At 37.7% G+C, this 65,940-nt stretch overlaps 6 protein-coding genes and 1 non-coding gene across 8 annotated transcripts; 3 read left to right on the top strand and 4 right to left on the bottom strand.

Annotated features, from left to right (window-relative positions):
• Positions 1-7,237: 7,237 nt before the first annotated feature.
• On the bottom strand, positions 7,238-14,367 carry sparcl1 (SPARC-like 1). The gene is made up of 11 exons (XM_059329893.1): positions 14,307-14,367; positions 13,252-13,307; positions 13,083-13,148; positions 11,933-12,994; positions 10,724-10,832; positions 10,242-10,363; positions 10,030-10,150; positions 9,788-9,924; positions 9,400-9,548; positions 8,921-9,069; positions 7,238-8,042 (listed from the first exon to the last, which is right to left on the bottom strand). Exons 2-11 carry the CDS (start codon positions 13,303-13,305, stop codon positions 8,014-8,016), a joined length of 1,998 nt encoding a protein of 665 aa, XP_059185876.1. The 5' UTR covers positions 13,306-13,307; positions 14,307-14,367; the 3' UTR covers positions 7,238-8,013.
• A 3,754-nt stretch (positions 14,368-18,121) lies between these two features.
• Positions 18,122-21,328, top strand: scpp1 (secretory calcium-binding phosphoprotein 1). The gene is made up of 8 exons (XM_059331573.1): positions 18,122-18,175; positions 19,153-19,200; positions 19,520-19,573; positions 19,695-19,721; positions 19,834-19,881; positions 20,357-20,398; positions 20,515-20,577; positions 20,668-21,328. Exons 1-8 carry the CDS (start codon positions 18,122-18,124, stop codon positions 21,163-21,165), a joined length of 834 nt encoding a protein of 277 aa, XP_059187556.1. The 3' UTR covers positions 21,166-21,328.
• A 214-nt stretch (positions 21,329-21,542) lies between these two features.
• trnai-aau (transfer RNA isoleucine (anticodon AAU)) lies at positions 21,543-21,616 on the top strand. The gene has a single exon. It is a non-coding gene; the product is annotated as a tRNA-Ile (tRNA).
• Positions 21,617-22,629: 1,013 nt separating this feature from the next.
• On the bottom strand, positions 22,630-27,017 carry aptx (aprataxin). Of its 2 annotated transcripts, none has more exons than XM_059337354.1 (7): positions 26,835-27,017; positions 25,387-25,649; positions 24,338-24,499; positions 24,152-24,211; positions 23,779-24,005; positions 23,185-23,288; positions 22,630-23,083 (listed from the first exon to the last, which is right to left on the bottom strand). In XM_059337354.1, the coding sequence occupies exons 2-7, from the start codon at positions 25,522-25,524 to the stop codon at positions 22,929-22,931; spliced, it is 846 nt and encodes a 281-aa protein (XP_059193337.1). In that variant the 5' UTR covers positions 25,525-25,649; positions 26,835-27,017; the 3' UTR covers positions 22,630-22,928. The 2 variants fall into 2 exon arrangements, with proteins under 2 accessions (XP_059193337.1, XP_059193329.1); XM_059337346.1 differs by lacking the exon at positions 26,835-27,017 and adding an exon at positions 24,729-24,775 and having other exon boundaries at positions 24,338-24,616; positions 25,387-25,614.
• dnaja1 (DnaJ heat shock protein family (Hsp40) member A1) lies at positions 26,398-35,830 on the top strand. Its single transcript, XM_059337334.1, has 9 exons — positions 26,398-26,646; positions 28,156-28,307; positions 28,627-28,816; positions 30,858-30,962; positions 31,225-31,452; positions 31,551-31,665; positions 32,055-32,170; positions 33,546-33,646; positions 33,872-35,830. Exons 2-9 carry the CDS (start codon positions 28,176-28,178, stop codon positions 34,103-34,105), a joined length of 1,221 nt encoding a protein of 406 aa, XP_059193317.1. The 5' UTR covers positions 26,398-26,646; positions 28,156-28,175; the 3' UTR covers positions 34,106-35,830.
• A 1,927-nt stretch (positions 35,831-37,757) lies between these two features.
• On the bottom strand, positions 37,758-48,067 carry LOC131968343 (WD40 repeat-containing protein SMU1-like). The gene is made up of 12 exons (XM_059329178.1): positions 48,042-48,067; positions 46,080-46,290; positions 45,850-46,002; positions 45,650-45,766; positions 44,041-44,163; positions 43,016-43,135; positions 42,547-42,663; positions 41,942-42,069; positions 39,992-40,118; positions 39,715-39,876; positions 38,586-38,738; positions 37,758-38,378 (listed from the first exon to the last, which is right to left on the bottom strand). Exons 1-12 carry the CDS (start codon positions 48,065-48,067, stop codon positions 38,280-38,282), a joined length of 1,536 nt encoding a protein of 511 aa, XP_059185161.1. The 3' UTR covers positions 37,758-38,279.
• A 3,584-nt stretch (positions 48,068-51,651) lies between these two features.
• nol11 (nucleolar protein 11) lies at positions 51,652-63,194 on the bottom strand. The gene is made up of 18 exons (XM_059342142.1): positions 63,015-63,194; positions 61,068-61,181; positions 60,590-60,646; positions 60,251-60,399; positions 59,761-59,818; positions 59,268-59,409; positions 58,353-58,559; positions 58,152-58,228; positions 57,228-57,351; positions 56,925-57,016; positions 55,322-55,387; positions 55,049-55,233; positions 54,751-54,876; positions 53,127-53,351; positions 52,916-52,994; positions 52,666-52,758; positions 52,373-52,480; positions 51,652-52,222 (listed from the first exon to the last, which is right to left on the bottom strand). Exons 1-18 carry the CDS (start codon positions 63,159-63,161, stop codon positions 52,109-52,111), a joined length of 2,163 nt encoding a protein of 720 aa, XP_059198125.1. The 5' UTR covers positions 63,162-63,194; the 3' UTR covers positions 51,652-52,108.
• Positions 63,195-65,940: the final 2,746 nt, after the last annotated feature.

The raw sequence follows: 65,940 nt of genomic DNA, 5'->3' as shown, positions 1-65,940 counted from the left end.
AATTTGTTAAGCAGTGATCTCTAGTTGCCATAGAAATTATGGGTATTATGTCAGGTGACGTGGTATAAAGAGGCTGTTTGTGTCCCGTGTGACACCAAAAGTCACTTATTTTCAGACTTATTTTAACAAAATTAACTTACTTTTTATGATCTTCTCCTAAACCTAACCAAGTACTTTTTCTTCATTTCACAATGTGTGGCAATATTTTGGTATAAAAGCTGATTAATTTATTATACCGGTAGGGACACATTCGAAAAAGGGGTTTGTGCCCAGTGGTAATTTCTTTTTTTGGTTAAAATGATAATTAAATTTTAGTTAAAATTTGTAATCCTGAAATATGAGAAACTGTGCACACCAGATTTTGACTTGCTGTAGCAGAAAATGCTCTGGAGTCCTGAATAACATTAATGAAGTCTCCAATCTGTTTAAGTGCCCAAGTGGCAGTGAGAAAGTTATTGTAACATGTCAAAATGTTTTCCAATAAAAGTACTGAATTAAAACAACCTTTTTCAAAACATGAATCTTTCTATTTCTGGTTTTAGTCATCACAATTATCCAGCTCTTTTATTCTTCATGATACATGTTGTTCTATTATCAGCTGTGACACCATGTGGCTGGAATTGTTTTGACTGTGTGTGTGTGTGTGTGTGTGTGTGTGTGTGTGTGTGTGTGTGTGTGTGTGTGTGTGTGTGTGTGTGCATGTGTGTGTGTTTACCATGCAAGGCAGGTAGCCATATTGAGTCAAGTCTTGTAGTCCAAACTGAAGCTTCTTTTTAAAGTATGTAATGTTGCATGAGACAATTGAGACAAAGTATTTCATCATAATATTGCACTTTGAACTTTTACTGTCTGTCATAACTATATATTCACATAATATATGTGGGGTGCAGAAGAGTGCGGGACAACTGAAAAGCATTCTGGCTTGCATACTCCAAACTGCTACTAGATGCAGTCGGACATTCTAGTATTTTTGGCATACTGCATTTGACCTATAATGTGTTTGGGACATACTAAAACTTTTTTCTGGCCTACTAAATAGTATGATAGTAGTAGTCATAGTAAGGGTATTGGAATGCACATTTGTTTTCTCTATTTATGTGTTTTTTATATACTCACTATCCTTTAGATGGCAGCAGAGATCCACAATAAATTGCAATGATGATTACAGTTCATTCTCTGATTCTCTTGTCCTAATCAGACAATAAACTGTAATAATCAGTTCATTGGTGTTAAATCAGAGGGTTCCACCAAACAAAGTTTCATTTAAAGTCTGATTTATTAAACAGTTGTTACATAAATTGTCTTTTCGTGAGATTCATTTTTAAGTTAGTTACAAAAATAATACACACTTCACAAAGCCTCCATTGTCATTGGTGATGGACAAAATCAATCAATTCAAGTTTAATCATCACTGTGATAATTGTTGCATATTTGATTAAAGGTGAACATCGTCATCCTAATCATCTTCATGATGATCGTCACAGGGAGTTGGTGGTGTTGTTTCAGTTGGAGCAGGGATCTGATGAAATGAATGATTGAGATGTCAAAGAAAACAGTTAAATCAGACAGTAATGATGTTATAGAAATGACACAATCTTACCTGAGTGTCCACAGTGGTCTTTAAGGTGTTGTCCTGCTTCATAATCTGACGCTGGAGAGTCAGAGAACAACAGTTATAGCCAGTGCAGCTCTCATCAGTATTCACACACAGCAGCTGTAAAAACTGTTTCACTTGTTCCTACCTTGAATCTTAAGAATTGATTGGGCTGAAGAGGAAGCTGTTGTTGCATGGCACCGCCTGCTGGGATCCCCTAAAGAAAGACACCAACATTGAGCGGTTAAAGGGATTTGTTAAATATCTACAAATCTTCATATAATCTGGAATCAAAGTGTGGTGTGGCTGAAAATCAGTGATAGAGGGGGCTGATTACCATCTGAGGCTGCTGAGGAGGATTCATTTGTGCCATCGGGGGGCCTCCCATGAAAGGAAACTGCCAGTAAACAATAAAGACAAAAATCGATGTTTTTTGTGTGATGCACTCAAGCCTAAAACAATATAAAATTATGTACAACACAAACCCCGTTGACTGCAGGGACAGCAAACACATTGGGAAAAGGGGCCTGTGCAGCAAAAGCAGGAACTCTGGGAACAAACTTTGAGAGGGAGAGAACGTACAGATGTGATTATTTATATCAGGGTTGTTGTCATCTATTTTAACTGTAAAGAACATTATATAAAAGCCTTGATCACATATTTTGCAAATGCTGTTGTATAATGTCATTAATCTCTACTTGTGTACTCGTGTATTGGCTATTTTTATAATGATTTTATTTTTTATTTGAACAATCTTCAGTTTTATTTTGAAAGCTGTTTTCAAGAGAGCTTTAAAAACTTCTCAAGTTTTTTCTCATACAACCAGACAAATCAACAACCATTACATCTTGAGGACACTACTCATGGAGTCCCATTATGAAATACAAACTTTTATCATTTATTAAGATGTTGTATTGAATAATTATGATTTTGTTTTCTACCTTCATTGCCATTATCTATTGCAGCCAAACTTGTAAAATATGATAACTACATGTGACTGTCCATGGCCATATCTCATTTCAGAATCTGGAAATTAATAATTACCTTTGAACAAAGTGCTGTTTCTTTTCTTTTTTTCTTTCCTTCTTTTTATGCAGCTAATAACATTTTGCATTGTGGTTAGGTAAAGATATGAATGTCATTTCTACCTGCAAATATTTTTTATTTCTAATCTATTCTTTTCTGTATGACCTCAGAAAAAAAAAGTTCACTATAAAACACAAAATATAAATTATGCATATCACATACACAGTTGCCCAAAAAGTTGGAATCATTTTGTTTTCAGAAAACACTACTGTGTTAATTGTTGTTTCATTTTCATTGTGATATGTTTGGAAGAGATTAATTAATAAAAGAGGTAAAAAAAAATATTTATTCCAACTTTATGGACGAACGTGTATTATCTGGTTTAACAAAAATCTGAATTCAGCTCGTAAAGTATAAATGAAGACAGTGGGGACAAACAGGAGTTCTCCATCTTGTTTTTATCTTTGTAAACAGGATCATAGATAATATTAGTTCACTAATATGACCTAAGGCAAATATATATTCAATTTAAATACAATTTTAGACTCAAACTGTCCTCAGCGACTTTGTTCTTTTTCTTTCCAGTTGAACTGATGTAATTAAATGTCAACTGATACACTCACCTGAGCAAACTGTGGCTGTCCGATGAAACCTGCCCCACCACCAGCTACAATCGGATTCAACAGCCCAGGGTTCATTCCTCCGTTTGCCATTCCTCCGTTCATAGCATTCATGGCTGCCAACATCCTCAGTGTCTGTGTTACAGACAGAGTGTTAGTTTTTAACCATGATTTTAGTTTGGAATTATTTCACTAAGCATGCATAAATTAGGAAAGTCTCTTACCTTGCCTGCATTGACCTGCAAGTAAAGAGATACATAAATTAGATGGAAAGGTGGACAGACAGACAGGCAGACAGACAGGCAGACAGATAGACAGATAGATATAGATAGATAGATAGATAGATAGATAGATAGATAGATAGATAGATAGATAGATAGATAGATAGATAGATAGATAGATAGATAGATAGATAGATAGATAGATAGATAGATAGATAGATAGATAGAGCAGCAAATCAATGGAGCAAAAGTTCCATTACTGGGGAAATGATAATGGCCTAATAATAAATTCACAGCTGTGAAGAACACATTTACTTAGCTATGTATTTGCAATCAATTAAAAATGTTTCTAGATTAGTATTACTCTTAACACCAAATTCCAACCCTGTAACCTTTGTTACGTAACTTAAAAATCTAGGAGAGAATTAAGTCATCGCCAACATTTGTTGTGCAATGATGAAGACAAATTATCATATTTTTTCCATCCAAAAATTATACAGATGAATAGGCATCCTATTGACAATATATTTATATATATATACACATACATATATATATACATATATATATATATATATATATATATATATATATGTATGTATGTATGTAGATGGATAGACTGTACTTACATAGCAGATGGTTGCCACAAAGGTTGTGAGGAGAAGAATCTTCATGTTGCTGCTTTAAACCTTTAAAAAAAAGATCAGAATATATATTTTAACTCATATAAATCTTTATATTTTTAGTCAAATATGCATTATAGTAGTTATTAGTATTTTCAAAGTGAATAAAAATTAATAATGATTACAATATTATAAAATGTCCTTTTTTTTCAATACATACCTTGAGTTTTTTTGCTCTTCTTTATGTGCCAAAGAGGACTATAGTTGCTTTTAGAATTTAGAGCACCTTTTATCAGTCCCAGAGATTATTTTGAGCCAATTAGAGAGGAGAACACTGACTTGTTCATAAACTATATTTGTCACCTGTGTGTCATGGGAACCTGTGTATGATATGACATCTTCTTTCTCTACAGGTACAAGATTTAAAGAAATGTAACAGCGAGCTGCCCATTTTCAAAGACACTTGACCCTATTCAATCATTTACATTGTTCTCGATAGCAGCTGGGCGACCGCAAACAATAACAGAGTGATTCAGCGTCTTGGGAAGGGTTTGTGGAGGTTTAGATACTTACTAAAAACCAGTATGAAGCATCAAAATGTTGCGGGTTGTGGTCACAGGAGGAAAACAACTGACATCATCATCAAGTGCTTTTATGGAGAAACCATGAAAAACATATGTGTACGCTTAAATGTAATTAAACTTAACTAGCAAGCAGCACACTGTTTATGAGAAGATGGTTGTGACTTCATGAAAACAGCTATGTAAGAATGACATCCGAGCAAATTTCATGTTTCCTGCTGCTGTATTACAAGTTGAACTACTTGCCTCAGGCATGTCTCGAGGGACGGCTCACTGTAATTTGTGTTCAGTTTATATTTGTTTGGAGCTGATTTTATACTCACACTGGCCCTAAAATAACTTCTCATATTGCGCAACATCTCAGCATGACCACAAAATGTCAGCCGCTTTGAATTTGTAAAAAAAAACCCTCTGATGTTACAAACAGATAGGAACAGATACTTGTCTCTTATGTTTCATCAACACATTTTCTCAAGATGTTTAGAGCTGTTACATTCATTCCCAGTGTGGTTGGCTGGCTATGTTGTCACATACTGAGGCTGTCTGTCTGGGAAAGGTTTTTTTTTTTAATGCTGACTTGGCAGCCCACAGCAGAGCAGGTAAACACCCTGTGGAAGTCTGGTCTGGAGCTTCATACTAATTACACACTGTCATACAGTTCAAATTAAGTAACATTTTCTTCCTGTTTGCAGTTTAATGTTGTAACAAGTGCTGTTTCCCAATGTAATAATGTAAATATGTATGTTTTTATATGTATTATTCATGGATTTATAGAGGAATTTATTATTCAATTATGTCACAGGCTTTATAAACAAGAATCTGTAGCTGTGATGTGAGTAATGTGCTCTGGATGTTTTCAATATTTAGAGACCCAAATCACCATGTTGCAAGTAAGCAAACAGAAATGTGTGCATATTTGTATCTCATACACAAGAATAATATCAGAGGAGCCAAAGCCATGAGGCTGGCTGGTGTTATTTTGCTTCGACAGACATATTTTTGCTCTACACAGATTATATATATATATATATATATATATATATATATATATATATATATATATATATAGTATTTTTTTCCTCGGCCAAGGAGGTTATGTTTTTGGTTATGTTCAGACAGTTATGTTTTCATTTGTTTGTCAGTAGGATCATGTAAAAACTATTCGTCCAATTTTCATTAATCTTTCTGGAAGGGTATAGCATGGGCAGGGGAAGGGGGAATGGGGGAACCCATTCATTTTTGGAGTTGATTCAAATAAATGGTTGAATTAAAAATATTTTGTATTAGTTTTGTGTACACTGCTAGATAGGGCATTTGTGCTGCATTTGTGTGGTGTCACACAAATGGTAAAAATTAGTTTTCTCATTTATATTCCATAACTCAACTGATCTGTTTTGGAAACAGCTATTACCATGTTCTGCTCTGAGTAATAAAATACAACACATCTTCTCTTTAGTGTCCATGTTGTTTCCAAATTACAACTTAAAGACTTCCAAACTTGGGACCACAGGCCTTGTCAGAATTCTTGATATATTGAAGAAAAGAAACTCAACAAAGATTCAACAATTGTCTGCATTTATCATTTATTGGTCATTAGCTACGATTATAATGATTTATATCATCTAAACATTAACATCTAGTGATGAAATCAGAATCAGGATGTTGGAAATGAATCATGAGATATCTGTGTGGTCTCATTTTGCTTGCTTCTCCTCCATCACCATTCCAGAGCATTCTTCCTCCCCTTCGCCCGCCACCACCTTCATCTCTGGAGTCTGTGTCCTCCTGAGGCGAGCTGCCACTGAGCGCTGAAACCTCACTCTGCCGACTGCCCTCCCACCAACCGCACCGGGTTGTTGCTGGTTGTTCAGCCCGGCCAAAGAGATCAGCTGCACTTGGCCGGGAGTCAACAAAGAACCCTGTGGGTTTCCTGCAGCATTTCCCTGTGGCAGCACGGCAAACAGTGTGACCGGCCCACCCCTGGCACCCTGAGTCACCGGCCCCTGTTGATTCACACTGGCTGCCTGCCCCACAGGAAATGCCCTGCCCTGTTGGAGCGCTCCGATGGGAATCAGCTGCTGCAGGGGAACCTGACCTATTTGGTTCCCGACTGGCTGGAGAAAAAAAGAGCTGCCAAGTTGGACTAAGCGTGCCACAAGGGGTTCACCATTTAGTGGGACCCCATTTTGAGCGCCAGGGTTGGCGTTGTTGCCAGCTGCTGCTCCGTTATTATTCACTCCCACATTGGCAAGTGCCTCAGCACTCCCTGAAGACACACCACCCTCCACCACAACAGCCAAGGCCTGGAAGATAAGCCACAGAATGCAGAACATGTTTTTATCTCAGTCGAAGCAAACAGTCGACAGGTAAAAAGCTGCTTCTTTTCTTTGCTTATATAGAGAGATTCAATGATCACCAAGAAAGGTCCAATCAGAGTCCAGCGCCTTTTCTCAAAACAACAAGTCACTATAATCATCATGACATGGCTGCAGGCTATTTTTTGCTTTGTTACCTTACAGAGGGCCATTATTAAGGATTATGTGGCAAACCTTAACCAGGTGTCAGTGACTTGCATTTTTAAAACCATTGTTGCAGAGGTCATATTTTCATGTCATGGTGAGATTGACCAACAAGTAACACGTGATATTAGAGCATAAACTGATGTTTCCCTACTGGTATCCAACTACATGATGCAATAACTTTATTTCAGGACTGAAAAAGAAAGTAATCATAAACGACACGATGCACTGAACTATTCTATATCATGATATTGTGAAGTCCACTGCTGTCCACAAAGCTTTAATTAATGAAACACAGGATGCAAAGACAACCATTTACAACATTTGCTACTAAGATAAGAAACACAGTTATTGTTTTACATTTCCTACTGTAACACAAGCATACTTGATTTAAAGAGTAATTATGTGCTAAATCACTCTAACATACAAACCACAGTTCTTTTGAAGCCTGGTTCTATATACAACACCTTTTCTACTTATGAGCTGATGTAAACTTTCCCCCAGTTTGGAATGCATTAGAAAACAGTTTCTGGATAAGATCCAGCTAAAAAAAATAACACTTTCTTATATTCTAGCAAAATGATTCTAGCTTCCAGCTTAGTCTAAATTACAGAACAAAAACCCAAATGTCCAGTCTTATCCTGACACAAAATAACAGCAATGACCACCAACACTTGTCCTCTATAGCAGGAGGTAAGATGAGTTTCTTTTATCTGTATGTGTCAGAGTTTTCTTTATGTTACAGAGGTTCATGGAGGCTTCAGTGTCAAGCTGCACTGATGGAGCAGCTTCAGTGAGCTTGTGTTGTAGATGAGGAGCAAAATTAAGCTCAGAATAGCAGGTTGACATCCATATCATCTGTGGAGAAAACAAATAGAAGGCATAAATAGGATGATAAATACATGTCTACAGTATTTACCACCTTCTTCAAATGTTATTAGCTATTTAAATGGCAGTTATCAGTTGTTATCAGGAGCATAGATGTGAGGTGCATGGCCCCATTCTACCTCCACCATTGGCTCAGTCTATTCATAAGCTGAATCACTGCAGAGAGGTTCAATACTGTTAAGCAGCAACCTCTAGTGGCTCTTATAATTATGACTGGAGCAAGGCAGTCAGGTGATTTAGTATAAAAACCGACACAGTCCACAAAGAAAGTAGGTCAGGGTGAATGGATGGGTTGAATTAGCAGAGGACTTTCACCCAGGACAAATTTTGTTTCTCAACCATAAATCAATAGACTTACTTTAACTTACAAACGTAAGTCACGTAACAAGCATATTTTCCAAAAATCTAACCTTGGTTTTGTATAACAATGTTAACCACATGTTCAAAACTGCAACCATTTCACAATGTGTGGGTGGGTGCAGTTGGCAGCAAACGATGCTAACGCAACCATGAACAGTCCTAAAAACGGCAACAGTGTTGACAGAGCTAACAGTGTAAGCTGAGGTGGAACTGGTGGGTGGCTGTAACACCCAGGGTCAGGAAGGCATACATGGGGACTCAAGCACAGCCGGACCTCCTACCACAACAATTTATTATTGGTTGCTGTCAACAAAGAACAGAGAAACTCAGAGGGAGTGTGACTTTATTCTCTGCACACCATAACTCCAATCCTATATCTTTACATAGTAAATAATAATTACTGCTATATCAATGTTCTGGATGCCACGTACACCCCCTTTAAAGCCATTATCACTCATTTGAAAACTATACCATAGTGTTGCTCTTACCATTCTTGATACCAAAGCAGGAAGTCCACTCTTTAAAGGACACCTGCTTGTCCTTGTCAGCATCGCACTCTTGAAAGAAGCGGGAGGTGCAGTGCTCCATCGGCACCAGAGGAACTCGGAGAGGAGCCAGCTCTGAGTGGGACAAGACTCTGCACAGAACGGATGAACATCCAGTTTTGAACAATGTGAGCCTCTAATTCATATGTGGCACAGTTTGTTTGCATAATTATACATACTCAATAATGGGTTTAACAATGTACCCTGCTAGTACTTGCTGGAGTTTTGTTAAATATTTGATATTTGCCAATCGTGCTGTTAGATACTCTTTCGGCAGTTGGTATCTGTGATTTAACTGTAGTATTGGCTCCCAAACACATACTGGTAAAACGTTATAGTAAGCATATTATGATCAATTTGGATGAACTCCAAAGGCTGAAAAAACTCAAAGTTTTCTATAAGCACAGAAGAATAAGATGTACCTGTCAGAAGGGTGTTGGTCCAGTTGTGCAAACTGCCAGTGCACTGGGTAGATGTACATGTTGTAGTTCTTCTCAAAGTCCTGTGCGAGCAGCTCGACGGAGTGTTCACCAGCATGAAGACGCCTCTCACTCTCAAAGATTTTCTTCACCTACAGAAAACAGAACACCACAATTTAATTGACTTTGTTTACCGAAATCATAGTCTGTTTACAACATATGCTTCTTATAAGGGTTCCTTAAGTACTTTCTGACTGAGTCACTCATTGACTGTTTGTTTAGGTACAAATAACAACTGCAGAGAAACAATAATACTTAAACTGGTAGACAAGACAAGATTTTTTTATGAAGATTGAGAATCCTACATAATCAATATAGTAGCACATCTCACTCTGAAACGCTGTTTAGGCGTGAGGAAGCCAGGAGACATGGAGTCATGTTCATAGAGCTGCAGCAGCACATTTTTCAGCCAATCCCTCATTCGTAGAGGGAACTGGACTAGCTCAGTGTCCACACATTGAGGAATTACTAAGAGAGACAAACAGAGAGAAAAATCCGGGTCAAAGGAATGTTTTCTGCACCATACTTCAACCAAAATTTTGCTAATTTAACCGTGCAGTGGTTCACTCTCACATTTGCATGGCCCAGTGTAGTCCAGATGGAGTCTGTGTCCTCTCTTAGTGCCCTCCAGGTTGCATTTTGTAGCAAAAAGTTCACATGATGTTTCATATGTTTTGTTGTTTGTCCCACAGACCTACAGAAATCAAACAAGCAACATTCAAATGTAATGCAGCAGCTGTGGCGCACCATTCCAGTTTATCTTTCGGTAGATCATCCATTCTTACGTGATCAAACTCATTAACGCTGGGAGGACATTCTGTCGGTTCTTGACACACACAGACTGGCTTATTGTCTGCATCAAGTTTACACGTCTTTCCACGTTTGCAAGGAAAATTGTCACATGGATCTGTAAGAAAACACAAGCACTGAGATTACCTTTGACCTATACTTAATCCGAATTTTTTTAAATCAGTGGTTTCATGACTGGTTTGGTTTTATTAGCCAGTGTGATGACTGGAAACGAATGAGCTATAACCACTACACTCCATCCCCTACATTCCTCTGCTGTTTGAGTTTGTACAGCGATTAAACTTGATCTCTATTATTCACTCCTTAAGCCAACAGAGCTGTGTTTTGGTAGTGACCGTGAAGCAGAGTGACACTATTCATGCGGAAGTTTTCAGCCAAATGATCAAGTCAGCAGATTCCCATGTGAGGCTGTTGGGATAGTGCATTAGTCAGTATGGTGAATGCTGAATAAACCAACCAGCAGGGGCTTCTGGGTGATGTACGCCTCCACCAAGAGAGGGCCTGGAACTTGGGTAGAGATCCACTGTGGCTCTTATCTGCACTGGATTCATTCCCACTAAAGGACCCTGGTAGGGAAACATGAAAATATGAGTTAAAGAGATATTAGACTATTTTATTTATGAGATTGCAGCACCACAGCAAAAGAAATGTCACATTTCCTGAATGACAATTTCTACAAATAGATTTCTGTATATACAGAATCTGTAGGGACAAGATTTTGGTACTGGTTTCCGTTTGTAGTCCAAGTAGTATTGACCAATCACGTTTGAGCAGGCTTCTGGTTGCATGCAGATACTTGTGGCTATCATCTGATAACAAATTAGCATTTTATTAGCTTTTTAACAACACTAACAATCCAGTTGTCTCCCACTCCAACTCTTGTGTCTCTTCTCAAGTTGCCAATCGGACTGGAAACAATGACCGGTGCACAGAAGAGGATATCCAGATATCAGTTATTATTTAAACATCCCACTGAAAAACTTTGGAGTCATGTTTCTGGCCACCCTATAATTCTAGTCCAATATTCACTTTCCTTTTTAGCTCTGTTTTGCTCTTTACCAGCTCCTGAAGCTGGCTATAATTTCTAATGGCCAGCAGGGGGCGACTCCACTGCAAAAAGAAGTCCAACATCTATGACCCTATTTCTAATTTGATTTTTCACCTCATTAAACATTTTCCTAAAAAGTTTATGGTCTGTATTGCTAGTTTCAAGTATTCTTCTACACAGCATGATTATGTTATTTTGAAATTTTGTTGTTTTAGAGTAAAATAGACCTGAAAACATCTAGTTCAGTGTTACGGATGCAGCTTACTAACAAAGTTAGCGAGTTAGTTTTAGCTGACAACTTAGCATCATTGTCCCCAATTAAACCTTTTTTTCCAAATGTCAGTCATTTTATGGTTAAAACAAATGGAAAACTTTATAGTTTCAAAACCATAGACTACAAACCGATGGGTGACATTATGGTTGTTGTGTCACTTCTTTTAGTACAGTCTATGTGCTAAACATCACGATCAGAACTGTGAGAGTGAATCTGTTGAGAGCCATAAAACCCAAAAATACAAGCTGAAAGACTTTTAAAAGCTCTACAGAGGTGAGGGGAGCAATAACAATTACAAATAGTTATGTGATCCATGGCTACTTCCAAAAAAGTAAACCCATTACCCATTTTCCAGCCCTTCTCCTCTTTGCCTTTTGGACTGTATTGTCAATGTTGCCTCCCTCAGACGCCTGAGGATCCTGCTGGCTCTGCTCCTGTGCAGACTGAGTTTCCTCACTCTGTGGGGAGTGCTTCCTCGCCCTCTTGTTCTTCTTCTGCTTCCTTGTCTTTCCTTTGGTGTGACTTCCGCTCTCATTCTTACTTTTCTCTTCCTCCTTTCCGGCCGGTCGGGCTCCTGCTTCAAACTCTGTATTACTCTTTGGTTCCTGAGGGTCCACATTTGCTTCGGGTTCCTTCCTATCCGCATCTTTATCTTTGTCCTGATCGGACACTTCCTCACTGTCCACTGCCTCAGTGTTTTGTACGTCTTGTTCGTAGTCATCTGCAATGGTGGGCAGCTCTTTCTCAACACTCTCCTTCTCTTTAATATCGGTTTTTGAAGGAGGCTGGGTTTCATCAGTGTGGGGTTTTATTTTGGCAGATACAAGCTGCAGAGGTTGTAGGATGCCACTATCAGCAGCGTAGTCCAGATCAGCTGGGATCTCAGACTCTGTGCTGCCATCTGTTTCTTCTAGCAATGCCCCATGCTCCTCTCCATCTGCTGTTTTATCAACAGCCTTGAGTGACACATTCTCCACCTCCACTTCTTCTTTCTCCAGCATTTCAACATCTCCCACACTCTCTGTCTTTACCTCTTCTTCCTCATCTGTCACCTCTTTAGCATCTTCCTCCACGTCTAGTTTGGCATCCAACTTCTTCTCCTCCTCCTCCTCCTCCTCCTCCTCCTCAAGGGTCTCCTCAGCCTCTTCTTCCTCTAGCAGTCTTTCTTCCGCTTCCTGCTCCTCTTCTGCTTCTTTCTTCAGGAGGTCGACCAGTTCCTCCTCACTCAGCAGGACTGCAGCCGTTTTGTCGCTCCTTTCGGTCACCTCAAACTCTCCCTCCTCTTTGTTAGCGTTAGCATTGTCTTGGGAGCTTAGTTCCTCATCTTCCTGCTCCTGGCTGCTGGCCTCAAACGTGACTAAAGTGGGTAAGATCTGTGGCTCGTTGGCCTCCTCTGTGATGATGTCCTTTTTCGGGAGAAAAGAAAATCATCAATTTTACAACAAGAAGTCATCTTGTGTTTCAAATACATTCAAAAAAAGAGTTCTGGTCTACCTTTTCTTTGGCTGTGTGTGAAGTCTTGTGCAATCCATGATGTTTTCCATGAGGTTTACTTTTTACCTAGATGTAATGGGGAGGTTTAGTAATGAATTAATGATAAAACTGCAACAACAAGTTCACTCAGAGCAAATTTTATTGTCCAATTAAGAAAATTATTACTCACAGACAGGGCAAATGTTGCTGCCAGTAAGCAAAGGAACACTAAGCAGGCCCTCATACCTGAAATATTAAACATCGATCAAAAACAACATTTAATTACATGTGCTAATGAAACACTGCAGAACTGAGCAATGGATAAAGTGATTTAAGAAAACACATAATAAGAAATCAGTGCATTAGAGTCTGACTTCTAACTGGTCACAACAAAGACATGAACTTGGCAAATCCTTCAAAGTTAAAACAAATGAGTGCATCTGTGTGCTGCCAACACTTTCATGACAAGCAGAGCTGCGTGATTGGCCTCCACTGTTGTCAAGGTTACAGGCCTCTGAGATGCGCCTCTCTCCCTCTCAAAAGTCACATTCAGAGCTAAAGTAAACATCAGAAGCTACCAGACTGGAAAAAGTTGACTAAGTCCACAAACTTTTTGTCTCTCTGGACGGAAACAAAACAGACACTACTGGGCCTGTCCAGGGGAACAATAGCCCTCTGGTTCAACCCACTAAACCCCAAATAGGTGCCGACAGGAGGGGTATGAAAATTCACCCAAAGCCATGAATCACACAGTTTTATTTGATCTCTACAATATCAAGGCAATGTCACAAAAGATATGTATTAATTTTTCATATTTAATATAACACCCATATTACGTTATAGTTGTAAATGTGTCTATCACACTATAAAATTTAAATGATTTGATCTTTTTCAGGATTTTACAAATATAAAACATGTATTAATAAACAGAGTATATTGACTACATGTCTATATATATACTATGTGCAGCATATTTATACATCACAGTAGATAGTACGGTATATTAATAGTCACTATTCATATGTACAAAAACAATAAATACATCAATGCCACTATCAAAGTAAAGTTTTGGCCATCACAAAAGAGTCTACAACATTAGCAAGTCAGTAGTCATTGCATTCAACAAACGTTCAAATGCAAAAACAAGTTCAGCTGCAATAAAAAAAATGTCACAAAATATTGTATTTGAAAATAAAGAAATTACCCTTTAAAGCAATGAAAATATGTGATTAATTAGGATTTTACCTGAGGCTGGCAGTAGCAAGAGAAATGAGAATCCTCGCCTGTGTTGAACCTGTGAAGATGTCCTTTTGTATTCGAGACAGCGCTCACACTGTCCCCACAAACTGGCATGCCGCGCACACGCACACACACACACACACACACACACACACACACAGTTTTTTTTCTGGGTCTATGGTACCAACCCTTTCTTTTTTTTCTTTTTTCTTTTTTTACTTTGGGAGGGTCTTTGGGCCACAGGGAGAGGGAGAGAAAGAGACATTGCACTGAACTTCAGCCTTAAAAAAACCCCTGCAATGTATATATTTCCTAAACATAAAGTCAGAAAAAAATGTGACACTCCAAAGGTCAAAAACAGTGAAAGAATCACATATGTTCTTTTGAATTAATTGGATTTATTGAATACATTTTTCCTGTTTCTGTTTTAGGGAAACCTAAATGGACAGAGAGTTGGTGCAAGAATTATTGTTATTATTTTTTTTTAATCTGACATTTGGCCTTGAAATATAAGTAAAAGCAATGGAACATTTTTCTTAATTTGCTGTTTACCTACTCCACTCAGTGCTGGCGGTTTATGAATTGTATTGTATGATCAGGTAAGATGTTGAGTTAGTGTTTTTTCTTCTTTTTTTCCCTTTGTTTGGTGAATATTTGAAGTTTGTTATGCGTCGATTGTTATGAAAGAATAATAACCAATATCTAGCCAATGAGTGGAACTTGCCACTGGAAACATAGTTTTAGGACAGAAATGATACATAATATTGACCACTAGATGTCACTCTGCTACAGGTCTGTGTTCATGACTGCTGATATGATGAGTGAAATAGCGATTAACAACATGACAAATAGTTTTTACTATAAATTCTAATACTTCCATACACTGCTCATGAGGGCAGTTGTAATTTATTTCACATTTTTTAACATTTTATCATTATAATACACTACTACTCATTAGACAAAGCAGTTTCACATCAACTGGAAATGTTGTAATGAAACTGTAGATTTAAAAAAATTTTATTCCGAGCATTTACAGTTCTGTGACTGTTTGACAAACCTTAGTGATGAAGCTCATCTCAACTGATTAAGAGTTCCAGAAAATGATCTTGAGGTAAGATTGAATGTCAACATCGGTGAATCTTAACAACTATTCATGTATAAATAAAACTATAGATTTGAGTAATATCAGGATACATCTGTCATCCTACTTATAATTACTTTGATAGCAATTGTAGTACTGCATCAAAGTATCCATAATCATTAAGAAAATAAGCAATTTTTGAATATATGTATGTTGGAATTAGAATAATTGATACATTAATATGTTAACATCATTTTGTAAGTTGAGTAGTTGAAGCTTAATTGAACTACTTTATATTGCTGGGTAGCTTAATCTATAATAATACTTCAGAATGTATTTGTTAATTTGTAGATTTTGTATAAATTGTGTAAATCTGCAAGACAAATAGTAGCATGACCTGTCAACTAAATAAACAATGGAGTAAAAAGCAAATAAGTAGCAAAAATGTAAGTAGTACAATCAACTACAGGGAGCAACAAAAACTTGCATCCCTCTGAGCTTTGAGGATCAAATTTCTGCTTTATTACTCATCGTTCCTGCTGTAAATCTACAGTCACGTTAAGAAAACTGATGCATCTGTCTGAAAGGGTCGATACATCATACGAATCTTGAGAAACCCCAGGGCAGACACTGTTGACTACCAGTCTGTGCGCCACAACAAGCATCAATCGTCCTCTCCTCTCTCCTCCCCTTTTCTAAAGTGGGACCTTACAACAACTGGTAGCTGTGGTTTCTGGCGAACAGCTCCAGACTGCTGAACATCCAGTCTAATTACATGTTTCTTTTGCAGGGCTGAAATCCAAAGTGAGGTTAAACAAGGAATTCTGTAACCTTATTTTAGGCTGAACCATATATGGACATCCAGGAAACAATTATGAGCCTCAGGGAGGAAATATGGAATTCTGTATTTAGGCTTTCTACTGTACATGCCCTATTTCCAAGAACAAGTCCTGTTTCCACAAACATCATGAGGACAAAAATATTACAAAATGTGTTTTTGTCTTTTATAAAGTGTATTATAAGTGTATAGTAGTGGAATGTAACTGAGTACATTTACTCAAGTACTGTACTTAAGTACAAATTTGAGGTACTTTTACTTAACTTTAGCATTTCCTTATTATGATGCCATATAGTTCCACTCCACTAGTTTATGAATACAAAAAATAATAAATCATTATCTGCAATTATTATAGATTTAACTACCCACCAGTGTACAAAGTAACTAAAATGAACCCCATCAACACTAAAGTGATAAACACATTAATGCATCAATAATTATATTCCAATGATGTTGTTTATTTTAATGGGGCCATTCTACATAAGTATTTTTAGTAGTTTAGGCACATTTTGATGCTAATACCCAAGTCTAATGGGTGAGCTAATACTCACTTGAGTGGATATGAAATGCACACAATATACTTGTAACAGTGTATTTTTACATTGCATTTACTTAAGTAAAAGATCAAACTTGTTCTTACACCACTGATTGTATATTACCTTAATGTCTGTGTGAAGTTATCACAAGCCGCTTTCTTAGAAAGTCAGTTTCTCCACTTTTCTTATTTTGAAGTATTTTGAATCTACACGGTCGCCCATGAAGTTGCAATAATCTGTTAATTGTGGTTTCATTTTCATTGTGATGTGTTTGGAAGATATTTATTATTTAAGGTTTTCGAAGATATACACTTTATCATCCAAGAGTAAATCACGTTGTCACAGTCATTTTACTTAAAAGAGGTCAAAAATACTTTATTCCAACTTTATCAGTGACTGTCTACCTTTCACTTCCATTAATTATTAGACAATATAATATATGTTTAAGAATAATAAAACCTACTTTTAGTAGACTAGATAGTAAAGCAAAAAACACTTCACCGGAAACAGGCATGACCCCATCTGGCCCTCCTTTCCTCTCTGAGTGGGTGAGTCTGTTTTCCCAACAGGCCACAAACCCTATGGTTTACTATGTTAAACTATATTTCACTGAAGACGTGAGAGGGGGTGGAGGCCATGGAGGGACTGAATGAAACAACTGTGTGTGTGTGTGTGTGTGTGTGTGTTTGTGGTGTGTATGTGCAGCCATTACCGTGATAGTGTGTGTGTGTGTGTGTGTGTGTTTGTTTTGAGCTTGCTCTCCGGAACAAATACACCTTCGCGTGTCGACAGTAGAGACATCCGGAAGGAAGTGATGCAATCATTTCACTTAAGGATACTTATATAGAGTAGTGGTTGGAGTTTCCTACAGCATATCCACACATCGTGCTTTTACAGCCTCAGCAGCCAGCTTTCCATACGTGGCTCAGAACAGGCACTGGCTTCTCCTGTTTGCTGCTACAGACACTGAACAAGGATCACTGACAACATTTCTCTCACCAGCTCTGAATCTAACAGACAGAAAGGTAATTAATTATATGTTGACTTTATAACTTCTATTTTTCTTGCATGAAGTCTTACTACATGGGAACTGTTGGATATTATTCCAAACATTCATTGCTGTTTAATTGATATTGTTAGTTCAACAAGTTTCTGTTTACTTTTTAATTGCATGTTTAACAGTTTAAGTTTAAGTTTAATGAACAATTATTTTAAAAGAGATGCTTTTCATACTACCGTGTTTGTTTTTATGTCTGCAAACCAGTTTTTACCTCAAATTTCCATTGTGGAGCGTAAACAATAAGTTTATTTTAAATTGAAGCAAATTAGTAACAATATTAATCATATACTTTATGTCTGTTACAGAATGAAGAGTGCCATAGTAATGTTTTTCCTGATAGGGGCAGTTTTTGCCAACCCAGTAAGTATGAAAAAAAGACTGGCTTTTCAGTGTAAACTTTATGCAACTTTGCACACATTTAGCACATTTTCAAAAAAATCTACTTAACACAGATGCATTTACATAATTTTCTGATTATATATCTTGTCAAATGAACCTGAACATCAGGTTTCATGCATTTAATTACAGTGCTGGAATGTATCTAAGTACATTTACTCAAGTACTGTACTCAATTATTAATTTGAACTACTTGTCAGTATTTCCAATTTACATTTTTACACTTTATACTATACTGCAGCTTTATATTTTTAGTCCGCTGTATCTCATTTTGAATGTTTGTGATAAACTGAAGGATGAAGTCTTCCTTAATGTGTTGAGAAAAAGGATGATTTTCTGACACCATAAAAAGTTTTCAGAGATACATGGCTGCAATACTGCAAACGTATGATGATCTTATAGAATATGAAGTATTGCTGTAGATTAAACTACCCAACAGTATATAAAGGAGTTAAACATTTGCACAACCTTAAACATACACAGTAGTAAAATGGAACTTACAAACACCATATATAATAATACAAATACTGGCAGGGAATGTTTTATTGCACAATAAAACATTTGACTTTAAGTGCATTTTGCTGATAATATGGACTTTTACTCTGCTTACTTTTTACACTGCTTTTTTATTTCACTTTTTCACACTATTTTCAAACTATTCATTTTCATACTATTTTATTTCACACTATTTCACTATTTCACAGTGTGCATGATATTAGTACTTTTACTTAGGGATTTGAATATTTATTCTACCACTGTTTAATTAATGCGGTCAGTTACTCTTCTGGTTGAAACCATAATAGCATAAGGGTAAACCTGAGCAGTAAGGCAGCAAAGCAGACATGTTTGAGGGTCTGAGTCACTTCATATGGATCCACAATGATCTTGTGCACAACAAGAAATCTCCACCTGACCTGTGACCTGTCATTTCTTTCCAACAGATTCCATTCAATGCTGTTTTGGAATCCAATGAGCTTGACTCAAACTCGGTGAGTGCTATTTCTCTTAAAGCTATGGTACCTTTTGGTGTTACAGCACACAAACACAAAGCTGTTTACACATAAATCACTTCACTGCTGTCAGGTTGTGCTCTTTTACAACAGTCAGCAGAAAACTAACAATAGGTGCGGTTACTCGAAGATTCCCCAGACCTCAAGACAATTCTCATTTCAGACGCTATTGTTTACTATACTCTACGTCTGGTCCCACAAGCAGCAACAGCTGGAATGTGATTATTGTTGGTGTTGGAGTGATACGCTATAATTAAACATATTGTGGTTTGTGGTCCTTGTGTATTTCTTTCCACAGACTGAAAGTTTGTCTGTTTCACAATCATTGGAAAACGACACCTCAGTACTTCAGGTAACACATACATTAATTCCAGTGGAGAGGAACTTATTATTTCCTCATGCAGGCAGCTTTTTGTAACACTTTTGTTTGCTGATTTTCACATTAACTGTATGAATTCCTTTTTCTGTTGCAGAGCTCTGAAGAAAATTCCTCAAGCGAAGTAAGTTATTTTCACTTGTCAACATTATGCATGAGATTGAATCATTTTATTTAATTAATCTAATGATATGTAAATTTGTCTGAATTAACCTTGTATAATGTTTTTTTTTTAGAGTCAGAGCTCAGAGTCTGAATCATTAGAGTCCACATCAGAAGACACGGTGGGTTGTTTAATCACTCTTTTTTCACTTTACTGTTATTACTAAACAAAACATTTGATTTATTTTATTTTAGTTAATTTTGTACTTGTACTAGTGTCACTTTTTAGAAACATTACGCATCAAGCTCTGTTATTTTTTTCCACTGCTTCTGCTGCTGTTTTCTCTTTTTCTGGTACTGCTTTTATTCATTTGTTGTTTTTTAAACTACATCAAGAAAAAATACACATTAATACAATTTTTATTGTTTCTGAGTATAATGGCGATAAAGATAATTCTGATTCTGATAGAATAAACTTTCTATTGATTGATAACTAGTAATGTATAATATTTTAATCTTGTAAAAACAATCCAAACAAATGAGTCCTTTGTGCAAGTAAGCATTTTCAAGAGCAAAATAAACTGTACTCTACTCTCCATTGTGGAATTAAAAGGTTGCATAATTTTCTTAAACTGTATGTTTCTTTTCCACAAACAGACTTCAGAGGAGAGTAACAGCCTATCAGATGAGGATGATGGGGTAAGACGAATAAAATCAAGTATTTTGTTAAACCCACTATGTTTACTAATTGTTAATGTGCTGCACAGCATATTTCTGGTCTGTTTTAGCTCATATTATTCACTGTATTTCCACAGAATGACTCTGAAATGACTGAAACCAGAGATAACAGCATGGGCAGCGAGGAGAACATTAGAAAGGTGGGGTAAACATTTTAGTTCTAAACTATGTCTTCCTTTAGTTGAGATTAAAGTCGAGTAACACTATGCTTTGATTATTCTCTTCATCAGAGTTGGGTTCGAGTGTTTGCAAGTGTCACCGGAGTCCTGAGCGCAGAGGACAACAGCAGCAGCACAGAGGTCAAGGGTCAATCAGAGCACCTGACTGAGAAGCAGCCCGATCATACCTCCACCAGCACCACGTTCAGACAGGGGACCAACACAAACCTGCAGCTGGTCGAGAGTCCCACCGACAGCAGTGACAGCACCAGCGACAGCGCAGAAACCACTGAAGTTACTCCTACCAGCAGCAGCGAGAGCAGCAGCAGCGAGAGCAACGAGACTAACGAGACCAGTGACAGCAGTGATGCCAGCAAGAGCTCGGAGGAGAGTAATGCCAGTGACAGCTCCGAGCTGCAACGCATCAAAAGCCCAGACTGTGTGAACGGAACTCAGAGCTGTGAAAGCGACGAGTATTTCTTCCAGGATATAGGAGACGATGCTCATTACTCAGTGGACAATCTGATGGTGCCAGATGAGGATGAAAGGGAGTTAAGTCTAAGGAGATGATGACATGCACTGTGCAGCTCTGTGTTTTCCCACTATGAACTACACCACCATTAAGTGACCTGCCTGAAGATTTCAGGATAATATATATGCTCTTGTGCCCATCGCTTCTGAATGTTGATTTAGGCATTTTAATGTTTCCTGCAGCTGACTGATTTTTGTGTGTGATTATTATTGTGATGATAATGTAGCCAATACATTTACTTTGTTTTGATAATAATAAACAATAAAATATAACCATGTTATTGGATGCTTGCATTATCATTCAAACATGGGTAGTAGTGGAAAGTAACATACCCATACAATAAACTCAGTTCAGTTCATTTAGAAGAATTTAGAACAGGAAAAAAGAAAAAGCGTAATGCACAAGATGACACTACGGCCGGTTAGCTCAGTTGGTTAGAGCGTGGTGCTAATAACGCCAAGGTCGCGGGTTCGATCCCCGTACGGGCCACGCAATCTTTTCTGCAAATTAAGTTGAGAGGCTAACTGTAGTTGAGAACTAAAACTAATGCCAAATTGGACTGGTTATAATTAAAACATTTTCGCCAAAGAAGTTCTTTTTTGACCTCACGTTGCTGAGATTTGTTGATGTAGCACTGGCCCCTGCCTATATGATACATTACACTAGATGGCGACAAAGTCAACAGCCCCCAATTTGTCATAACCCGGCTCCTAGGCCATGACAAATACGGAACAGGACACAAAGGATGTCTAGAAATTAAATTAATTTATTAAATTAACTTAAACAACCGAGGTAATAAGTACAAATATGAAGTGTGTAAGTCAGTAACATCAGTAATGTAAATGTGGATGTGTGAGCAATATGAAGTGTAAATGTTGTAAAGTGGAAACAAAGCAGAAACCAAACAAAGACAAAATGCTGCTGGCAGGATGCAGCCCAGAGAGAAAGAGCCGCCTTGACTCTGGGTTTTTATGCTTTAAGGAGCGCCTGAACCAGGTGCTCCCAATCTGCAATCTGTTGATGGTACCTTCAGGGACACATGGGAGAAACAACTGTCAACCACATCATCAGCACCTCAGCACTAGACGGGGACCGTCACAGAGCGAATCAGCAAACACTGTCGTGTGATAAATTCTTATTAATCAACCAGGCTGCATGCTACTTAGTAAAGGTTTACTTAATCATCTTCTTCTTCTTGCATAAACAGGTAGTTTTAAAGCTTCATCTGTAAAAAAAAAAAAAAAAAAACTAGTGTCAAAATAATATCTAATAATGTCTAGATGGAGGACAGGGCTTGCCAAACAAAGAGATAACTGCAATAAAAAAAAGAGAAAATTTAGCACCATAATTAGACATCTTCTAAAATCCTTCCATACTAGCTCTATATTCAAATGAAACACAGGTCTATAAAATGAGGCTATACACCAAACTGAACAGGTGTTGTACTATCAGTGACGGCATGTTATAATTAGAGATGGGTATACAATAAATAAAAATCAGCATTTAGTTATTACAAAACATTTATTACAACATATTTAAACAAAACTGTTGGAACAGCAGATGCAGATAACAATTGACCAAAATGAAGATTTGGCAAAAAACAGATAGAACTCAAAAGTTGTCCTCTTCTTAAACCTATGACAAAATGAGTTGAAAATGCAGTGTCCCGGTCATGTAATGACATTTTTTTTTTTAATAAAACCATAAATCAGAATTAACAGGCAGAAATAATGCCCAACACACTACAGTCCTATGTTGAACCCAATAACATATGAGGCATGTGTTCCCTTCGTGGTCACCGTTATCTGGGAAAGTGAGACTTCAGGTGTTCCTTCAGAGCCGGTATAGTGGGAGGCTCTTTCTGACACATGTGACAGCGGAGAGGTAGTTTCAACAACTCACTGGTTCCTTCTTTGACGGTGACCTTTCCATTTGTTTCAAGCATCTGAATCACCTCTGCAGAAAACAAAATGGGTATTAAGAAAAACGTATTTGCAATGGACACAATGTGGTCCTACAACTCCATCACAACAATAATAAAATACATTCACTCTCACCTTGAGACTCCACGAAATAGTCAGTTGTAAAGGAGTTCCAGTGTTTTTTATTCTTCAAACAAGGAGAGTCGAAGTCTTGGCTGATTACATGGAGGTGAACATGACTGTGAAAGAGAATATACAAACTGTGTATCATCTACTTTCACACCAATGATATTGAAATGGTTTTAATAACAATGTTCAAAGCTTTTTAGACTGATGTACTGGAGTGATTGACTTCTGTGCACACCATTTGACAAATGTTTCCTGATTTCTGTCTAAAGTGAGTGATCCATAACAGGCTTAAAATCTTGCACACTACTAGATGTAAATGTATCTAATCTAAATGTAGTAAATAAGGCACGTCTTTTCCCTAATTATTGTATTTTTTATGTAAGCCATTAACTCTCACCACTAAGTGGATGTAGCGTGTAAAGTTCTTAGTCGTGCACAACACAAACAGGGATGAAGAAGAGTAGACTTCTGGGTAGAAATAAGAAAAGTTTTGTGAAAATTGCCTCCAATGCTGTGATTTAGCTGGCAGTAATATAAAATATACAACACTTGCATTAAAAGCTGAAACGCCACAGTGGTCTTTCAGCAGTGATTACTGACCTCATACTGGGGATGGCATGGTACCCTGTGCGGAAGCGTAGTGAGCTAGCATCTGGGCACTGCTGAACCATCTGGTCTGCAACTTTCTGCATGTGTTTCACCAGGTCACAGTGCTCCTCACGTAAGACCTTCAGGCTGGAAATGGCCTGCCATGGGAGGACCAGCCAGTGGTAGCGGGCTTTGGGGTATTTATCTTTGATTACCACTACTTTATCATCCTTGTACACCTAAAAAAAGGGGGACAGTGTTTTTTTTTTTTTTACATTTTCAATCAGACTTGCAATAAAGTCATGCAGTCATACATCCAGCTATGATCCTGATCATTTAGGTTCACACACAACAATTAGATTTTGTTTTTGTTCCAAAAATCTACCTGCATCTTTGGGTCTTGCATTGAGGTTTTTAGACCCTGGCTCCAATGTCCAAAACTTTCCTGCAACAAATTTAAGGTGATGTAGTTTTTTGCTCATACTAGCTTTATAAAAAAAATCCATTTGAGAGAAAAACATGTTGACATCATAAATAAATAAATATGTACACCCCGTCACTCCTCTCTTACATTGGGGTTTGTGGCTTCTCCATGGCTGACTGACACAGTTGCCTTTTCGGTCTGTTTGGCAGCTTTCATGCTTGGAGCCTCTCTGCAGCTCTCTCTATCCTCTGAAACCAGCTCTCGTGGTCTTTTATTGCTGCCGTGGTCCCCGGTTAGATCCTCCTTGAACTGTACAGTGTATGGGTAGAGCTGATTGACAATAAGAAGCTGCTGTCCAGGCTTCATTTTCACGTTATTGTCTTTGCCCACCACCACAGAGTCTACAGAGGTCGGGTTCAAGCCCAACTTTGGAATAAAGACAGGAAACACGACACAGAGTAGTAAATAAACATTGACAGGGCCTTTCAGTGAGCATTACTGCAGTCAGACTTATTCTTTTGTGTCTTATACTTCTTACCTGTTTAACTTTGACATAACCTTTGTTGCATTCTGCTTTCAATTCAACTGGTAAAGACAGCATAACAGTTGTACAGGTTAAAGTTTGTTTTTAATAATTTTAGTAGATAAAAAGTATAATACCTTAAATATATATCACATATATAAAATAGAAAAATCTACAAAAAAAAAGTCCATGGCCATTGTTATATCAGGAGGTTGAATGTTTCCCATTTAGATTTGTGGAGATTTTGAAGAACAAAAAGTACATCACAGTAGTGAGGAGAGTTAAATTACTACATATTCCAAAAAAATAAATCCAGCAAAATGGTTTGTGTGTAGAACAAAACCTGAACAGAACACAACATTTTATAGTAGGTATAAAGTACAAAATATGTGCAATATATGAAATTTACTTCTAACCTGATTGTAACTGACAATCAGACCGGATGGAGACTAAAAATATAGAAATGTTTAATTCTAATTTACAATTATTTTCTAATATACCCAGTTTGCAGGAGAATTGACCATTATCAAATTAAGCTACCTTACTTAAGAATTAAACTTTATCCCAAAATGCTTAACTGGGTGACATTTGATCTTTTCTTTTTTGATGTTGTAAGCTAAATGCTAACGCAGCCAGTGTATCAAACATAACTGTGCGTGTAAGGTTGTATTACCTTGCTGCCGAGAGCATTTTTTGTCTTTAATAGTCGTCTCTGGACCTCTACCCACGACAACTGGCTGAAGGTGAGGCAGTCGAATGGGTTTATGATTGCCCTCCTCACTGACAAGCCAGCAAATGGGCATTTTATCATTTTTTGTATGTAGCTATTTTTACAAGTTACTATGTTGCAGCCCACGCTTTGTTTTGGTGACTCGTCTCGTCGCAGAAAGTTGACGTCATCAAATCGTCTCTGATTTAGAGGCGTGACAGAACATTCTGGAGAATGAAATTAGGATTAACAGCGCAGAAGAAAAAAAAGTTAGTTTCGTCATAGGGACGAAGCTAAAGAAGGTATTATTTTGTAATGACTGGGAGATAACTTAGCAGAGAGTAAAGTTTTCCATTTTTCGGAAATTATTTTCAACAGATTAACAGAGAGAGTGGAGGATGAATTAAAAAGAGAGGTTCGTCATTAGAGCAAGGTTAGACTATGGATGTGTGTGTGTTATGCTCCCCTATGTTCAGGGGGCGTGAGGACTATGCCAATTCGTGCACAGTGCACAATCGAGCCAGGAGAAATGCCAGTCCTCATTAGAAACAGCCGCTTGTACCCTATTTATAAAACCGAGGGTGCATAGAAACAGTCATCCAACTAAAAGAGTGGTGCTTGGAATTGGAGACAACACAGCAAGAGACTTTGGAGCTTTGACCAACTGCGATAAAGTGTTATCACTTTACTGTCAGGTGCGAGCATCTCAGAGCATGCAGAAGTTTGCACTGATTTTCTATTTTTTTTAAACTGATTTTCTATTGTCCTTACAACTTAGTGTACTAAATTGTATATACGTATAGTGTTTTATTATTTGTTGTATTTTTATTCTATGTAGGCCTAACACAAAAAAAGTTCCCTCGTGGGTTAATAAAGTATATCCATGTCTAGTTGCATGACATCTGTATTGGGGAAGGGAATAACGGAAGAAATGCAAAGATGAAAACTAACAGGCGTAGGAGTGGAGTGTGGTGAAAGTGCACCAGGCACACGATGCTTTCTAATGAGAACTGCGCTGATAAAGACAATAATGTGACCATAGACAATAATGTGACGGACTGGGAACTGTAGGAGTTGGCTCACTCCAGAAGGTGGCAGTAGTGCAGAATCAAGGATGCAAGCTGCCGTTCAAACCCAAAGAAGAAGACAAAGCTTCTGGAAGAGTCTGTGAACTGAGGTGTGCTTTTGAACTTGTAAGACTACAAACTGCTGTCTTCATAAAAGGTAAGGAAATATTAACTGTAACTACATATATTGTTTATAACCGTGTCACGTTTCATTTATAGCGTATCTTTTGAGAGAAAAAAAGGCATAGCGCTAGCATGTTAGCATTAGCCAGGCTATTATTGGTGGGGCTAGGCTAAGTAACGCTAGCTAACGTACGTTGGGCCTGATGGATATGAAATACTCACTGTTTTCAGGTGTAGGGTAACAGGTAGTTGCTGAAATATTAGCATCAGTTTTACTCTTGTAAACCAAATATCAACTTGTGTTGGTCGCATAAGGACAGCTCGTGGTTGATAGCTCCTAACTCCCCTGATTTGGGGATACGTTTAACACAAGTAACGTTAAATAAAACAAACATGACGTGTAACAAGGCAGTAGCCTCATACTTGAACGTGTTGTTTGTCTGTCCCCACTTTATCATGCAATCGTTACACGTAATGTGAGGCTCATAATCTAAGTTAAATATAAAGCAATATAAAGATTAAATGTGGAACATCCATATCACATGATGCAGCCTAACTGTCAATCGCAGCCTACTAACATTGCTTATTTTCAAAATAGAAACAACTGATAACAACTTAGGTTGGTGTGTATTATCTGTTAAACTCAACTTAATGATTATTTTAGAGACTGCAGTTTGTGATGCTGTTGAATTGTATTGTGTAATACTGTTTACACCACTTTGTGTCACCAAGGCGACTTTGGGGTGGATAAGAATTGCACTACTATCCGTTATTGCAACAAACTTAACGCTGCAGCTTTAAAAATGACTATTATGGTTGAAAAGGTGCCTCTTTAAAACAATATCTACAATGAATGTAAGATTTATTGCAGCAGCAGCACTGTTGCATTACACTGCATTACTTTTAGCTGGGAATAAATATACAGATACTATTGATTACAAAACACATGTTCCTGTCCCAGCCTGATATCTGAGTACATTTATGCTGATACGTAGCACTATAAAACCCTCATGGTCTGTCAAGTATGTCTATGATACTGTTTATGGGCTATGGTGGGCACTATTCAGGGGCATACTAGAAAACCCTGAACAGTGAGACCTTAACATTTACTGTATTGCACACTGCTAACATGCATTGACACACACAAAGTTAAAAGTGTATTAATTACATCTGTATAGGGTAATGAAATCCACTACAGTACTCTTGCAACATATTATTTAGACTTCTCTATGCTAATTGGTTTAATACAGAAAAGAAAGTAGCTAAATCTAGCCTTTTTTTTAAAAAAGCTGAGTACAAGGCCCCATGCCTAACATGTTAACAATCACAACAGAAAGGCCTCTCTCACACTGCAGCCACATGATATGATTTGTTTCAGCATTTATTAAAGGCCTCTACTATTCTATTACCATATCGTAGAGCTTTTAGTTTGAGAAAATATTGGTAAGCATTTTGGTAGGTTTTGGTGGGGTTTTTTTAGAGTTCAAGTGGAACTTAATATTGAAATACTGCTTGTGTTTTACCTTTCTGTTACTTTCCCAAGGTTATCCATCAAAGATCAACATGGTCAAGGAAACGGGTTTCTATGACACATTGGGTGTGAAACCTAATGCTACTCCTGATGAACTGAAAAGGGCATATCGCAAACTAGCTTTGAAATATCACCCTGATAAAAATCCTACAGAAGGAGAGAAGGTAAGTACATTTTATTAAACGCATAAGCATTTATTAAAGCTGTATTTAATGTATTTGTACATAATGAAATAATGTAATGGGTCAGACTAAACAGCGTATGTGTAGTTTTTGTTAAATCTCTTTTTGGTCGTTTGGCATATACACAAAAAGTTTTCTTGTGGCATTTGTAGGGGCCTTGTAAAAATAATATTTTAAGAGCTCAGTCATGATCAGGCTTCAGTTATTATGGAATATATTTGAATTAGCTGCATATTGTCAGAAATGTTTTTTTGACTCTCTTCAAAAGGTATGTGTTTTTTTTTCTCTTTTTGCTTTGCAGTTCAAGCAGATCTCCCAGGCATATGAGGTTTTGTCAGATGCCAAGAAGAGAGAGGTATATGACCGTGGAGGTGAAAAGGCTATAAAGGAAGGAGGGACTGATTGTGGTGGTGGCGGGGGCTTTGCATCGCCCATGGACATCTTTGACTTGTTTTTTGGTGGGGGTAGTCGGATGCACAGAGAGCGAAAAGGTACGGAAATATTCAAGAAACAATCAGTTAACTCAAATTATGTGTGGAGGTTGTAAACTGTATTTCTAGTTTTGTAAATGTTGAGGTGGGATTGCATTACATAAAGCAATACAATATCAAACCAGTTTATTGAGGAGGAGGAAGTTACCATGTTGAATACTTATCCAAATTGATGACTATTTTCATTATTGATTAATCTGTGTGAAATAATAGTAGATTGTCACATTTGTGAACCTGGGTCATCAAATCTTTAGCATATTTGTTAAAAAAACCTCAATTGATTAAGAGGTTATCAAAGTAGTTGGAATTTAATTTTCGCTGAACAATTTATCAACTGACCATTGCAGCTCTAGTCAAGCCAGACCAATAAATTATTAGGGCTAATATATCAACTATTATTTGCTCATTGCAGATATATCCAGGGTTCTAAATTAACACGCGCCAACCCGCCAAATGCGGGTTAAAAATCATTTTGGCAGGTGTTAATAAAAACTTACTAGCCAGTTTGGCCGGTGCGGGCCGGTGACGCATGAGGCAATCATGTCGGTCAGAGCCGCTCTACTGTTTTTGGTCATTTGTGGCAGTAGGCCTATTTACTACATTTCCCATGAACACTGCCGTGATGCTACGTTGTGACAGCCAGCCTGTCCGCGCTCTCCTATCCACCCACCAGATATGTGTACGCCGATTCGCCCTGGCATAAATGGCGGAAGATCTAATATCCCCGTCTCTCTCTCTGTCATGGCGGATGCCGGTTGCGGTTTAGATGCGTCGGAGCTCCCAAGCTTAGTAGGATAGAGGCAGTTGAATAGTTAATTGTCATGCGTCTCGTTTTCCCACTAACTTCACCTTCAGTGTGTCAAGCTATTGTCCCCTGGATACCTGTAGTTTTCCCAGAGCGGATTTGCTCTGTGGCTGGCATATTGTCCACTGGATTCCTGAAAACTCCCGGAGCAGTTTCCCCCTTGGCCGACATAGTGCAGACACTGGCTGACATTAATTTAAGGTACCGCATTGTTTTTCTTTTTCGCTGACGGAGTTTTTTTCTTCTTCGGTGGTTTTGTGTTTCTCCGGAAAAAGTTTTTATTTATTTATTTTTTCTCTTGAGGAGGTTTTCATTCAAAGGTACAGAGGGTTTTTTTCCCCTCTCTTTTTTTCCCATTATTGTATACATGAACTGAAAAAAACCCAGAAATTAACTGAATGAATACTTTTGGACTTTGTGTTGTGTGAATACATTTTACTTTAACAAAGATGCTTTTGTGCTTTTATTGCTTGTTGAGGTTCTGGGTATTATAAAAAGGAATACCCTGAGAGGTATTACCTTTGTGTGGTTATAGTGTTGCGGGTATAAATTGTGTGGGGTTGTATTTTTTCTAAGAGAAGGGTAAAACTGAACAATTTAAACCCGACTGACCAATAATCTTAAATGCCAGGAGAGAGACCTGGTTGGCACCCCACCTGTGACGAACAATTTCTCATAATCTCTGTTATTTTCACCGGGAAATCATTTTGGCTAGTGGAAATTCTGATTGGCTGGTATCTTTAGAAAGTTACCAGCCACATTGGCTGGTGATCAAAAAAGTTAATTTAGAACCCTGGATATATCATATTGGCATATAAATTAGCCAACAAATTGAAGTACAGAAATACCAAAATTCAAAGCTTGTCCAGAGAAGAGTAAAATTTATTTTTCAGCTGTAAAATGTCCTGATGACGGGTAGGTCATTTTCATATTTTAAAGTAAACATGCAGCTGGTCCCCATCTGTAGCCTAATGTCAATTTCCATTTGCTTTTTTCTCTTGGTCATATTCATTGTATAATCATGTTATGTTTCTGTGACAATCTGTTTCCATTCATATACTTAAATTTGTAATTTACTACTGGTAGTAGAAATATGTTTGTTTATTTACACATGTAGAGTTTTTATTATGTCAAAGGGAACCAATATTAATAAGTTGTTGAAGAAATCTTATATATTGCCAACTTTTTTTCCATGAAACATTATTGCTAAAATCTGTGATTTGTCTCACCCCCCAGGGAAGAACATTGTTCATCAGATTACAGTGACTCTGGAAGAGCTTTATAATGGAGCAACAAGAAAACTTGCTCTCCAGAAGAATACTATTTGTGAGAGATGTGAAGGTATGCCTTTTTCTATTCGAATTACTTAGCTCTTGTTATTGTCTGTCACTAGACTTGTTAAGTAATCTAAGCAGGCTTTTGAGCACACACAGACCCAAGCAGGCCATGAAAAGGCTCTTTGTCCAATAACAAAACGCATCAGTCTTGTAAATGTAATCCAGTCCTCGCTCACCAGGTCACCACAGTTTATGTAATGTGCCAAACTTAAAACAAAACTAGCTTTAATCTTTGCATGCTGACAGTTTAATTTTTTTCTTTGCAGGTCGTGGGAGTCGGAAAGGAGCTGCACAGACGTGCATGTCCTGCCATGGCACAGGCATGCAGGTCCGCATGCACCAACTAATACCAGGTATGGTCCAGCAAGTGTCCACAGTGTGCTCCAGCTGCCAGGGCCAAGGACAGAGAATCAGCCACAAGGACCGCTGCAAAGGATGCGGGGGCCGAAAGATCATGCGCCAGAAGAAGATTTTAGCGGTCCACATTGACAAAGGTGAGGGGACACTGAGAGTTCAAATAAACACATCTGTGACTGTCTGTCTGAACAAATAAGAAAAATAAATACATTATCTGTTTACTTAACTCCCACAGGAATGAGAGACGGCCAGAAGATCGTTTTCCATGGAGAGGGAGACCAGGAGCCAGGAATTGAGCCAGGTGATGTCATCATTGTCTTGGACCAGCGAGAACATTCAGTTTTTAGCAGGTAATAGTTTCTATCATCCTCAATTGTCTTTTGTTTCCAATTTTATCTGTCACAGCAGATGTAGTGATTATTGTTTTTGTACTGTGTATATACAGTATGTATGCACATAATATAGCCTAAGGTGGTACATGAGAAGAAGAAGCACTAATTGCCGTCACCAGATGTCAGTAAAAATCTAAAATATTACTCAAAGTCCCATTTGAAGTTACACCCTGCTTAAAGTTGAATGTGATTTAAATTATTAATTTGTTTAATCTATATTTAACTACTAGTAAGTGTTATGCTACCCTGTGCTACATAGCAGCACGTTTTACTTCTTTTTAAAAGATCCACCGAGTAAACTCACCTCTGCTTTTTTCACCACAACTTCTTCTTTCTGCTGTCATCAGGAAAGGAGAGGACCTGGTCATGTCAATGGAGTTACAGCTGGTTGAGGCTTTGTGTGGTTTCAAGAAGCCTGTTCAGACACTGGACAACAGAACTCTCCTCATCACCTCACATCCAGGTGAATAATTAAATGCACAGCTGAATGTCCATAAGCTGAGGAGCAAGCTTTTCCTCTTTTGGAAGAAACCAGTATTAGAAAATGACAGAAACAGTCTTACGTGTTAAAATAATGGCACCAGCACATTAGGCAAGAGTTGTTTTATAATGGTTAGCAGATGTCAGTAATCCACTTCACACAGTACCTTTCACACACAAAAAGCAGCTGAATGAAGACTGTGGAGTCCTGAGTGCACTTGTTGAGTTATTTGATTTCACAAGTGTTCATTGCTGTGCACTTCACACTGCTTTCACTCACTGTATTGCAACTCCACTGATGTTTATCAAATGTGTGAATATACACCCCTTATGTTAATGCTCTTATAAACTGACATGCTGGTAAACTGAACTCTCTAGATGTGGGTCTCTGGTTTGTTATGATCACAGACTGCATCTGATGACTCGTTTTTTCCCCCAAACCAATTATTTATATGAATTCGATTTTTACAGAATCTTTTTACAAAGTAAGAATATTTAGTCAGGGTTCGTACGGATGCTTGAAATCCTTGAAAATGCTTGAATTTTAATGTTGAATTTCAAGGTTTGAAAAGTGCTTGGATTTTGGATGAAGTACTTGTAAATGCTTGAAATTATTACTGCATTTCTCTTGCAATCTGACTATAGATAGATAACCACATTTTCAATGGAAAAAAATATATATAAACTGAATAGCCTATAGCCTGTCTGTAATGAAATGGCCTGGGACTTGCCTGCGTCTTTTTGTGTCTGAGATGTTTCTTGTTGCTCTAACCTGTATCTTCTTACTGAAGGGAGTTTTTCAAATTCATAGTGGATGTGAGGGGTCCTGAAGTTGGCCTATTTGTGGGGCTTTCCTCCTAGTTTGGGTAGTGTGTAGTTCCACCAGCAGCTGGTTGATGATTTTTGTTACTTTTGCTCCTAGACCCTAGATTTCCATACCAGTATGTTTTATGAGATTAGCAAACTAAATTTAGTTGTTATAAGTGTAATACCATTGCTGGTGGTATGGTTAAGTGAAATTACGCCTTTTAGTATCGAAGTACTCATCTAAAACATGCCATTCACAACCGTTGAAAGGTACTGGAAAAGCTTGAAAATGGACCTTGAAAGTCCTTGAAAAGTGCTTGAATTTGACCACTGAAAAAGTGTACGAACCCTGTTTAGTGAATAAAATGTGTTTTTTGCAGTAATATTTGATAGACTTTAAGAGCCAGAACTCTGGTCAGTCAGTGTAGGCCAATATAAGCCAATATGTGTTATTACAGCAGGTATTGGCGAAATTGTTTCAAATGACAAAATTATGTAAAATTTAGTTTTTATGTTTTCCGTTTTTTCATGAATAATGTTTTCTAACGCAGGGGAATTGATCAAGCCTGGAGACACAAAGTGCGTCATGACTGAAGGGATGCCCATGTATCGCAGACCATTTGAGAAGGGACGCCTTATTATTCACTTTACGGTAAAAAGGTTTTCCATATACACTTTTTTTTACCAATTTTGTCTTAATTTGTTGCATAGAAATAACAAGGTGCTAGAGACATTCCTTAGTGATTTTGGACACCCATCAAGCTGTATGATATGGAAGCATTTTTAGAAACGCACATGAACATTGGTAAACTGCCAAGGCTGAACAGTTAAACCTTTTTAAGTGCTTTTTGTACTCAAAATACTTGTTTCCTTTTAGGTGGTGTTCCCACAAGCCAACTTCCTTTCTAAGGACAAGCTGAAGGTGCTGGAGCGCTACCTCCCAGAAAAGCTGGATCCAGAGCAGCCAGACAGCATGGACGATGACCTCTACATCTACGCCGACCTGGAGGACTGTGACGTTGAGAACAGAAGAAGACACAACCATCAGTACTACTACATGGATGAAGATGACTATGCCAGCACTGGTGGTGTTCAGTGCCAGACGTCTTAAATAACAACTGGACTGTTCTTATTTGAGAAGCCCAAACCCTCATCTCTAAAGCAAAGCACCTTTTTGGATTTTTTTGCACTTTTTTTATTTTATTTAATACCTTCTCTTAAAATCGTATCTGTTGTGTTTTGAAGTTTTCTTTTTCAGCTGAATCAGAAAATGGTGTACCAACACCGTCTTGATTTAATATTATAATACTTTTTTTGATGGAGGTGAATGGGATTTCTCTTCAACGTCCCAGACCTCACTTTTACTTTTACTTTTTCTTTTCCAATCACACTGTGATAAGAGACGAGGGGTATCACAGAGGCTTCAGAGAAAAAAAACAACTTTTGTCTGAGCAAAGACTGCCTGCTTTGTATGCATTTACACTAAAAAGGATGCCAATATTAATATGAAAATAACCTTTTTTATAGTGTTACTAAGTCAGATGTTGTGAACCACTTGTTGATGAGTCGTTTAATCCATTGCGTGTGTAAAGACCCAATCTACAGTTGGTGGTGGAGGACGGGACGTGCATTGAGGCTTGAGTTGAAACATTTATGCCGTTTTACCCTTTTAAGGGCTATTTCCTAGACATTTCTTAACAATCTTGAGAATGTGGAGAGAAGACGCGAATTTGGAGGAAAAGTGATAATTATTCAGGCATGGCAGTATTTAGGTTCAAGCCACTAATGTAGATGATTCTAACTAATATTTAAGTTTACTTTTTAATATTTTTGAGCTGCAATCAGATGTCTGTGGAGATGCCGAACATTTGTTTTTGTTTTGGAAGCCTTGTGTGAAAAGTAGAACATTTCTTGTGTACAAACAACTGAGTTCGATATGAGCCAAATATGACTGCATTTTAATTGCATGGTAGGTATCCAGTAACAAAAGCTCAAACATACTTATTTTGAAAAGTCACTTTATTTTGAAAATAATTAACAGTTCAGGAGGGGTTCTCCAAAAAGCAGGTTATCTGAATAACTTTTCACAATGGGGTATTTTAACATAATTCTGTGTTTTTTGTTTTAGTTTTACGTGGTTTGGGGTTTTACATAACAGAAAGTTATCCAGATATATCAGTAAATCTGCTTCTTGTGACAGAACCATAATGCCTTGATGGTAAATGTTTCTCCTCTTTTTAAAAAGTATTGAGTGCCAAGTTGCACCCAAGTTTAAAAGTGAAAAAAAAAATGTCTAGGTTGTTTTTAAGGATGAATGTTTTTTCAGGTATGTGATTTTACAATCATAAGAAGATTAATTAAAACCTAAAAGTGGCATTTGAAATTACAAATTGAAATCAAAGATCAACTTGTTTTGTTTTCAGATTTCGACCCACAAGAAATTAAGTGTCTCATATAGTCCTATTTGTAAATGCCAAATGAGTCGGTGGGAGGTTATGGAGGGACTTAAAATCGGCACACCTGATACCTCATTGAAGTGTTTGCCTGTTTGAAAGCCTTATCATAACTGAACTTGAAGCAACTTGATAGTGCAAGTCTTTTTTTTTCAGTGATGACTGCCTTTGTAATTGTAAAACACAACTATGCTCATCCTAAGAAAGATTCCTTAAATTGTTGAAGCAGATGCAAATTAATGAGTACTCATAATGTCAGGGGAACTCGACTTAACTAAGTGTTGTCAAGTTTGTAATTTGACTGACTGGTACGTGTGTTAGGACCAATCTACTTGTTTATGCTCATGTTTTCTAATTAAATGCAGTTGGATGTTCTCTCTAAATTGTATTACTTTGTGTGAATTCTATTTAACTCCCAAGAAGGTTATGTTGTGATTCGGTTTTAATTTCGTCAGGATTTCAGAAAAACTGCTGGGAAGCTTTTCATGAATCCTGGTGGAAGGGTGTAGCAGATACACATTATTCTTCTTAACTTAATATGAGAGATTATGTGGCCTTGTTGGAATAGATGCCATACATCTTAAAATCCACCAGATGGCAGTAAAGTTCAACAGTGACAAAACAGCCAGTTGATAGCACAATCCACACATGCAGGTAAAAGTAATGCTAATGGCTACAACTTCAAATAAAAAGCTGTCATAAAGTATACATATGTTCTTTTTAAACATTACTGACAAAAAACTGCCCTGTGTGTGGGGTTTTTTCAGTCTAGGCATTAAAAATGTGCACAAGTGAGCATAATTAAGTCAACTGGTTTTCACAAATGTATGTTGGGCTCCTAAGACTGCCAGAAATCCTCAAAAGTGTTTTCAATTTTGAATAAAGTGCTTGAAACGGCTTTTAATGTTGTTTATGTAGGTGACCGGCCTTTTTTATAAACACAAGAAACTGCTTTTTCCTTAAATTTGTCATGAAACAATTCTGGGTATTTATAGCACTGCGAGAATATAATCAAACTAATTTGTGATTAAATAATAAATTATTTTATTAGGGAAATAACTAAAACATCACTCATCACTCCTAAATGTCTCATTTAGGAAATAAATCTGATATTTCAGTGAGCTATTTTAAATAAATGGCACACAAACATGGCAACTGTAAAGGTTTTGAAATTTTATTGATAATCTTTGACTGGCTGTATTATGTACAACAATGAATATATAAAATAGAGTGTAATGACCAAACATTTTTGAAACAATGATATATGGTATATGATTGTACAGAGACAGATGATAGGAAGTACCAAATACTGCAGTACAAATAATAAATACTGGTCGAGGCAGTAGCTGTGTCTCTTGCAGGGATACTGATGCACAGGAACACTGATTACAGTCACTGACAATGTGACCACGTTAAATACAGTTATTATACACACACGTTACAGAATGTGTCACTGGAGCTCCATTGAGGTTTATCATTAGTCATCATGCATATATTTGAGTACTAAAATTATTGTAGAGCCACATTTAGACAGTGTACTGAGGTAGCATGCAGGGAACACGGAGGACAAAACAAGTCATTACACCTGAATTATTGAATCAAAGTTACAAAAGTATCATTATAAACCAAAACTGACAAATCATATACCTGATATTGTTTGTTTTTTGCCCAAACAAGAGGCATCTTTTTATTATAAATATTTCCACAACAGTTCACCATCATGCATTTTCATGTCTAATAAAGACAGAAGAGATGAAAATGGGGATTCAAACTGCACTGGTGATGTTGGATCCATGAGGAAGTGTGTGTGTGTGTACAGTATGGAGGGCCGAGACAGTCCTGCAAACATTTATAAAGCAAAGACCTTATAATTTAATCAAATACAAAATTAAAAAATAATTTTGAAATAATTAAAATAGATAGAATAGATTAATCCCCAGTTAAAATATATTTTTTTTTATTAGTTTAACAATAAGCTTAAAGGAGGCTTGATAAGGGTATTGATATAATAATATCCTCAATTTTTGTTATTTTTATTGTCAAAAAAAAAAGACTAAAGCCAACACTGGATTAATCCCATTAACGAGTACTGCCTGTGGCTCCAAAACCAGATACAGAACATTTGTCTGTGCCATAGACCTCCATTGTTTTCCAAAACTATTAAAATACACCAATGTGCTACTGTGGCTACTTTAAGGTGCACAAAATATTCCAGTTTTTGCCATTTATTCTAAAAAAAGACAACATTCCTACTAAGCTATTTACATGATTAAACAGCTTAGTTTCACCATGTAAACAGCTTGGTTAAATGAGCTGTTTAACCAACCTGTTTACTTTTTCTATTTCCCAACTTCATTATGTTTCCACCTTCCCACTATGCAGCTAAATCCTTCTAAGCCACCATGGGATGTAACAAACATTCTCATTGGCGGTCACCGGAACTTGTTGTCCTTTTGAAATCACAACAATTAATTACCAATTAATTGCTAATGTTCCATGGAACAAGGTGAAACAGCAGTTCAGGAAACAGTTTCAAGCTTTTATGGTTTGCCGATTTGTTTCCGAGGTCGAAAAATTAATTTGGAACCTCCTTATTTTTGTGTGAGCACTGACAAGAAGTCCTTAAAATGGTCTATTAATAATTCTATGACAACTGGGAAATGTATCTACTGATGGAGATCACAACCTTTTGGTCAATAACAACTGTTGGATTATTCCATCCATTAGTTTAATTCATCCATCTTTTTTGTTGGATAGAAATGAAAAAAAAAATTGCTTTATAACCATGTGTAAGGCTCTCTGAGTCCTCCTTATTACAATACAGGAGACAGTTTAAGGTTTCCATAACCTCAGGAGGCCATCCTCGCTGTATGTGGCAATCAGATTCTCGTGTGGGTGGTGAGCGATGCCAATTACATCTTTCTCATGAACCTGTGGGTGAAGAGGAACACAGATCACCACAAATTCTCCGTTTCCCATCATCCTCACTGTTATCTTGTTAGCCCCCTGTAGGGCTGCTACATAGCGACAGAATATCAAGTGAGACAGAAAAACAAGAAGGATAAAAAACACTGGCAGCCCAGTGTGCATGACTCTCACAGACTTTGATAATGAGTGAATATTATCAGCAGAGCTTACGGTCAGCGTTTTCTGCAGCTTTCCTGTCATATAGTTGAAGCAGTAGAGCACTAAGTCCTCTCCCACACAGTAAATCCACTCCCCGCGGGGCGACAGGGTGCAGCACACAAAGTCGGCCCTTTCCTTTCTGTCTGAGCTGAAGGTCTTCACAGTCTGAGGAGAAAGAGGAGAAGACATTCAGCCTCTGCTTCGGGTTTGGCTATTGTGTGGGTATTAGCATAACTTAAATACCAAGCAGCAACCTCTGGGGCTGAAAAATGAAGCCAATGCGAAAGTGCCAAAAACTGCAGTTCCTCAAATCACTTGAGGCTGGCTCCAAAAGTGAGTCAATCCCCATAGATCCCCATGTTAAAATACCCAGCTTTACAGCAAAAATAAACATGTTTAGAGTCTGGTATAAAGAATATGCTCTTTAGAAACCTGAAGTATGTGATTAATAACACAAAATGTTGACAAAAATGGTATAAAAAAAAAAAATGAGCAAAGGAATGTTTTCAAAGTGCGTTTACGTTTTATTTGTAGATGGCAATTATCAGTTGATCGTTTGTTCCGTCACTTTGGTCCAGATTTAAATATTTCAACAGCTAATTGATGATGAAATATTATATTTTTACATGACATTACATTTTGTTCTGCCTTGGTCCACAGAGGATGAATCCCTCCGATTTTTTGCAATTGACTTTTGTCTAGAGCCACCATGAGGTTGACATTTTAGGTTTTGTGTGAAATGTTTAAACAGCAGTATTACCATGGAATTTAGTGCACATATCCATGTTCCACTTACAGGGAACGGTAATAATTTTAGTGATCCCTTATCTTCCTTTATATAACCATCATCGGAAGAGAATTTGGATTTGTCCACTATTTATGTTTATGAACAAAAACCTCCCATTGTACTTTGTGCTTATTAAATATTATAAACATTATACCTGATTTAAAAAAAAAAATGTTGTAGATCAGAAGCACTGCCATGCTAAAGTACAGCCTCGCAGATCTGCTTTGTTTTAGACTCTTAATTTTGTTTTAACAATGAATATGAATAACAATACAATAAGGACAATAAGTGTATTGTAAATGTAGTAAATCTTGACATGAAATTAATAATGATTGTAATTCAGAGCGCTCTCACCTGCCCGTGGATGTTCATGATGACCGCTGTGTTGGAGTGGTTACAAATCACAAAATGTTCTGGGTTTTGGGGGAGAGGAATCACGTTGTTGACGGGGACGTCTGACGGCCCCGACAGAGATTTCAAAGTGTGGATGCATTCATAGCACTTTGTATTCCAAATCTAAAATATGCACATAAATATGAAATAAATCATTTGAGTCACACTGAACAAGCCACATAGAAATACTGATGCATCATAGACTTGAATTATAGTCGTACAAATTTGCTCATTGTACCTTAACTGTGCCATCAGACGAGGCGCTGATGATGTGCAATCCATCTTGAGTGAAAAATGCGTCATTTACAAACGATGAATGGCCATTTAACTCCTTTAGTGTCTTGCCTGATCTCAGTTCATGGATTCTGAAAATGACATATTAAAAAACACTCAATCACATAAAACAGCAGCTCTGACTCAGTAGCAAATCCATATTTATTCAACTCTGGAGTGGATTTTTCTCGGGAGCAGACGAAACGTGTTGCTGAGCTGCCTTTGTGTTATTTTTAGCTCCAGTGGAGTGACTGGGTGCAGATAAGCGGAACCATGACAAAACACCTAATGCTCAGTGATTCACTCCGTCTCTGGGAGGATGATTTTGCGTATGTAAACAATTCAGAATCCCAGCTTGTGGAATTTGCGATGGGAGGAACACGTTGCAGCTTTGTGCCTGAGCACATGGTCTCTATCAGCTACACCCACACGGCACATGTGCTTCCATCACAGCGGAGAGGCTCAGCCCACAGCCCCCAGGAGTCAGAAATAGATATTCAACTCTTCAAGATTCAGTGTATGTGTATGTGTGTGTGTGTGTGTGTGTGTGTGTGTGTGTAAGCAAAAGACAAACATCCTCGCCTGAACTTATTTACATTCAGGTGCACAACTCATGAAAGCAACATGTGATACCAAGCATCAACAGCTGATGTCTGCATGGCATTAAGGAGCTTTTCAAAGGATGAAATTACAGCTCACTTCAATTTAACTAGACAACAATGAAATGAGACAAATATATTAACAGATAAATAAATAAATAAATAAATAAATAAGAGAATATGTAAATTAGTGTAATTATACAGTTCATAATGGTGCCTTCTCTAAGTACAAACAATTTATTCTATTTTTTAACTCACCACACAGTTTTTTTTAATGTATGGGCCTCTAGTAAATAGTTGATTTAGAGGGAAAATATTACCCTAAATGTATCCAAATAGCACTGGATTTTTTAAAAAACTTAACACTTAACACTGGGACACTAAAAATGTCCCAGGAATTTCTTTAAATTAACAAATAGACAAGAGAATTCCATTAAATGTATCATACTGACAATAGTTTATAACTAGATACTTTGGTTGCATTGTATTGTATGTCATGGCAATATTATATTTTTGCATTCAATTTTTAATATTCTATGTATATTCTACATTTATTGGTAACTATAAGCCCAGCTTACACTTTCTGCACCTTTATATTTACCTGCACTGCTCACTATGTTGTACTGTGTGTATTCATATCACTGATAATACTGTAAAAAAAAGTTCACACTGCTAATACTGTAAATATATAGTGTATTTATACATCCTTACTGTTTATTCTACATTCTATTTATTTAATTCTGTACATTTCTGTACATTACTCTGCATGTTTTTGTCCTTCTGGATTGAAGTGGTAATTGCACTGCACATGGAAAATTAAAAGAAAAAAAACTCCAATTACCATTTTACATCTACTTTCCTGTTCGCCAGGTCTGCTATCATCACTTGTTGTGGCACCATTTTTCTAATTGATCGTGGGATGTAAAAAGAATTCACTGCGCCTATGAAACTTTTGTGAATCATGTCTGAGGTCAGTGATAGCTCTCACTTCCTCCCACAGTACAGAAGCAAAGTTTTGCCACAACAAGGCTCCAGGAATGTTAAAAAAGGCTCCGACCATGTTATTGTTTTGTTTCTCTGTTGGTACATCAGTTGTGAATTTAAGTATTTACTTCCCTTTTAAAAACTAAAAATTGGATTTACTGTAATAGGTATTAAAGTGTTTAAGTTACATTCACTTTAATTTATTGTCCATGTATAGATCTGTATAGTTTCTTTCTAATCCCAATGTTTACAGTTTGTCTTTATCTTTTGTGAGTAATTTTCCTACTATAAATATGAGTCAGTGTCAGTGTGTGAATGGTGCTGGATCTCACCTGATGGTCTGGTTAAATGAGGCACTGAGGATCTGGTTGTTGTCCTTGGAGAAATTCAGACAGGTCACACCTTTGTTGTGTGCGTGCTCAAACCTGCGGAGGCACAAGCCGCTCTGGATCTTCCACACCTACACCAGCAACACACACCACACACACACACACACACACACACACACACACATTTTATGAGAGAAGAAGTGGTAAGTCAACTCATTTGACAACACTGCAAAAATTTTTCTCATCATGTCTATTTCCATACAGAAACTAAAGGCCATTCGGAGAGCGCAGACCTCCACCAAGGCCATTCCCTTTCTCACAGTGTCAACAGAACTGAAAAAATAATTTATGTATCCACCCTGTGATTTGTTAAGAAATGTAATAGTTTTCTTCCTTGGCCCAGGCTAAACCCTTCCCCCAAGTTTCATTAAAATAGTTTTTCTGTAATCCCGCTGACCAACAAAACAAACTGAAAACATAACCTCCTTGGCGGAGGTAATAACGAGATTTATCATTTAATGTGGACACAATAATTGGCTAATGATGCTGACTAATATGAGGAATAATAACAACTGACAGTAATGTTAGACAGTATTATAAGATCCAACCTTTATTTTGCCATTCTGAGCTCCAGTTGCCAGCAGATCTGTATCCTGACTGAAGCACATACACAGCACAGCATCATCCATCATCATGAAGCTGTCTTGGGCCTGGTACTTTAACTCCTAATTCATCCATGCAAACACACAACAGAAAAACAATTCCATATAAATGAAAGCACAATATATTTTCATCATATCTTTTCATATATACATACCTGCAGTAATACAAATATTTTTTAACCAGAAAGTTGAGATTAAAATGTATGTTTGGCCAAGAGAAGAGCATTAAAACATGAAAACAATGATTACAAGTAACATAAACAGAGAGTACAACTCAACAACAATAAAATATAATATATCCAGTTACAATGCATAAATATAAACGTATTTGAAATAAAGTAAAAACAATAATTAAAAAAGTACCAATAAAATAAGAAGTCTCAATATCTGTATCCTGATATGAAACATAACTTACCTTACTAATTTTTCCAGTATTGAAGTTCCAGACCTCGATGAACCCGTCCACTGATCCTGTGATTAAATACTTTCCATCAGGAGAGAAACGGGCACACTCCACATGTGACCGCCGCCCAAACTGCAGGTTAAAACATCACACAGATACACAATGTTTATATGCTCATGTATTTTGTTTGCTGCCTGTGATTCGTGTGCACTGAGATATAAAACACAAATTAATATCAGGCAGCCTCAGGGAGATGTTAAGTTTTCCAGCATGCTGCAGTCTGAGGTTGCGTAGGCTGACCGTTTGCACACACTTTTAACCTTGGGCAGAGAAAAGCAAGGACTCAACTCAGGCTGCTCCATCTGGATGCAAGTGATGAGAGCACAGCCAGAGACTAAGACAAGTGCCTTCAGGTAAGTAAAGTAATTAGTTCTGCGTGTGTGTGTGTGTGTGTGTGTGTGTTTGCATGTAAGTCTATATTTGAAAATGACTCGTCAATAAAAACTGGGTCTTATTAATTGTAAATATACTGTAAATCTTCCATAAAGCAATAGGACAAATCAACTATTTGTGGTTTGTTGACATTTCCACCATAAATTGATATAGAAAAAAATCAATTAACCAGAATACAGGGAATTAAGTGTTGGTACATGCTTAATATGTTTCCCCAAAATAATGGAAAAAAACCTACGCCCTTGCTACAATCTCAATAATAAAAACAATATTGTATTAGCATAATAGTGCTCAACATTACAGTCTTTCTAAATGTAGCATTTGTGGTAGATCTGTTGTCTATCTTGGCTCGGCTTGCATCAAATTGTATAGATTTGCCAAAAAAGTGGCCAGGGGGTGTTTGGCTAAGGAGGCACGAGTGTGTTTGAAATTAAATATAATATGATAAAGATAAAGAATGATAATAATAGTAAGGATATATGTATATGTATAGCTCCACTGACCCGACACTGCTATACCATAATGTAGAATGCAATATAATAGAATTTGTATTTCTATGTCAATCAGATGTGGAAGTGCTCTACCTTGATGTGGCGGTACAGCTGTGTAGGAAAGCTCTCCTTCTCCACCTGTCTCTCCTTGTTGGCAGGTGTGTCTATGGTCATGTCGGGGGACAGATGACCTGGATACTGCTGTATTCTCATAGACTGTGGAACAGAAAACATCAAGTATTTGTGGTTACTTTACTCACAACAGGATCAAGAATATAAAAAAATGCAAACTAGTGTTAAATTTGATATTCAAATTGGGAGTAGTTGTCCTTAAATGGCAGGTTTCTAGTTTAGTACAATAATATCTTGTATAATACAGCCAAAACATTATCAACAATAGTAGATCATTTATACTTTTTAGTACGACTATATTGCATTATAGATTCAGACTAACAGGCCAAACCTGTCAAATATTTTACCTGCACCTGCATAACCAACGTGGGAACTGTTCCCTGGAAAATGTACCACTGTCTCTTTCTGAATACCTAAAATAGTAAAAACTCAGGGGGCTGTATTTCTTGAAGAAGTTCTTGGAATCGCTGCAAAGTTTGACAGTCACAATCTTGGTGTTGAAATGTTGCTGTTTGAGTGCAGGTGAATATATATATATAAAAATCATGGTGGACCATCTGCTACACAAGAAATTAAGCATCTCTTACTTTTTCATTCCCAAAGGACCTACATGACAAATTATGAATTTAAAAAAACAAATACAATTTGGATCTAATTTAATAACTGTAATATATCTTTACTAATGTGACATTTCAAGCTGCAGTGGCTAAAATTATTTAAGTTTTTCTCTGAAAGATTAAATATTCATGAATAAATAAGCAAACATTGAAGTGGCTGCTTAGGGAAAAACATTCTAAGTGATTATTTATTTAAGAGCTCAGAACCTCAGATAATCCTCTTCATCAGGACTGTTTGTGTTTGGTTGATCAGAGTTGATTGATGTTAGAGTTTCCATGCAAATTTAGTGCAGAATTTTCCTGAAAATCAGCTAATTAAAGTATTTCCATACACTACCATTATGCAAATATCCACTAGGTCTGTTTTTGTTGCACCTTTTTGCATTTGCTATTATTAAAACACCAACTTTTCCATCTCAACCAAGCATTATTGTTTTATTTTTTGTCAAATTCCTGCTGTTTACACACATTTTCAATTTGTGCATAATGTTTTGTTTCATTATTGCTAAAATCTGAATGGCAGTGGTCAGCTTTGTCTATAATATTCTCTAAACTCTATTGCTCATGTGGATTCGTACCAACAAATATGTGACATCACCTTTACCTAACAGAGCCCTGCCCCCTTTAAACCAGTGAGAAGAGCTTAGACAAAATAAGAAATACAGAAACTCTCTCCTGTGATTTAACTGTTTTAACTTTGGCAGGACAACGTGTATTTATGGAGTACAGCAACACTCTCAGTAAAAAGTAAAGTTGTCAGGGCCTTTAAGAACCTCTAATCAAGGTGAGTCATACAGTATCTACGTGACAGCTGTGAAAGAGAGAAAGAAATAAAGGAGATAACTTAGGATTTTTGATTCACAATCAATAAGTGCTATGGATATTGATCAAGCGGCTCCCCTTGATATATAATTAGAGTGCATATTGAGAGTGATATTGATCAGTATACTCACGCCAACTTGTTCCAGGAGCCCCATGAGGCGAGATGGGGGCACCACGCTGACCTCCCTCACCAACGCTTCGGCTATTCCCCTGCGCCGCTTCTCCTTGCTGCTGCCTTTCGGGTACGCCTGCAGCGAGACAGAAAAGTCATTATTTTATGAAGAAGCTACAGATACAGCTATGTAGAAGTAAAGACCTAATATTGTCTCACCTCACGAGGGTCAAAGTAGGAGCACGTCAGCAGGTTCTCCAAATGGATGTACCTCTCCGGCTGTGTCTGCTTCAACATGATCATCGGGTCGGTTTGTCTGAGGAGGGAGCGAGCTGCCCCCACCTCCCTCATTTCAATGAGCTCCATCACAACCTGGCAAAGAGATCAGTGTTGGTAATTACAAAAATCCAGCCAAAGAAAAGTATAAGCTGATCGACGCGAAAGCTCACCTGCTCGTAAAGGTCAATGAGAGTGTTGTCGGGCAACTTGAGGGACTCGATCGCCAGCAGGACCGAGTCCCAGTGTCCGCTCTTTATATCTGCAATGAAGCTGTCGATGCTTTCCACTGTGTTGAGCGAGACGGTGGTTTCCTCCTGTAAGGTGTTCAGCGTTCGATAGAGGTTGTTCTCCTTGAGGTACTGCATTATCAGGCGGATCACACTGGACAAGAAAGGTTCATGTTAGGACCACATGCTGACTGATAGTCCTACCTATAAAGCCATACATGAGTGAAATTGTTTCTATAAGACAAGCAGCTCACTGAAAAGGTCTGAAAAGATCACATGAACGGGCCCTCCCAAAGAGTTTTTATCACTACTGTCACTTTTCGTGATCTTGAGTGATCAACAGACACAGGAACACTGTTTTATTATTTTCAGATGCTATCACACATGTGGCTAGAGATCGCCTGCCATAACTGTCAAAAACAAGATCACGCGTGAGCCATTCCAAGCTAAACAAGACAAGCAGCAGGATCCTGCTACATGCAGACTTTTGTTCCACTTCAGAGCCATCTGCTGAGCATTGTAACAACTCTGTTACATCTTATTTCGTCTCTGTTGTCACTCCATGAGCACCACACTGTGGGACTTTAACTTTGATAATCCACAGAAACATGTATCAGCGGCAGTGCCTGCTGACTGGATTAACATCACCCAAGATGTATAATGCCAAGTGGTGGAATGTAATGTACATTTACTCAAGAACTGTACTTTTTTCATTTCCCCCCCTATTTTATACCACTTTATACTTCTACTCAAACATATTATGGAGGCAGGTATTGCACTTAATTCACCACATTTTTTATAACTTTAGTTAATTATTACTTTGCAGATTAAGATTATTTATACAAAATATTAATCAACTAACCATAACTATTAATCAATATGGTGTGTTATTGTAAATTAACAGTATAGAAATGGGTTCAATTTAGTCCCACTTTTACCAGCTGAGATATTACAGTGATGTACAAATCAATGCATCAAACAATACAGAAATATAATATATATTATTTTTAATGGGTTATCCTGCATATTGAGTACTGTTACTTTTGATACTTTAAGTATCATTTTCATGTTAATACGTTTGTACATATTCTTGAGTATGATTTTGAGTGTTTGTGCAATACTACTTTTTACTTTTTATGCTAAATTTACTCCCAATTAACCTCACCCCATATGAAATCCAGCACAAGATTAGTTTCAATATGGCACAATGTATTCTCCATCCCCACGTTTCCCCACAGGAGGACGAAATATCTAACCAATAAAATCACACACACACGCACACACACACGCTTGCCAGGGGTGGAGACTATTGGATCAACAGACACATGTGGATGAAACGGACAATGTGTATAGTGACTGCAAAATTGCGTGGACACGCCTCTCTCTGAACACAGAACATCACATTAAATGTCTCAAAGCGACCAAATGTGCAGTCTCACAGTCGTATGTGATGCAAAACAGTATATTAATAAAACAACATCCAAAGCGCAGTAGTGTTAATATGGGAGGATCCATACGCAGACAATAAATAACATCAGCGACAGCGTCATAAAAAAATCATTTCGATTATTCTATATAGTTGTTTACTTCTTTAAATCAAACTCTAGGCACATGTCATATCTTTAGAAATAATGTCACATTTCATTATGAGAAGGAACTCATGGAAAGACGCAAACATTTAAGCAAAATTATAAATATTGCCCAAATGAATATCAGTGATACCGTCCAGTCCAGTTAATGCGTAATGCACACTTCGGTATCATAACAGAGCCACGCACCTCACTTATATTTAAGAAAAAAAGATATAGTCACACAGGTGGTCTTATCATTAGTACTTTTCTGTTATCAGAATCAAACTATCACAAGTTATTAACCACAAAAAGACAAAAAGCAAAGCGCACTTACTCTGAGGGCTCCATCTCCGCAGCCATGCTGATGTTGTCTCCTGCTGGTGCCACACTGGACTGACGGCTGGGCTCGAGCTCCGAGCTCGCTAGAGCCACGTGAAAGCAGTGTGCTCAGGACCACCCACTACACGTGCTTCTCTTGTGTCTTGCGTTTTTTTTGCGGCGGGCAGCAGTCCCAAACCTTGTGACTGCCGCTGCCACACAAAGTCTTGGAGCTACACACACACACACACACACACCCCTCTTCCCGCTGACGCATACCGATACAGAAGAAACATTTTGTGGGCACGTTTTGTGCAGGAGACGCTGCTGCGGCGGCAGACAGCCACGACAACAGCAGCATCAGCACCACGGACAGATCCTCGTGGCTCAGAGCGTGCTCGCCTCTGGGAACCATTGTGCATGGGCGAAAAACCATCGCTTATTACGTCCTCTACCGGAAAATCACCCCAGTGCTCATCAGTATGCAGAGCAGGGTGTGTCTGTGTCATGACTCAATCCCTGCATACATGGTGATTAAGAGCCATCACTGTCTCCCTGTAATTACACACTGCGGGGGTAGTGGGTTGTGGGTGTTAATCAGCTACGATGTTTGCCACTTCAGTGCAAAGTGTTTATTGAATCTGCGTGCATCTGTTTATAGGCCCATCTGCAAATGAACCTGTTGGTGAGCAGAAACTCGTTAATCCACGACAGATGTTGGTCCTGCAGAGCATCAGAAAAACTGAACCTAGCAAATGCCTTAATATCAATCCAAATCACACGCAGAATAATAGATTCATATACTTAGCCCACAGCATTGCAATTGTCTATATTTAACATTCAATCTGCCCACATTTTAACAATGATTTCAAATAATGAGAAGCAACACCTACAAGACTGTCATATGTTTTGCTTTGACTAAGGATAGAGACAGTCAGGTTATGTTCTGCCTCTGTGACTGTTTGCATGGGAGGATTTCTGGGCCTACGCAGCACAGGGCCCCTGTGCCTTCACCTTCAAAAATGTTGCTCAAAGAGACACGTGCCAACGACAGTGAATATGAAAAGGGAAAAACAACATTAGAGTCAGAAAGGACTTCAAGACACAAAATGACCACCAAGCCATACAAACCAAATACAAAGAGACACAAAATGACAGTAAAATCACAACAAAAAAAGACACAAAGAGGCTAAACAACAAAAGACATTAAAGCAACTACAAAACAGACCAAAACATGCCACAAAGCAGAAACAAAACACATGTAAAAGACACAAAATTACTACAAAGAGACACTAAGGGACTATAAAACAGGACAAAACCACAGACAAAAAAATAATCCCTAAAAAAAACAGAACAAGTACAAAGTGAAACAAAACAGAAATACAAAATTACCACAAAGCATCTTTAAACTTCAAAGAGACACAAAATTACTACAAAACGACAGAAAACAACTTCAAAGAGACAAAGAGACATAAAGGGACTATAAAATGGGACAAAACCACAGACAAAGTATAAAGTTAAACGAAATAAAGAGACACAAAACGACCACAAAGCATCACAAACAACTACAAAGAGACACAAAAATAACTAGAAAGCAATACAAAACAACTACAAAGAGATGCAAAATGACTACAAAGCAACATAACAAAACTACAAAGAGACACGAAGGGACTACAAAAGACACAAAACAACTTTAAAGAAACACAAATGGACTACAAAATGACACAAAACATCTTCAAAGACACACAAAGGGACTACAAAATGACACAAAACAACTACAAAGAGACACTAAGGAACAATAAAACAGGACAAAACCAAAGACAAAAAATAACCACTAAAAAGAACAGAACAAGTACAAAGCGAAACAAAATAAAGAGACACAAAACAAGCACAAAGAGACACAAAAGAAAAAAAATGGGCAAAACCATGGAAAAAAAGATCAGCACAATTACAAAGAGAAACAAAAAGGGACACAGGAACACAAACTACCTCAAAGAGTTTAAACCACAGAGAGATGTGTAACAACCACAAAGAGACACAAAACAACAACTATAAAGTCTGTGTGTCTTGCTCCTGTGTCTAAGAGGTGCTACGCCATTTCTATGTCTCATCCCAGGGGTCGTCTCATTATCTGCCCGTGGCTGTAGATACTGGCTACCTTCAGTTTTCTATTCAAAAGCCTTCTGTTCACTGAAAGACAGGACTTTGTCAACCTGGTGTTGTGTGCTGTCAGTTATCTTTTGAGGTCACTCTGCCTGCAGATGTTCACAGCTCTTTTCACAGACCAGTGGTGGTAACAGCAGCAGCAACAGTCCAATAGGAAGATTTATTTGACTCCTGGTTCCACCGAGGGCTCCAGCATTTTTATTTACTGGATATCATTCATTGTGGACGACTTCTCAAAAGTTTGCTTGGTTTGCTGTCATCTGTTGCAATTTTTGCGACCGCTCTGCCACGGTAAGTACACCACCATTGACAGGTAAATGCTTGTAGCAATGTGACATTTCTACAAGAAACATATTTCTTTTCATACTGCTCCCCTCATAACCTCAGTAGGTCAGTTTTGCAGTGTACAGGTACATCTAAAAAATTAGGATATCATGAACAAGTTCAATAGTTTTTGTCAATCATTTCAGAAAGTGAAACTCATAGATTATAGTCATTACACATAGAGCAAAATATTTCAGGCCTGTTTTTCTTGTCATTTTGATGGTGCTGGCTTTGAGATAATGAAAACCCAAAACTTAGTGTCTCAGAAAATTATAATATTGTGAAAAAGCAACATGTGAAAAAAAACATTTGCTGGTGTTGGTCCACTGTGTTTTGTTAAGTCCACAGTCAACGCAGCCATCTACCAGGACATTTTAGAGCTCTTCATTCTTCATGCTGATTTCATTTTCCAGCAGCACCTGTCCACACTGGCAAAGGTACCAAAAGCTGGTTCAATGACCATGGCGTTACTGGGCTTGACTAGCCAGCAAACTCGGCTGACATAGGAGTCTATGGGCTGTTGTCAAAAGGAACATGAGAGACACCAGACGCAGATGACCTGAAGGACGATATCAGAGCAACATGATGCCGTAGGCTGATCACCTCCAGGCCATGTCATATTAATGCAGTAGTTCATGCAAAAGGAGGCCCAAACAAGTATTGAATGTATAGAAATTAACATACTTTTCAGAAGCATGACATTTGTGTTTAAAATATCCTTTTTTTTATTGATCTTATGTAATATTCTAATTTTCTGAGACACTGAGTTTTGTGTTTTCATTATCTCTAAGCCATAATCATCAAAATTACAAGAAACACAGGCTTGAAATATTTCCCTCTGTGTAATGAATCCATATATATATCCATATCCACTTTCTGAAATAAATGACAAAAAATATTTTACTTTTTCAAGATATTCAGATTTTTTGAGATGTACCTGTACTAATGTTCATGTGACAGGTGTGTACCAGTACAGTACTTGAACCACAGTTAATGTCGACCAAATAACAATAAAGTATATTATTACAAATTACAAAGTGTGCAGAAGCAATGTTGAACACCACAGACTTCACATTTATTCACAGGTACTTGAACACATTCAATAAAACAAAAAGAAGTCAGACATAGATCAGCAGTTTCTTTCAGTTATTTATTTTTCCAAAATAAAAGCCTTTCCTGTGGAAAATCCAGTACAAAGTCTGAGCTGACAGAAACATTCAGTCTTACAGTTGAGTCCCGCTATGATTGTTGTATGCCATTTTGCATGCATTATACAAACTCATTATGAACCTGTTTTGCCTTAAGAAGACATTTATCATGCAAACCCTAATCAGAATGGTCAAATTTTCATCATCTTGAACACGTATATATGGTTTAAAAGGCATCTGCAGCTTTTAAATGCCTTAACTACACAAATAATTCATATACTGTACAGTCAAACTCATGCATCTTGAGCTCTGATGGCTTGCATCTGTGCCAAAAAGCACATTATATTTATACCATTTGGGACAAGTTGACAACCTTGAAACTACTACAGGTGAAAAGTTGGAAGGAGACAATATGCTCAATGATTAATTAAAAAGTATGCACATTCTAAAACAGCTCGATGATTTCAATGGAGTATTTTCCAACTTCCTTTTTCGTCTTCATCTTATTGAGCTCTTGGAGACTGCCCTCGATCTTTCCAAGCTCAGAAACCAGTCTCACCTGGGGACACAAGAAGGCATCTAAATCATTTCCCTAATTAGAAGTAACAGTTATATCTGATAAATCTACAATGCTCTAGTAAATGGCGAGTTGTAGTTTCTATGTGATGTCTTACACACACATAATACAAAAGTGAAAAGTGGCCATTACCTGAGACTTAACAAAGCTGTGGAGGCTCTTCAGCAAGCCTTTGGCCTCTGGAGTCATCACTAGCACTGTGAAATGGGCGTCCAACAGCAAGCATACCCAATCCATGATCTACAATCAAATGAAAAGAAATAGTATTTATAATCATTCTTTTTTCAAAGTGGAATGACTGAACTGATGTGTTCCACCTTTTCCTTACAACCATTTTGTGGTACACAATTCATTGACAAAGGATAACTATTATTACAGGAAGTGTGCCCCCACCCCTAATTATCTAGTTTGACATTGAAACAGACCTGAGTCAGACTTGGTGATCTCAATCCGTGCATCTGTGGGAAAGACTCCTGGGAATACTTCAGGTAAAGGAACTGCAGGTACTGGAGGAAAAGCTGAATGGGAGGGAAAGAACATTTAACATTGTAAACACAGGACTTTTTAAGTATCTATAGTCTGTTTTGTGAGAATGTACAATGGTAATAATGTCAAATAACTGATATCCTGTTTATTTAAGAGATGGAGAAAATGTGAACTGGCTGTGTTACTCACAACGACATGCTGAGAGGAGAGATCCTTTAGGTGTGGGAGGAGGAAAGAGTCGCTGTACGCTGTCTGCAGAACCTCATTTCTGAAAAGCTTGAGTTAAGGTCTCATGCATGTAACTTAAAAGCATTGCACACCAAAGAGTTTGAAAATGTAATTGTAAAAAGCAAATTATTGCATCATAATGAACAACTGTGACTTTGCACTGGCAGGATACAGTAGAGCAGCCTTGTATAGTCCCACTGGACAGATCTGTTCTGGTGGGGTTGAGGTCTTCTCCTTGTTTTCTGCTCTAGTGTCGTCTGAGTGGTCCTCGTCCATGGCGTTGGGACTGAAACCGTTCTGCAAACCAGCCGGGCCCAGCTCTCTGGCCATTAGGCTTTCCATGAAGGAGACACTGTCAGGCTCCAGGCTCACTTGTCCTGCATCAGCATCTGACATACTGCAAGACAAAAGGTGGCTCAATGTTTATATTTTAATTTAACATAACACAGATTCAGACTGACAATCAGATCATTAAAGTGGCATATTTATGAAGTAAATTTTGACTGCACTAACTGCACTGTAATGTCTATAGAAAAATGACACCACCTGCATTTAGATTGGCCAGTTGTCTGATCTCCTGGGAAAATTAGGGCTCGATTTACAACAGAAAACAGGAAGAGGCTAGAGCTTGAATAGCGCCTGTACTTGATGGTATGATGGTAAAATAACAGAGATTACGTGGTGTGAACCAAGGTGGCACTCTTTATTGCCTCGCAGATTGTCAACAGTATGGCATGAAAGCTTCACTCTTTTCGTTCTCAACTTTCACAATAAAAGCTCCAGATATATACACTGCATCACTGCTTACCAGAAAGCCTTTCACTAAGAAGTAACTCAACAAAATAGCTTACACTGGCCATTGCCCTGATAGTAGAAATGGTTCTGAAGAAACTCTGGACCAAGGGATTGGCGTTTGGAAGAAACCTGCCAACTCGATCATCTATAATGTTAACAATCAACTAATCGCTGCATGTATACATGGGCAAAATAAAAGATATATACACAGTACTATGCAAAAGGCTGTTTTGATAACAGATGCTTTAATTTTGAAAGGACGAAAAGAGGCTTCCTGTCGATCTTAAAACGAAATCAACTGAGATTACACCGAAAAGATAAAGTTAAGCAGTTCAATGTTTTATGTTTTAGCCCCCGGAGAGGCATGAGGTTAGTTTTCACAGTAATCTTGTATATTTAAATGTGTTTTGTGATTAAATAAGTTTTGGATAAAATTAAACTTAGTAATTCATGCTAGAAAGGTTTGATACAGTAAGCTAGTTTTGCTCAAATTAATATTCTTGTATTTCTTTGTGTTTTATAATTGTTATTGCAACTTTCAGTTTGCAAACTGTAGCTTTATTCAACTCCAATTAATTATTCCATCCCTACTGGAAAAAAATTGAAAGAGCTGCATTGACATAAGATAAAAAGAAGTTAAAACAGTAAATAACAAAACCTGCCTACTTATTAATACTACCAGTTGTTTTACTCTGCTTTTATAAGTTTCTAGTTGAAATTGGTAGTATGGTTTCTTCCTTTGGACAGCACTGGCAGCCATGTTGTTAACAGTATATGAACATGGTTGTTTAATCAATTCAGCCCGAGTGTATCGCACCAACAATAACCAAGATTAGGGGAAGGAAAGAGGAAAAGTTTCCCATTTCCAATCTAAAAATGCTAAATCACAAAAATATATTACATTAGTGCACCTCAGTGGTAGTAACGCATGGGTAAAATGTGTCTTCAATTTAAACCTCTATTACAGTCTTCACTGATGGGATCGTGCGCTTCAGTGTTACCTGATAAAGGCCTTCAGGCAGGCACAGGTGACAGCTTCTGGGATGTCAGGGAAGAACTGCAAGCAGAGCTGACACAGAAAGTAGTCCTTCCTCTCCAGAGCCAGGAGCACAAGGTCAGGACACACACTGTTGAATGTCATGATGGGAAAAGGTCACATCCAACAGCAATAACACTGGTTGAATCACTCTACCATTTGCATTCAAATACAGTTTCAAAAATACACTCTGCAGACTGAATGCCGATTTAAAGTTATGTAGAATCAACATTAAAAAACCCGTTGCCTGTTGCCTCACTGACCTGTGGCAAAGGCATCGAGTGTGCACTAGCTGTGCCAGGCTGCTGGGGGTGTAGAACGCTGGATCGTCCAGGCTCCGGGACACAAGGGTTGATGCGAGCTGCCCCACCGAGGTCTGCAGGTCCTGGATGTCCATCCTTGAGAGGAGCCCCTCCACTTCTTTCTGGACCTCTTCTATTGGTGCTGTCTGCATGAGGAAATTAAAAATGTTTTTTGATTATAAATTTACTTTTTTGGTCAACATGCTGTTGCAGTATTTAAATTTTTTTTTTTACCTTGATGAGCTCCAGAACTTGGTCACTTGTTAAACTACTTGCTGATTGGCTCTTACGAGTTGTTCTCTGTGTGGAAAGAGAAAAGAAACCAACTATAGATGATACAACTGACAGGTTTGGACAATTAATCTTCAGGTGGCACAACATTTAAAACACAGTTTTGTTTGCTAACTGCTGTCATCATACTCCATCATATCCCGACAGCAAATGGTTATATGCATTTGTAAATGTATGTATGTATTTGTAAATGGTTCCAGGACTACCTATCCCACAGACAGGAATGTCTCGCATCCAACTGCTTTGAATTTTTACCATTAACAAAGGGGATCCCACAAGGTTCAATATTGGGTCCTGTCCTGTTTGCTATTTTCATTAACAACATTACATCCGCCATAACAAACTGAAATCGCCATCTCTACGCCGATGACACAGTTTCGATGAAACTCTCCAGCAAGCCTTCGACAAACTACAACATTCTCTTCTCAATCTAAAATTCTCAATTCAGACAAAACCTATCTCAAGAGCCATATATATATATATATATATATATATATATATACATATATACACACATAAATATACATACTGGTACATATATTCGCTCAGAGAGAGAGAGAGAACAAAAACTCACATTTAAATTTCATATTGACATACAAGTAAATTAAAACAAAAAATTGGATACTTATACAGAAACAAAACAAATTTCTCTCTGTTCTGTAGGAAACGGATCATTCAGGCTGTCTTTTTTATCAGTTCTGGATTATGCTGATGTTATCTATAGACATGCTGCCTCCACTCTCACCTCAGTGGACTCCGTTTATCACTCTGCACTCCGATTCATCACTGGTGACAGTTACTCCACCCATCATTGCATACTATACAACAAGGTGGGATGGGCACCTATATTTATCAGATGAGACATGCACTGGTTCCTTTTCATTTATAAAATCTTGATAGGCGACATGCCACCATACCTCAGCACTATATTAAAGTACTATGTGACATAGTAATTACCCAACATGCTCAAGTGATTGCTTAATGCTCAATGTTCCCTGGACAAATACTGAATTTGGAAAAACTGCTTCCAGTTTTTCTGCTGCATCTACCTGGAACATCTTACAACATTCACTCAAACTCAACACAATTATAACTATGGGCCACTTTAAAACTACGATACACAATAACTCTGCCTTTCACTGCAACTGTTTTTAATGTTTTTTCAAGTGTTTTTTCTGTGCTGTTTGTTCTTCATTGTGTTTTCTCTGTACTCTTGACATCATTGTAAATGAAGGGTTGCCTTCAATGATTCCTCGAGAAATAAATAAAGGATAAATGAAAAATATTATGGTTCTAATGTAAGACTACATTTTTTGATACCATTAGAGGTTAACCTTGTATACAAATCAACAATATGCATGGCTGTACAAACAGTCAAAGTGCAGCCCTGTGGTATTATAAAGCGTCCCCTTTGCCACAATACATCCCTGTGTGCACCATTATTTTAGGCAGCAACTACTGTAAATCACAATTTCATATGGAGCTAGTGCTACAGTGTGTGGGATTGATGCGCCGGTAATTCAGGCAGCAGCTGTCTCCAACATACCGTCTTCCTGGTCTCCGCTGTTCTCGAGGGATGAGCTTTCTCTTCATGCAGAATGTTATTCCAAGATGGTACAAGAGTGGGAGCTTTGGACTCTGTATCAGTAAGAAAAATAAACTGTACTGAGCAAACACACATTTATTCTTCCAGCATTACTAAGAACAGCACATGAGTACATGTTACCGCTGTATTACTTATCACATTTAAATTAGTGTTTTCTGGCATCAAAGGCTTTGTTCGATGTATGTCATTCTCACAAAGTTTTGATTACAACAGGAGCAGTGCTAAAAACTAGTTTTAACTGACCTTCAATCTTGGCCTGCCGTAGTTTCCCCAAAGCAGAGGCCAGGGAAGATTTGGGGCACTCGTATGGAATAACAGAGAGGGTTTTCCCATGTGGAATAAATAACTTGTTCGAATAACTCCAAAGCTAAATCAAAGAGAAAAGAAAGTGAATACACACAGGAATTAACGGTCAAAGTTAACATCATTTAACAGTGGTAGTATTCACTAATTCTTTATTTTTGTGTCAATATTAAAATTGTGAACTGCCATAAAGTTGTGAGGAGGGACAGTGAGCCCCGTCACAGTGGAGAGCAGACACAATGCTCTACCAAAGTCATACAGTCCTCCATCAGCACCCAGCAGCTGGAAGGACAGGGAACCTTGGCCTGCGGTAATAATAATAATAATGAGGGAAGCTTAAATGGGTGTAGGTGGTAATGCATACTTCAAACCTGAGCGACAAAAGCTCATGCACACACTGGTGATTGTGCTCAAAAGACAAATATAATTCACAATATATACACAGGTGCATTTCAGGTCCATTTCCAGTAGTTCAAGTCAGAAAGCCCCAACCAAGTATTGAGTGCATATAGATGGACATACTCTTTAGAGGCCAACATTTCCATATTAAACATACTTTTAAAATTGGTCTTTTGTAATATTCAAATTTTTTGACACACTGAATTTTAGGTCTTCTTTAAATGTAAGCCATAATCATTATAATTACAAGACAGTAAATAAATGAAGACATGAAATGTTTCATTCTGTGTGTAATGGATCTATATAATTTGTTATTTCCACTTTTTGAATTGAATTACTGACATAAATAGACTTTTCTATGATATTCTAATTCATTGAGATGCACCTGTATATCAGAAATTATTAGAAAACAATTGATTTTGGCTCTTTTTTTTTTTTGCATTTAATATACCAAAGCATTCCCACCTGTCCGTAGATTTTACCCGCCATCTCTTTTCCTGCCTGCAGCGTCTGGAAATTGGTATTCCAGATGCAAAGGAAGTCTGACAAATCAAAGACAGAGGGCCATTCAACAACACACACAACTGCAATCAGATACAGGGGTCATGTGGCTTTATCATTGTAGTGCATTTATTCAGAAGCAAAGTGAGATTGAACTGCATTTACCTTTACCAGCTCCGGCAGAGGGGTGTGGGACCCCCACGACAGCCACATGAGCTTCATCCAGGACCTGAGCCGACGCAGCCTCCAGTTGGCCGTCACCGACAGGAAGGCCCAGCTGCAGGCTGCGGGGCAGCGGGAGAGCCTGGGTCCCCTCGTCAGCTACCAGGCCCCGCACAGAGACTACACTCTGGTACACATTACCATTAGAGTCTGGATGGAAGTAAATAATGACACAAAGAGGAAAAAAGGATTATTGAAGGAAGAGATTACAAGGAAAATGTATCTAACGTTTCTTGAATGCAACATGTTGTGTTTGTGCAACACAGAGTGTAAATTAACCCATTTAAGCCGGGAAAGAATTACCGCATTTCTACCATTAAAACAGGGGGCGCTCATGTGTTATTCTACCATTAAAGCCGGGAAAGCGGATACGTCGTTTTGTAGAATTTGTAGTTTTTTCAACCTATTTTCGGTCTCTTGGCCAATGAAATGCATCAGAATACATGTGGGAGTGTCGCAATGCAACATGGGACTTATCCAGAACTGAAATCATGGTGGAAGACAACTATAGCAGAAGGAGCTCAGATATAATAGGTATAAGCTCTCATATACTTTTTGAATTTCATTTCTATCTGCTACAGAGGCTGAAAAATCGACATTAGTAGGCGTTAACACTTCTGTTGAATTTCCAGAAAAAATTCAGGTTTTAGGGGGTAATTTTAAAATCACCCATAGGCTTTTTACAGGCATTTTTTCCAGCCGTTTTAGGCCTAAATGGGTTAAGGTACAACTGTACATCAAACTAAACTCATCACTGTTGTTGTTCTTTGTTGTGGAGCATTTTCATTTCCAAGTCCACAAAAATAAACTGTCAAACAGTGACACTAAAAATATTTTTCACAGGAAATTCAGGCTTACAGAGATAAAGCAGGCGGATGTGTTTATCCCTGTAGGAGGCAGAGAAGCTGAGCGGGGTGAGGCCAGGCTCCTGCCTCTCCAGCCGGTACCTCTGTAGGGTGTTGGGATTCAGTCTCTGCAGGTAGAGGAAAGTATCTCCTTTCTGTGGGAAGACAGTGACAGCCAAGGTAAACAGACCTTTAGAAATACCAAATACAAAGAGTTGATGCACACGTTGACAAGAAAAACAACGACTGACAAAATGATTTATTGATAAACCAGTCATAAAATACATGTAATTCACATGCAGGCACATATTTGTGTCCTCAAATTAATTTACAGCACGGTGACATGAACTTGGGACATTGTCTAAAATGTAAATACAACAGAATGGCATAATTTGCTAATCCGTTGTGAAATATATGCAATTGGAAACTGGACAAAGACAGAAAACTAATACACTTTTGTTGATTAATTGAATTAAATTAGTTGATTGTTTTTTTTTAATTGTTACCTGTTCAGTTGTGAAGATTATAAACTGTTGTGTCTCTGTCACCACGATGGTGCTCCAGCTAAACATATAGGGGAAAAAAGAAATAAAATTGTGAGTCTGCAGTGAAATTATATTTTGATTTTAAGTTTAGGGTTTCTGCACCTTTTCCAAAGTCAAATATTAGTACTTTGAGTACTTTTATTGTGCGTTTAAGCTTTTCCAGCACACTACAGCTGTTTTAAATACATTTATATTTATATACATACATACATATCACTATATATACATTGTGAACTCATTATTTCACTTCTTCATCACATTAAATTAGATGCTATTGTGTTTTAAACAACTCAAATGATGTTTTGTGACAGAATCTTTCTGACTATATTCAAATTACAGGCACTTCTGACCATGAAAACACCACATTGAGATTAAGTTGTTTTGGGAAATGGAAATGTTATTATTATAATACTAAGGATTTACTGGGGCTCTACGACACAGTGATACTGACCTAATGGCCTCCTCTGGAGAGAGTACTTCCTCTATGGGCTGCTGGGGGGCAGAGAGGAGAGAGTCCAGAAGCCTCACAGCTCCTCTCTGGAACAAGACCACAGGCTCCCCTCCAGCTGCACAGTGGACCCTCCAGACATCTGAGGACACCTGGTGAGAATAAACAGACACGAGCCAGGAATGGGTTCAGTTTTGTTATCCAATGATTGGAAATTAAATAAAATGATTACAAAGACTTCCAGGTGACCTGTCTCTTCATCAAACATCTTTTGAGTGGTAAAAACACCTTTGTTTTCAGAGGTAATCAAATAAACATTGCACAAACTCAATGTTAACTTACAGTTGCTTTGAAAGCCTTGTCTAGGAGTAGGTCTTCTTCCTTCCAAATTCTGATCACCTTGAGAACAGAAACAGATGTTATTTACGTGTAGATATTTCTGGAAGTTCAGCTCTACAGAGACACCTGGAGGCTAAATTAATAAAAAAGTTAAAGTAGATTTGTAAAAGTTAAATTGTGTAATGAATTATAATAACATGGAGGCCAATTGCACACTGTCAACACAACCGGTAAACAGGCAGGTGGGAGAATAGCTTCCTTTTTTTATAATGCTGATTGTGTGGTAGAGTTCACTAATTTTTTTATTGGATGAAAATTGAAAATAACTACCATAGAATAGTTTGTAAACTAAAGTTAAGAACTAATGGCCAATTTTGTAGAACTTAAGCGATTCAATGAGGCTCTACCTGTGCAGCAAACCAAAACTGGCATGATTATGATTATCTCTACCTTGCCACAACGAGAATGACTAAAATTCTACCTTGCTGTCCGAGACTGCCACATATTCCTTGGTCTGCGAGTTGTAGACTGCAGGACATGTCAGCGTCTGTCCTTGTTTCACTGTCCAGCTGCTCAACGGCTTCTGGTCTGAAACCTGTCGGACCAAGAAGACATAAATAAAAACAGGTGATAATATCCAAACGGTTTTTCAAGTCACAACACTGAAAGTTCCCTTCACCTGCATCTAAACTGGTAAATGTAAAACTGTACTATATCGTAGTGCAACTTCCATCATGATAGATTTAAGATCATGAAACAAGCAATATACACAGCTGTGGACTCAAGTCACATTGCTTGGACTTGAGTCTGATTCATGTCAAAGGTTTGATGCTTACAACTCGGATTGGACTTTAACGCCAATGATTCATGATTTCTCTTGGAAGTGAGCTTTTTGACTTAAAAATACTTAAAAGCCCAAGTGTTTTCCCCAAGCCATGCAATATGCTATAAAAGTGCAATGTCAGCTGGGGCGAAACAATTAATCAAAAATTTTGCTAGAGCCACAATATATGTCAAAATATCATGCATTTAGTGCTGTTTTGCTACAAAATGCCCAAGGCTACGAAATGCATTCTACAGAGAAAAACTTTTTTGGTCCGGATCCTTACAGATAGATTGTACAACCCTAATGTTAATTACTTTTTTAAGATTAAGTTTGGTGGCATTGGTTGTAACAAATCGTCACACTGTTAAAATAATCGCCCAAGTAATTTTTTTGTTTTTTTGCCTAAATCATCTCCTCATGATTCTGGCCACCTATGGTAAAATCGCCTACATCCTCAGTTGATCAGATCATGTGATTTTACCCCTTTAAAATAATGGCCTATGTCAAGTGTGTGGATTAAGCAGATTTATTATGCCTAAATCAAAATAAAATGTGACTAAGGCAATTTTTTGAACATGCCTTTGTGACTTGAGCAAGATATGGTAACACTTTATTTTGAAGGTGTCTACATAAGAGTGACATGAGTGTGTCATTAACATGACATGGGATGTGTCATGAACATTAGTGACACTTTGAAGTAACATTAATGCTCATGATACTTGTCATGTCATGTTTCTGACAGGCTTGTGTGACTCTTATGTAGACACCTTCAAAATAAAGTGTTACAATATCTTGCTTAAGTCACAAAGGCATGTTCAAAAAATTGCCTAAGTCATTTATTTCTCTTAAGTTACATACTTTACACAGAGTGTTATTACTATGCCAATAGCCATCCTTTGTTACATCCTTTTTGAGTGAAATGATCAATAAATGTCATATGTTACAATTTTGGTGAAATTTTTGTGTTTCCTGCAAAACTTTGAAAAAATGAGTTAGGCGATTATTTTAACGGGGGTGACGATATATTATTACAATGTTGTTTAACTGCCTTACATTTGGTTAAGGGTGGATTATGGCTTGTTAGGAGTTTTACACACAAGTTTAGAACCGAGACCTCACTCGAGACTTGACTGCCAAGCTTTTAGACTTAAGTTACTTGTGACTTAAGTAAAAATATCATTACAAAGTGATGACTTTGTCCCACCTCTGACGCAAGTGTTGCCAAACCTGAAAGACGGCATTTAAGTTTTACTGATTTCAAATTAGCCACATGGTGAACAATTTAGCGGTATTTAGATATTAAATAAATACGTAGACTTGGCCAGCAGTAGTTAGCAAGCTGTGTGCGTTTTCCGGACGACTGTTAGCTTACATTTGCATGTTGTGTAGACATAGACATAGTGCTCAGTACAACCTGAGTTACGCTAACTTGTGATTTTTACACGAAAAGGAGTAAATGTATCACATGTAGCCGAGGTATCTGTCTTGTCTACTCTGGTGGTTGCTGTTGCTAAGAACAGCCGAGGATGCCAACACGAGTTGTACAGGTCGCACTGATCAGCTGGTTAGTAGAGCCTGCTCAAAACAAAGGTTGAACATTACCTTGTACAGCGTGACGGATCTGGTTGTGTCTGTGACGACCACATAGTCGCTGTCTCTCTCCGTTTCGATCCCCTGAATGCCTGAATTTGATAGATTTTGAGCTGGGGCAAGTCCGCACAACGTGTATCCCTCGTACAGCGCGGCCATGCTGGACGAGAAGAAAGTGGAACACGTTGGATCTCGCGAGAATAGACAAACGAGATCACAGGTGGTGTAGAGTTGTGCCCTATGGTTGTGCCTGCTCGCCGAGAGCTGCGTGCACATCGCGGGAGCGCGCACAGCGAAAAGCGAAAACTATCAGACATCGTTGTCATGATTTATGCGGCCAAGTGTTTTAAAAATGATATTTTTGTGATGTTTATTTATGGTGAGAAAAGATGTGAAGTATATAGTGTACTAATGTTTAGAGCAAGGATATTTAACTTTTGAGGAGATAGGAGGCAGTTAACGACATAACAACAAGTATTATGAATATAATTAATTATTAATGATAGCATTAAATAAATAAAAAAGATGAGATAAACAAGAAAAGGCCCATATCCCATCTTTTTTATTTTCTTAAAAAAAACCCGTTTGAAACTTGACAAGAATTGACACTGTGCATAGTATATGCCAAATAGGCTTAACTCACATATGTAACTGTCTGTCAGACTAACAGTAACTAATAGTCTAAGCGACTAATAGTAACACAGGCAGGACAAACTTGTGAATACAAGTCAATGAATCTGAATCTACCAGTAGGTGGAGACAAACAGCCAGAGATGGTAGCCTACATTAGCCTACTAAACATTGTGTTGCTGTAAGGCAGCGGTTCCCAAACTTTTTTAGCCGCGCACCCCCTTCTATGTCCCAAACAGGTTGACGCACCCCCAATCCCCCACACCTTAAAAAACCCCAAAATGCAATAAGCTTTTTTTTATCGCCTTATTAAAGGCGGCATGTTTAGTCATGCTCAAATGACCAGAACACACATATAATTAGATAATCACCATCACAACAATGAGCTCTCCTATTTGAATTAATCTGAAACACAGTTTCAATATAATGCAACAAAGTTATGCGCAAGCTTCCACTTTTAAGAGCAAAGAGGATGATGTAAGGCTCAGGATCAGAGGCAGAAAGCAGATCAGTTGGGGAAAAAAGTTTATAATATTTTGAGCCACACTGAACAAAAAATGCAGCAATTTTAAATGAGCGTGGAGCTAACAAACACAACCCCGTCATCATAACACAGGTTGGAAAAATGGAAGACGCTTTATTTTGAGATGAAGTGCATTTTGAATAGCCTGCATTTATTAATTAATTACTATTACAGTTTTTGATTTTACATTTTACAAAGGAAATCTTTATTTACACTTCTTTATTGTGTGGGGGAAAAAATGTCATTGTGTAATTATCAGATCGCCATTACATTTTTCATCTCGCACACCCTCTAGCAGCAGCTGGTGCACCCCCAGGGGTGCATGCACCACACTTTGGGAATCCCTGTTTTACATGATAGGGAAGTTCAAACAATCCCACCCAATAAAAATAAAAAAATCCCCCCCCACCCAAAAAAAAATAAAAAATCCCAATAACTCCGCCAGAGTGTCTCCTTTGGGTCACTTCCGCCGGTCCCAAGCCTGGATAAAGGAGGAGGGTTGGAATTATGATGTTTGAAAAACAAGAATCAACAGAAGAAAGTTAATTTGAAGTTCTAAACATTTTTAGTTTTTTTTACTCACTTTTTGTCTCTCCCACGACATGATTCCTCTCTCCTGAAATAGCGCTCATCTTGTAAAAATGTCAGACATGTTTGCTGCATTTTGTCACAAACAGACAATAAAATGTATAATCAATAAACCACATAGGCAGAATAACCTAGTATTGTGTTTATTTTGAAGTATTTCTGACTTTTAGAGTAGTTTGGAGTATACTGTTATGAAATGGCTTATTTCCTCATTCTTAATTTCTTGACAAATTCAACCACTTCTGCACAGAAAAAATGGAAAAAGTCAATAATGGAATACGAGATTTTGTTGATGTTTTATGGACCAGTTCATCCAAGGTAAGGTAAACACACACACACACACACACATATATATATATATATATATATATATATATATATATATATATATATATATATACATACTATGTACTTAAGTATAAGTACTAATACCTCACTGTGAAATTGTCTTTATTGTGGGGAAAAAAATGTAATTGTGTAATTATCAGACCGCCATTACATTTTTCATCTCGCGCACCCCCGAGCAGCAGCTGGTGCACCCCCAGGGGTGCATGCACCACACTTTGGGAATCCCTGCTGTAAGGGAACAGCTGCTTTAGTAGGCTTAGTTGTCTGAATTAAGTTTATTAAGAATGGCTCATGATAATTGCTAAAAATAGCTAGGAAAAAAAACTTCAAGGGCAAGTCAGTCACAGACACCCAACATATTCAATGTAAAGCTGGAGCCAGCCACCAGCTTAGTATATTCAAAGGTAACAACATTTGCCTACCATCACTATCAAAGCTATCTAATTAACGTGCCATATGTGTCTCATGTGTACAAAAAAAGTCGAGCCTGCTCCTGCTTCTGTAAGTGATTTCATGTGTCTCATGGAATGCTGCATGACAATCCCAAAACACAAGGGACGAGGTTGTACATGTTAAGTGTGATCATTGAAGCAGTGGTTATTTGAAAACCCAACTGTCCGTGTAAATTTCTGAAGAACTGTGGACATGACAACAGGAAAGTGGGCTATGTGGTTTATTAAAGACTCTTGCAAGAGGACACATCAACCCACACCACATGAGTGTCCAGAATCTGTGGTCTGATACTCTTTTATGCTGTATCTGGTCACTCCCAGATCACACACAGCTGTAGTCATAAAACGTCACTTGTGACACCTTCCCCATCCCTGGCCCCCAGGCCAAATGGGATTT

The sequence above is a fragment of the Centropristis striata genome, chromosome 1 (assembly GCF_030273125.1).
Source record: "Centropristis striata isolate RG_2023a ecotype Rhode Island chromosome 1, C.striata_1.0, whole genome shotgun sequence".
NCBI lineage: Eukaryota > Metazoa > Chordata > Actinopteri > Perciformes > Serranidae > Centropristis > Centropristis striata.
This window is presented reverse-complemented; position numbering and strand designations above follow the sequence as displayed.

Bases quoted from the DNA above. Each gene is read 5' to 3' on its own strand.
- sparcl1 (XM_059329893.1), bottom strand. From the start codon at position 13,305: ATGAGGGCCTGCTTAGTGTTCCTTTGCTTACTGGCAGCAACATTTGCC. The intron at 10,364-10,723 runs GTTGGTTTATTC...GTTTTCTTACAG, and splicing joins TCACCCAGAAGCCCCTGCTG to ATCCATGTGACAATTTTCCT. The intron at 9,925-10,029 runs GTGAGAGTGAAC...TGTCTCTCTTAG, and splicing joins CTACACTGGGCCATGCAAAT to TAATTCCTCAATGTGTGGAC.
- scpp1 (XM_059331573.1), top strand. From the start codon at position 18,122: ATGAAGAGTGCCATAGTAATGTTTTTCCTGATAGGGGCAGTTTTTGCC. The intron at 19,722-19,833 runs GTAAGTTATTTT...TTTTTTTTTTAG, and splicing joins AAGAAAATTCCTCAAGCGAA to AGTCAGAGCTCAGAGTCTGA. The intron at 20,578-20,667 runs GTGGGGTAAACA...TCTCTTCATCAG, and splicing joins GCGAGGAGAACATTAGAAAG to AGTTGGGTTCGAGTGTTTGC.
- aptx (XM_059337346.1), bottom strand. From the start codon at position 25,516: ATGCCCATTTGCTGGCTTGTCAGTGAGGAGGGCAATCATAAACCCATT. The intron at 24,212-24,337 runs GTAAGAGAGGAG...AATTTGTTGCAG, and splicing joins GAGAAGCCACAAACCCCAAT to GAAAGTTTTGGACATTGGAG. The intron at 23,084-23,184 runs GTGAGAGTGAAT...TGTTTTCTGCAG, and splicing joins CTATTTCGTGGAGTCTCAAG to AGGTGATTCAGATGCTTGAA.
- dnaja1 (XM_059337334.1), top strand. From the start codon at position 28,176: ATGGTCAAGGAAACGGGTTTCTATGACACATTGGGTGTGAAACCTAAT. The intron at 31,453-31,550 runs GTGAGGGGACAC...TAACTCCCACAG, and splicing joins AGCGGTCCACATTGACAAAG to GAATGAGAGACGGCCAGAAG. The intron at 33,647-33,871 runs GTAAAAAGGTTT...GTTTCCTTTTAG, and splicing joins GCCTTATTATTCACTTTACG to GTGGTGTTCCCACAAGCCAA.
- LOC131968343 (XM_059329178.1), bottom strand. From the start codon at position 48,067: ATGGCTGCGGAGATGGAGCCCTCAGA. The intron at 45,767-45,849 runs GTGAGACAATAT...GTCTCGCTGCAG, and splicing joins CCTACTTTGACCCTCGTGAG to GCGTACCCGAAAGGCAGCAG. The intron at 40,119-41,941 runs GTGAGATCCAGC...TGTCATTTTCAG, and splicing joins TCATTTAACCAGACCATCAG to AATCCATGAACTGAGATCAG.
- nol11 (XM_059342142.1), bottom strand. From the start codon at position 63,161: ATGGCCGCGCTGTACGAGGGATACACGTTGTGCGGACTTGCCCCAGCT. The intron at 57,017-57,227 runs GTCAGTTAAAAC...TTACTGATACAG, and splicing joins ACGGCAGGCCAAGATTGAAG to AGTCCAAAGCTCCCACTCTT. The intron at 52,995-53,126 runs GTATCCTGCCAG...CAAGCTTTTCAG, and splicing joins CTATACAAGGCTGCTCTACT to AAATGAGGTTCTGCAGACAG.